A 63,371-nucleotide genomic window follows, 5' to 3' on the forward strand; every position below is an offset into this window, starting at 1 on the left:
TATTCGTCTTTTTTAAGAATGACGTATATTGGCGACTTGTCACCTCTTCTGACGACTATCTCCTTGTTCTCACGAAGACTCTTAGCTGCCGCTTTGAGCTCGGGGGAAAGTATGGTGCTTCTGTAGTTGCCTCGATTCTTTCCTCCTTCCCCAATAAGTTCTGCTTGTAAGGTGTCTTTGGTGGTGACCTTCTTTTGTGTCTCGAGGTCGAATATGTCGTCCAACAGGATCTCCAACTCCACTTTCCGGGCCATCTCACTTGGTCTGGATATAACGTGACAGTTTATACCTAGATTAAGGAGAGTGACTTGGTCCTCAGTGATGTTGATTCCTGCAAGGTTCAGGAAGCCGTCTCTTGGTCGTGGAATTGCCATAGGTCCTCCATATAACGTTGTTAGTTTCTTGATTATCCTGGTTTCGGTGCTGAGGTGATGTTGATCTGTGAGGACGTCGAGGTGTTGCTCGATGCGAGTACGGAGACTTTCGTCGATGTTGCTGTTTCTCCATTGGTTTGTAGCATGAAGTAGTTGCGTTTTGTTGTCTTTGATTTCATTTTCTCCCTTATGTATCTGATTACGAATCAGATCTTGGCGATATTTTATCGTGAAGGCTTGATTCCTTGCTGCTGGGTTTTGCGTTTTAATATTCGTATATTTTGGTAGCAGTCTTTCCTGTAGACATATATTATTAAATATGACCGAAAAAGTAGGATTAATAATTCTAACACGAATTTTCTCAATGTTTCTTATATATTTTTTCACTATTGATGGTAACTGAAAAATCAATTCTCCAAAATTCATTTTTATTTCTAGTCTCACGCGACACTTGAGCGCGTTTCGTAAAACTTATTACATTTTCAAAGTCTTTAGTTTACACACACACAACTATAACTGAACAGAGCTTAAACATCTTCGATTTTATACCTGCATTTGGGTGAGGTGATATGTTACAACAGTTCTGGATGAGGTGAAAACAAACTTTCAACACAAGACAGAACACGAAACAATGGGTATAATATTTTGTAAATTAAAGGGAAGAATGGAAGTAACTGCAAAGGACCTATTGAACCATATTTCTTGATGCTTCTATATTGGTGCGGAGTCTTGAAGTGGGTAGAATATAGTTATGCATCGATTGGCTGTTGATTGCTGGTGTCGACTTCTTAATGTGTAGTGCCTCGCAGATATCTAGCCGCCTGCTATCGCTGTATCTATCGATGATTTCCATGTTTTTTGTTAAGACTTCTCTGGTGATGGTCTGGTTGTGGGAAGAGATTATAAGTTCCTTAATGGAGCCCTGTTGCTTATGCATCGTTAATCGCCTGGTTAATCGCCTGTACTTGCTTACTTCCCTATCCCAGGTTCTCCTTTACAAAACAGGTTTTCAGGACCCTACCGCATCAAGGAGTGCAGAAACAACCATAACTACGTTCTAGAGACTCCAGATAGGCGGCGGAAGACCCAGCTGTGCCACGTCAACCTCCTGAAGCTATATATCGGTACTCCTCCCACTGTTATGCTAAATTACTCTACCTTTACAGAACCATACATCCACAGTGAGACCTTCCCTGCTTCTCCTCCCGAAAGCACTGACAAGGAGTCAGCGCTTTCTAATTCGGAAATCCTTACTGATCTTCCAAACTATTTTCAGGACAATCATAGTGCACCTCTCGTCAAGATCTTCAAAGAACATCAGGAGTTGTTCCGAGATGACCCCCAAGAGTGTAATGTTACCCAGCACGACATCCAACTGCTCCCTGACACCCGGCCGATTCGTCAACCCTTCTACCGAATCAGCCCTAGCAAGAAGGAAGTCATGCGTGCTGAGGTGCAGTACCTCTTGGATCATGGACTAGCTACACCTTGTGGGTCCCCATGGGCCTCACCCTGTATCTTGGTGCCAAAACCCCAAGGTAAGGTGAGACTCTGCACTGATTACCGTAAGTTAAATAATGTGACTGTCAAGGATGCATACCCCTTGCCAAGGATAGATGATATTCTTGACGCCATTGGTAATGCCCAGTACTTGTCCCAAGTGGACTGGCTTAAGGGGTATTACCAAGTGTGTTTAACGGAGCGAGCCAAAGAAATATCTGCCTTTATCACTCCTTTTGGACTTTTCAGATGTGAACGCCTTCCTTTCGGACTATGTAATGCCCCGGCCACCTTTCAGAGAGCTGTCAACCGTGTCATCCAGGGCTTGGATAACACGTACGCCTATTTGGATGATATCGTCGTAGCATCCAACACTTGGAGTGAACATCTGCTCCAGCTGCGACGTCTGTTCGCCAAGCTCCTGACAGCCGGCCTCACCATCAACCTGGGCAAGTCCACCTTCGCGAAAGGTAAAGTGCGTTATCAGGGTCATGTAATTGGAAGTGGCAGCCTAGCTCCGTTAGACACACACACTCAAGCCATCCAGCATTATCCACAGCCTACCACCAGGAAGCAGCTCCTGCGCTTCCTTGGTCTTGTTTCCTACTACCGTAGGTTTGTGAGAAATTTCAGTACAGTCGCCACGCCTTTAATCATTTTAACCAGTCCCACGCAACGGTATAATTGGACCATGCAGCAAACCGTTGCTTTTGAACAACTCAAATTCCTCCTCTGTTCTAATCTCATTCTCGCCTCGCCAGATATCACTAAGCCTTTCGTCCTTCATGTCGACGCCAGTGGAACCGGCATTGGTGGTGTCCTGATGCAGCAACGAGGCGAAAAGGTTCTACCTGTCAGCTACTACAGCTCCAAATTGAAACCCCACCAGAGGAACTACAGCACTATTGAAAAGGAGCTACTATCCATCGTCCTCAATCTCCAGCACTTTGCTCCATACCTACAAGGTGCCAGGTCTACCACCATCTTTTCAGACCACAACTCTCTCCGCTTCTTACATCAAGCCCAATTCACTAACCAGCGTCTTCTACGATGGGCTTTATATCTACAAGATTTCAACCTGGAGATCCGCTATATTAAGGGTTCTGACAACATCATAGCCGACGCCCTCTCCAGAGTTTATGAAGTAGAAGCAACTCCACCTATTACTCCACCACATGACGACGTACTTCTTCCAGAACCGCAGGCTTCGGGGGAGAGTTGTGACGATAATCTCTTTCAAGAGAGATTGAGCCTGCTCTTCCCTTCAAAGTACGTAACAACAAAAGATAATATAGATGTTGTTGTTGTTAAAGATTCGCTACCATGAACAAAAAGGTCCAAGTAGCACGGGCTATGGTGAGCCCGTAGTGGGATAATATAGAAGATACGTACAGCAAGTATCTCCAAAACGTTTTGCCCAGAGAGCAAAACGTATCCAGCACACCGGCACACCTGCTACCTACCGCCACCATAAAGCGGCAAACTGCTTGTCCATTGCCTGCCTATCGCTGATTGGCTGGTGTCCCGTCGCAACTGCCCTCCGGCCTCCACCACAAGTTGATGTCTGGGCTGCAGTGGCCCAGTATTGTCAGAATATCTCAGTGCTCCTTGCAGTTGACATCTCTCGCTGGTAGACTAAGCCTTGGCTTTCTTGTACTAAGGGAGGTGGCAGCTCGAAGCCAATATTCCAGCTCCATTCATATTTATTTTGCTATCACTGTAACTCTCTTGTCTTAACGTAACTTTTCATTTGCCAGTGATTATTCCTATTATTTTGTTTGTTGACTTGCCTGTTATATTTTATATGCTTAACTTTATTCATGTCTTGTTTTTCTAAAGTAATTAAAATTTCATTGTTAAATTTACTTGTGTTTTGTGTGTCTTCCCATTACCTTACCACAGACGAAAGTTCCAGCTTTTCTCTTTTTTTTTTCTCTAATGTGACGAGGCCCTGCCCCAAGCTTTTGAAACAGCTGAACACCAACGCTTTACCGTCACAATAAATATATATTGTGACGGTAAAGTGTTGGAGTGTTGATGTTCGGCAGTCCTCCAACGGCAGGTGTCAAAGCCTGGTCACACTTTAAACAAAAATATAGACTGCTTGCCTGTTGTCTGGGGTAAGTTAGAGGGAGGAACACGGAAACCACAAAGTATGAACAATGAAACTTTAATATATTTACTTTAAACATAAATGAAAATAAAGGCAAATCTGGGGCAAATGACTAATGAATGACAAAGATAAATACAAAAAACACAATAGATTAAATAATGTAAAAATGGTGCTGAGAATATCAGCGATGGCCGAAACCTCCCTTCGTATACGAGCTAATGAGCTAGTATGCCAGAGAGAGATGTCAACGCTAAGAGCACAAGGAATATTCTGAAGTGGATAGCTGGTCAGGCTCAGACGTCGACTCGGGTAGAGGGCGCTGAGGTGCTGTGTGCAGGTGCGCGGCTGGCGAGTCACCAATCCAGAGCAGGCAGGCGAGTGAAGGGTAGTTAGCTGGTTTGATGACGAGCCGGCGTGTGGAGTGGGGGGATCTGGGTACGTTTTGCCTCCTGGTCAAAACGTTTTGTGTTACCGGTGACGTATCTTGAATGTAGCATCTTATACCTGTATCTTGGGACGTAACTTTAAGTAGGGAAGAGCAGCCTCAATCTCTCTTGAAAGAGATTATCGTCACAACTCTTCCCCGAAGCCTGCGGTTCTGGTGAAGTTACATGTTCAGGAGGTAGAGTGGTAGGTGGAGCAGCCTCTACCTCATTGACTCTGGAGAGGGCGTCTGCTATGATGATGTCAGACCCCTTGATGTAGAGATCTCCAGGTTAAATTTCTGCAAATATCAAGCCCATTGTAGAAGCCGTTGGTTGTTGAATTGGGCTTGCTGCAGGAAGTGTAGGGGGTTGTGGTCCATGTAGATGGTGGTAGACCGAGCACTTTGCAGGGACGATTTGAAGTGCTGCAAGTTCAGGACGATGAGTAGCTCCCTGTCGATTGTGCTGTAGTTCCTTGTAGCTGTGGTCGCTAACAGGTAGAGTCTCCTCGCCTCGTTGTTGCATTGGGCCTCCCCCGATGCCGGTACCACTGGCGTCGACATGGAGGATGAAAGGCTTCGTGATATCTGGCGAGGTGAGAATAGTATTAGAACATGGCAAAGGAGCACTATTATGGTCCTATAAATTGGGATGAAGATCAGGTAGGATTTCCGATTTGGAAAGCACCAATTTAGTGTTAATGCTTTCGGGAGAAGCAGGGAAGGTTTCACTGTGGAGATGTAGAGACAGATATCAGCACAGTAGGGGGAATACCTTGATACTGCTTCAGGAGGTTGACGTGGCACAACTGGGTCCTCCGCCGTCTATCAGGAGTCTCAAGAACGTAGTTGTTGTTGTTTCTGCACTCCTTGATACGGTAGGGTCCTGAAAACTTGTTTTTCAATAGAGAACCTGGGATAGGAAGGTATGCCAATACGACGTCTCCTGGTTTAAATTTCCTTAATTTGCTGCTTTGGTAAAAATGAGTCTTCTTCCTCTCCTGGGCTTTCAATAGGTTGTCATTAGCAAATTTACTCACTCTCTCTAGAATGTGTTGTAAGTTTTGAAGAAACTGAGGCACATTCTGATGGTCACTGAAGGTGGCATTACATAGAGAGTCCTTGAAAGCTTGGAGAGGAGTACGGCACTTACGTCCGTAGAGCATCTCATAAGGAGATACTCCTAGTGACTCATTGGGGAGACTTCGAAAAATGCACATAATGAGATCAAGTTGTCTATCCCAGTCCTTCAAAGTCTCATTGCAGAATTTCTTTAGGAGTGCTTTGATAGTCTGATGACTACGTTCAAGAGAACCCTGTGAAGCAGGATGATAGGGGCTGGACAGTACCTGTGTGATGTTGAACTCCTCCAGAGTCTTCTTGAAGAGATCACTGGTGAAGTTGGTGCCACAGTCACTTTGAACCTCTCTTGGAAATCCATACTGGGTGAAGATCTTCAATAGGTGTTTCACCACAGTAGCAGCCGTAATGTTCTTTACGGGAACTGCTATGGGAAACCTGGTGGTAGGACACATGATAGTTAATATATATGCGTTGCCAGAACTGGTCCGGGGTAAAGGACCAACACAGTCTATGATGAGTCTGTGGAAAGGTTCCGCAGGCACCTGGATGGGTTTCAGTGGAGCCTGGGGAATAGAGATGGTAGGTTTACCTGCCATCTGACATACATGACACTCTTTTACGTATTTTTTTACGTATTTTACCATACCTGGCCAGTAGTAGTCTTGTCTGATTCCGTGGTAAGTTTTGTTGAAGCCATAGTGAGAAAGTGCTCCGTGGGCCAGGTGTAGGATATCGGGCCGTATGCTGGTGGGAATCACTAGTTGTTCGACATTGGCCCAATCGTCATCCTCCTTCAGCTTGCTGGGTCTGTATCTGCGGTAGAGCAATTCATTCTCTAGGAAGAACCCAGGGATACTGTCAGGTTGAGTCTCAGCCTGGAAGAATAATGGTGTTAATGATTGATCTTCCCTCTGTAACTTACGGAACTCTAACTTGGTAAGATTTGGAGGTAGATTCTGAGGGTCTTGAGGGACAGCGGTAGCAGTAGAGTCAGCTGGTTGCGGTCGTGCAGCTTGTGCACGGGTAGTCACCAAAACCGGAGGAGAAACTTTATCGCTTTCTTGAACCTCTGCTGGAACATATTCAAAGATGGGATTATCCATTACAGAAGTACACACCTGGGGTTTGTCCGTGATGATCAGGTTGGGCAGTTGCAGATCTTCTGCCAAGTCGTTGCCGAGGAGAAGTTGCACTCCAGGCATGGGAAAAGGCTTTTCCCTGATGGCGACTTGGACTTCACCGGTCACGAAGGGACAATCCAGGTGGACTCTGGCGAGTGGATATGGACTGGTAGCAGTGAGGTCAGTGATAAGGACGGTTTCCCCGGTGTAGCCGACGTTGGACACAGCTGATTTCAACATAATGAATTGAAGAGCCGCTGTGTCCCTCAAGATCTTCAATTTGAAACTTCCCTCCGAATCTGTACCGTTGGTAGAGACAGTTCCAGGATACAGGTGTTTACTGAAGAGAGAAAGATCATTACCATGAACACCAACATTCATTACAGGCTTACCGGACTTAGGAGGAGTCTGTTAGGGTTTAGTGGATTCAGTATTACCTTTGTATTGAGACTTACCACATTTATCTATGGTATGTCCATAGAGTCTACAATATTTACAGTACAATTAAGAGCTAGCTTGATCTGTACTCACTTTCTCGTAACTGTACCAAGACTTTTTACTGGAAGGTGGTTCTGGTGTCAGCCGGTGGATGAGGCTGTAGGTGTCAGCCGACTTCGCACATTTGATGTAGTCGGTTTCTTCTTTATCTGCTAGATATAACCGGACGGAAGGGGGAACATGTCTCAAGAATTCCTCAACTAGCATGAGGTTGATGAGTTCTGCAAATGTAGAGACATGTGCTGCTTCCAGCCATTTTATGAAATATCTTTTCTTTGTATTGGCAAATTCTAGAAAGGTGGTGGTACTTGCCTTAAGATGGTCACGGAATTTTCGTCGGTAGCTTTCGCTGGAGAGAAGGTAGGCGTCCAACACTGCTTGCTTCAGGGTCTGGTAGTCATCCTCAGACGCTAAGGTACTGAGAGTAACTGCAGCTCTACCTGTAAGATGCACTCTGAGAAGGGTGGACCTTTGGTCAACAGGCCAGCTAAGTTGATTAGCTAGGGTCTCAAAGGTGGTAAAAAAGACATCGATCTCTGTCTCAACGAACGGTGGCATTAACTTACTTCCATATTGAAACTTACTGGAAGACTGGCGGTAGCTTGCTGGCGTTGAGTGAGGTGTGTAGTCTCCAACGCGAGTTCTTGTTGACGACATTCTATAGCCATAGCAGCTTGCTGTTTGTCATGGTCGCGTTGCATCTCCAGGTGACGATGTTTTGCTTCAAGCTGTACTCGCTCACGCTCCCTGAGTAGTACTGTCTCACGTTCCTTGAGGGCCATCTCTCTTTCTTGTTCTTCTTTCCTGATTGCAGCTTCTCTTTCCCTTAGGGCCGCCTCTCTTTCTTGCTCTTCTTTCCTCAAAGCGGCCTCTAGTTCTTGTTCTTGTTTCCTGATGGCAGCTTCTCGTTCTTTTTCTTGTTTCCTGATGGCAGCTTCTCGTCCTTTCAGTTGTAGGGCTTCTTTTTGATGTTCGAGGGCTTACCTTTGTTGCTCTCGCTCAATCTTGGCAAGTTCTAGTTTGAGTTTCATAGTTGCCAAATCAGGTTTATCTGCAATAGAATAAGTTTCGTGAGTTTCGGAGTCAATTTTCCCTTCATCTAAGAGGTAATCCATGATTAGGTTATGTATTTCATTTTTGTTGGCTCCATGGGGAACATCGAGTTGATACTCGTGTGCAAGAGTTTGTAATTCAGTCCTCTTGGCACTACAAAATGTCCCTATTTCACCAGCTGGATCGTTACGGAAAGCTTGGAGACGAAACATGGTCAAAGATAGCAAATAAATGTACATGAATATAGTTGTGATATGGTAAATGTCAGAAACAGGACAACGTAGCAACTGGTAACTATCCTGTGGAATTGTAATCTTTAACAATTAAAGTTAATTATAGGATGGTAAATGATTAGTCAATCAAAATCGCAGGAAATCTTGTTCCCGGTACTCAATGTAAGAGAATAAGGGCAAGAAAATCCTACTAAATAAGTGAAATAAATGAAACATTTAATTGATCCAAAAGTGAATTAGGTAGTCCAAGAATGTAGGCATACCTTGCCGAGTCGCTATAGGACATAAGCAAGGGTTTCCCACTGAATAAATATGATACTTACAGAATTAGCAAACTTTGTGCTCTGTAAAAAGAAAGCTAATTCCCTACCTAAGTAAATATCATCATCTCTGACCGACGTGTAGGGGTGTGAGTATCAACTGGTGACGAGAACTGCTACTGAGGTCCCAACTCAGCAACAAAGTCCATGCTAGAGGAACTATGGCCCTCTTTTCCTCCTTCGGTCGGATTGCAGAAGATAGGGTGCTTTGACTCAGGGACAAACCAAAGTACCAGGGTACCAAAATGATGATCTGCCGAAAATATGAGAAATATCCTAGGGACAAAAGGTGGTAAACACGAGTAATAACACGGAGGGAGAGATGACCAATTAAGAGAATGACTGAGGCCTACAGTCACCACGTAATCCAAAGTTATCTCACACTCACCATATGCTACTCTCGGAATGCACAATACACACAGCACCATATAAATATGAAAATTAATGATAATATTGAAAAGGGTACTTTAGCAAAGTGAATTACGCTTACCACAAATTGACGTTCTGGTACTAGTACCTGAGTGAAGCATCCCGGACAGGCCCCCATAAAATGTGTCGGGAAAGTGTTGGAGTGTTGATGTTCGGCAGTCCTGCAATGGCAGGTGTCAAAGCCTGGTCACACTTTAAACAAAAATATAGACTGCTTGCCTGTTGTCTGGGGTAAGTTAGAGGGAGGAACACGGAAAACACAAAGTATGAACAATGAAACTTTAATATATTTACTTTAAACATAAATGAAAATAAAGGCAAATCTGGGGCAAATGACTAATGACAAAAATGACAAAATGGCAAATGACAAAATGGTGCTGAGAATATCGGCTATACCTGAAACCTCCCTTCGTATACAAGCTAATGAGCTAGTATGCCAGAGAGAGATGTCAATGCTAAGAGCACAAGGAATATTCTGAAGTGGATAGCTGGTCAGGTTCAGACGTCGACTCGGGTAGAGGGCACTGAGGTGCTGTGTGCAGGTGCGCGGCGTGTGAGTCACCAGTCCAGAGCAGGCAGGCGGGTGTAGGGTGGTTAGCTGGTTTGATGACGAGCCGGTGTGTGGAGTGGGGGGATCTGGGTACGTTTTGCCTCCTGGTCAAAACGTTTTGTGCTACCGGTGATGTATCTTGAATGTAGCATCTTATACTTGTATCTTGGGACGTAACTTTAAGTAGGGAAGAGCAGGCTCAATCTCTCTAGAAAGAGATTATCGTCACAATATATATATATATATATATATATATATATATATATATATATATATATATATATATATATATATATATATATATATATATATATATATATATAAGTCGTACCTAGTAGCCAGAACGCACTTCTCAGCCTACTATGCACGGCCCGATTTGCCTCATAAGCTTAGTTTTACTGAATTAATATATTTTCTCTAATTTTTTCCTTATGAAATGATAAAGCTACCCATTTCATTATGTATGAGGTCAATTTTTTTTTATTGGAGTTAAAATTAACGTAGATATATGACCGAACCTATCCAACCCTACCTAACCTAACCTAATCTATCTCTAAAGGCTAGGTTAGGTTAGGTGGCCGAAAAATTTAGGTTAGGTTAGGTTAGGTAGGTTAGGTAGATGAAAAAACATTAATTCATGAAAACTTGGCTTATTAGGCAAATCGGGCCTTGCATAGTAGGCTCAGAAGTGTGTTCTGGCTACTAGGTACGACATATATATATATATATATATATATAACTGAAAACTCACACCCCAGAAGTGACTCGAACCCATACTCCCAGAAGCAACGCAACTGGTATGTACAAGACGCCTTAATCCACTTGACCATCACGACCGGACAAAATGAGGTGATAGCCGAGGCTATATGAACCACCCCACCGCCGGCACTCGGATAGTTATCTTGGGCATAGCATTTTACCAAATCACCTCATTCTTTGGGGCAACACGTGAGGAACACAAATGCGAACAAGCCTGAATGGTCCCCAGGACATATGCAACTGAAAACTCACACCCCAGAAGTGACTCGAACCCATACTCCCAGAAGCAACGCAACTGGTATGTACAAGACGCCTTAATCCACTTGACCATCACGACCGGACAAAATGAGGTGATAGCCGAGGCTATATGAACCACCCCACCGCCGGCACTCGGATAGTTATCTTGGGCATAGCATTTTACCAAATCACCTCATTCTTTGGGGCAACACGTGAGGAACACAAATGCGAACAAGCCTGAATGGTCCCCAGGACATATGCAACTGAAAACTCACACCCCAGAAGTGACTCGAACCCATACTCCCAGAAGCAACGCAACTGGTATGTACAAGACGCCTTAATCCACTTGACCATCACGACCGGACAAAATGAGGTGATAGCCGAGGCTATATGAACCACCCCACTGCCAGGACATATGCAACTGAAAACTCATGGTCGTGATGGTCAAGTGGATTAAGGCGTCTTGTACATACCAGTTGCGTTGCTTCTGGGAGTATGGGTTCGAGTCACTTCTGGGGTGTGAGTTTTCAGTTGCATATGTCCTGGGGACCATTCAGGCTTGTTCGCATTTGTGTTCCTCACGTGTTGCCCCAAAGAATGAGGTGATTTGGTAAAATGCTATGCCCAAGATAACTATCCGAGTGCCGGCGGTGGGGTGGTTCATATAGCCTCGGCTATCACCTCATTTTGTCCGGTCGTGATGGTCAAGTGGATTAAGGCGTCTTGTACATACCAGTTGCGTTGCTTCTGGGAGTATGGGTTCGAGTCACTTCTGGGGTGTGAGTTTTCAGTTGCATATGTCCTGGGGACCATTCAGGCTTGTTCGCATTTGTGTTCCTCACGTGTTGCCCCAAAGAATGAGGTGATTTGGTAAAATGCTATGCCCAAGATAACTATCCGAGTGCCGGCGGTGGGGTGGTTCATATAGCCTCGGCTATCACCTCATTTTGTCCGGTCGTGATGGTCAAGTGGATTAAGGCGTCTTGTACATACCAGTTGCGTTGCTTCTGGGAGTATGGGTTCGAGTCACTTCTGGGGTGTGAGTTTTCAGTTGCATATGTCCTGGGGACCATTCAGGCTTGTTCGCATTTGTGTTCCTCACGTGTTGCCCCAAAGAATGAGGTGATTTGGTAAAATGCTATGCCCAAGATAACTATCCGAGTGCCGGCGGTGGGGTGGTTCATATAGCCTCGGCTATCACCTCATTTTGTCCGGTCGTGATGGTCAAGTGGATTAAGGCGTCTTGTACATACCAGTTGCGTTGCTTCTGGGAGTATGGGTTCGAGTCACTTCTGGGGTGTGAGTTTTCAGTTGCATATGTCCTGGGGACCATTCAGGCTTGTTCGCATTTGTGTTCCTCACGTGTTGCCCCAAAGAATGAGGTGATTTGGTAAAATGCTATGCCCAAGATAACTATCCGAGTGCCGGCGGTGGGGTGGTTCATATAGCCTCGGCTATCACCTCATTTTGTCCGGTCGTGATGGTCAAGTGGATTAAGGCGTCTTGTACATACCAGTTGCGTTGCTTCTGGGAGTATGGGTTCGAGTCACTTCTGGGGTGTGAGTTTTCAGTTGCATATGTCCTGGGGACCATTCAGGCTTGTTCGCATATATTTATATATATATATATATATATATATATATATATATATATATATATATATATATATATATATATATATATATATATATATATATATATATATATATATATATATATATATATATATATATGTCGTACCTAGTAGCCAGAACGCACTTCTCAGCCTACTATGCAAGGCCCGATTTGCCTAATAAGCCAAGTTTTCCTGAATTAATATACTTTCTCTAATTTTTTTCTTATGAAATGATAAAGCTACCCATTTCATTATAAAGCTACCCATTTCATTATGTATGAGGTCAATTTTATTTTATTGTTGTTAAAATTAACGTAGATATATGATCGAACCTAACCTACCCTACCTAACCTAACCTAACCTATCTTTATAGGTTAGGTTGGGTTAGGTAACCGAAAAAGGTAGGTTAGGTTAGGTTAGGTAGGTTAGGTCGTCGAAAAAACATTAATTCATGAAAACTTAGCTTATTAGGCAAATTGGGCCTTGCATAGTAGGCTGAGAATTGCGTTCTGGCTACTAGGTACGACATATATATATATATATATATATATATATATATATATATATATATATATATATATATATATATATATATATATATATATATATATATATATATATATATATATATATATATATATATATATATATATATATATATATATATATATATATATATGCATTGGATGATCACAAAACAATGATAATTTTATGTGGAAAATCCACAGAGAAATATGAAATGAGGTGAACGTTTCGGTTTGTTAAAGCCTTTGTCAACACCAGACTGACTCGAATGTCAGTCTGGCGTTTCGGCTTTAACAAGCCGAAACGTTCACCTCATTTCATATTTCTCTGTGGATTTTCCACATATATATATATATATATATATATATATATATATATATATATATATATATATATATATATATATATATATATATATATATATTAGGATATTTTGGTAGCAGTCTTTCCTGTAGACATAGATTATTAAATATGACCGAAAAAGTAAGATTAATAATTCTAACACGAATTTTCTCGATCTTTCTTATGTTTCTTTTCACTGTTGATGGTAATTGAAAAATCAATTCTCCAAAATTCATTTTTATTTCTAGTCTGACGCGACACTTGAACGCGTTTCGTAATAACTTATTACATTTTCAAAGACTTTTAGTTTACACACACACAACTATTACCTGCAAACACTAAACAGAGTTCTTACTTACGCTATGATTTAAATAGCTTTCATTTTTCATTTTATACCCGCATTTTGGGTGAGGTGATATGTTACAACAGTTTTTGGATGAGGTGAACAAAACTTTCAACACAGGATAGAACTCGAAACAATGGGTATTGAAGGTAAGAATGGAAGTAATTGCAGAGGGCCTATTGGCCCATATTTCTTCAAGTGATTGTATGGAAGGCTGTGGCATACGCCCTTGTTCAAAATATGCAGTGACAAGGTAGTCGACCCGACTTTGGAAGCATGAGTTATCTCTCCCGGGATTTAGGGATTAACACCTTTAGAATACAAGATTGTCATCTTTGTTTTAAAGCAACATATAATGAATATGTCAATATGATGCAGTAATAACTAATTGGGCTTATGTAGGTGTGTTAGGTTTACATGTATGTAGAATGAAGGTGGAGATCAGTGTCGTACACAAGCAGAGAAATGACGACATGTGGAGGGACTAGTTTGGGTCCCGGATGACTCATCATGTCAAAGGTCACGCGGCCCATGAGAGTGATCACATTAGTAATTCACAAAGTTCAAATTCAGATCACTAGCAAATACTGTAATTGGAAATAGCCTTTCCCTAAGATGCCTGTACAATTACCATCAGTTTTATAAGAGTTCAACCAGCTGGGTTGTTCAGTACAATAGAGATTAGTTGTTCAATTTAAACCCTGCTTAGTAAAGTTATTAGACCTGGCGGAGTGATACTCACTAGCCTCAGTTGTGAGGAGGGCTAGGCGGGTCAGTGTGGGTTCGGTCAGCAACTGAGGAGGTCAACCATTCTCACCTCTCTCGAGATCAGCATTCCATCGGCTGGTTCCATAGTCAAGGTAAATGTTGCTGAGTTTTGTTATAGGGAAATAATTCATTCGTGCCTCAGTAGGGAATATTAAAAGTTTTAGATAGTCATATTAGGGAGTGTTAAGTCAGAGAGTGATTTTTATTAGTTTTTTTTAGATTTGTATAAATAAATGATTAGATTGTTCCTCGGTATTTTATTATTTCAATGAATAACTTTGCATGTGTTAATATCCTTGCCATTTGGTCTCTACCAGTCTGGGTTTATTTGGGTCGTAAGCCTAGCCCATTTTAGGAGCAAATATATTCCCTTGTTTTCTGTAATTCACACACTTAACGTAAATTTATTTCCCCCTTTTCCAAGTAATTTGGGGATTAAGCCCCAAGGGCTGAATGATTGATTAATTGGTCCAGACATCGATTAAATGACAGCTTTTGGTTAATGGTCTGGTGGTGGCGGCGTAAAGAGATCCTTGAGTTTGCTAGAAACCTAGTACGACGTCAGATGGTTGTAGAATCTTAGCCGATCAAGCGGCTAAGAGCACGTGGCGTGGGACTTGGCTGAGAGTTAGCTTTGGGGTCCCTTGGAATTAAGTTTAAGTACACATATGCACGGGCTAGGTAAAGGACAAAGTAGAGCCAATACCTATCCGTGTTACAATAATTTGATTTAATAAAATTACACAGTGCAGCATGATGCTGTCACGTCGCCTGCTTTCTGAAGCAATATACAATCTGATGAATTCTATTCTGCTTTCTTTATAATAAAATATTTCTCTTTATGGCATCATGGATAATAGTTGGAGATGTGGCAAATTTTAATCCCACTAATCCCATTTACAGTATTCAAAATTATTGGCTCAACTAAAACTGGCAAGTAGAATAGAGGAAAACAACATAGAATATATGACAAAGATATTATTATCTTTTGTTTGATTTATCAAATTAAGAAGTAAACTTAACATTTCCTTTATTGTAACAATAACAAATCATTTGTCAAGTTACCTATGGATCTGTGAATGAGCGTACTGGCCGCTCCTATTTCAAGCCAAGAACATTTAGAAGTATTATTTATGAAATATTAGGTATTAATAAATGTTGTTATTTGAGTGAAGTCTTTCGAGTGCAACACACATCCCGACTTACCACAAGAAAGTTCGTCGGAGTTATCATCGCAGTCACGGCCGCCATTACATTGCCACGTCATGGGTATGCATCTAGAACCATCCAAGCAGCTGAATTCATCCTCAGCGCATGCACCTATGGAGAGAAACAAAATTATTGATACACAAGCTTTACCCAGCAATGCGTTGTTGTGGTTCAGCAAGCATGCACGTTGCTGAGCCACATCAATCATTCCCTGTCTGTCAGTCCTACCCACCATTCCTCCCTCCCCCATCCCCTCGTCCTCCTAACCATTTCCCATTCCCCCGCCCCCCTCATCCTCCCAACCATTCACCCCTCCCATGTTTCCTTTCCCTCCCCACCATCCTCCACTCCCCTGTCCCCTCGTCCTTCCCGCCATTCCCCACTCCCCATTCCCCTCGTCCTCTCCACTATCCCCCGCTCCTCCGTCCCCTCGTCCTCCCCAAAATTCCCCCATCCCCGTCCTCTCGTCCTCCTCACCCTCTCCAATCCCCCACTCCCCTGTCCCTTTGTCCTCCTCACCATTCCCCACTCCTCTCTACCCTTGTTCTCCCTACCATTGTCCCCTCATCCTCCCCACCATCCCCAATATTGTCCCCTAGTCCTCCCCACCATTCTTCACTCCATCGACCGATGTGTTGCAAAATGATCTGATGTTCCCATCAGAAAAATGACAACAGCAAATGGTGTGATGTTCCCATCACTGAAAAATATGAACAGTTAAAAAATTCCAAATAAAAAAAAAAACTAAAAATAAAAAAAAACTATACACACGAAATGAACGGTATGGTAAACAACACCGCTCAATTCCAATGCAGAGTTACACAAAATAATTAAAACAAAATGAAAATAAATCAAAATCTATAAAAAGTTCATTTATCAATGCCATCAGAAACATTGAAATGGAATCGTAACATATATAGAATAGCATGTGTTGCTTTTACGTGCAAAAGATGGCATTGTTTTTTTGCCAAAAAAAATTGTTTTTACCTGTCACAGGTGTGGCATCTATATAGTAGGTATATAAAAACACACGTATATTCGAATGTAACGTTGTGTCAAAATTTCAAAGCAATCGACGAAGAGCTTTAAGAGATTACAGGGAGTGTTTCTTTTATGTGCAACAGATGGCGGTGTTTAAAAAAAAATCATATTTTGACCTGTCACATGTGTGGTATGTATATAGTAGGTATATAAAAACATGCAGGTATTTGAATGCAACGTTATGTCAAAATTCGAAAGCAATCGATAAAGATGTTTCAGAGATTTCCCACACATGAAAAGCACATTAAAGAAACATGTTTTTACCTGTCACTGAATAACATCTATATAGTAGGTATATCAAAACACGCACATATGCGAATGGAACGTTGTGTAAAATTTTCAAAGCAATCGGTGAAGATCTTTCGGAGATTGGCAATTTTGAACAAACAAACATTTACATTTTTATTCATTTAGATTCTATTTTACACTATAAAACCTACTTGCAGCCTTTGCAACATAATTTTTTTTTCGTTTTAAAACTCAACATTAATGGTGTACACAGTTTTTCACTATAAACACCGCTCACAAAAGAAAGGGCATATAATGATAACTACTCTGGCAATGAACTTTAATGCTGGACTATTTTGTGGACTACAGAATACTTGCTGGTTGGTAAATAAGCTACTGTTGTTACCATAAAAACCATTCCTAAGGAAAAACAGGCCATAAATCCAGCACCAAGCAAATGTATTATTACCATAAAATTACTAAGTAACCAATGGTCAGGTTCACATCTTACTCGGTAAGCTCTCTTTTGATAAGTTACTGACGATTGCTTTCGTCGGCCACTGATCTTGCCAGGACGGATTTATGTCTCACACTCTGGTAAATAATATTGTACACACTGTGAGGAATCCGTCAAGTGTAACCCACCCTTATTAGCCTTAGGAGATCAGAGCTTTAATTATTTTATTTGTTACCACACGAAGGCAATCTTTTAAATTTTATAAATATGGTAATTTTTTTTAAGTACATCTGGCACAAGGGGAAATCCATCAGTGGTTAGGATGGGTCAATGGCTCCTGGCAAACCATAGCTTATTACCTGGGCCCCTCGCAGGGTAGGATATGGGCGATCCTAGGATGGCCCTCGATTTTCCACATTTGTATTCATTGCTGCAACAGTTACTTTGGCTCTGACTATATTCACATTCATTTCATGATTACGAAAGATGGTTTTGGTGCTGAGTTCGTAAATTGGCTAATAACTCTCTCGTTAATCTTATAAATTCAACTAGGTCTGGGACTCGATGAAGTTGCGTTCGAATTCTTGAAAAAGACATGTTTATTGCTGAGGTTTGTTCGTCATGACCGAGAATGATATTGTTACTAAACTAGTGGATCATCAGGTCGTTAACAATAAGATTATGACAATGCTGTTGAATAACGAGTGGCTGCGCCGGTCAATCTCAACTGAACCAGTTGGGCCCATTCCTCCTGTGGCCACTCCTTGATATTGGCTACTTTTTCGAAATGCTTGAAGAATCTCTCTGCCTCTTCGGGCACAAACAGGGGAATATCCTTTTCCCTAACCCTATTATCTGGTGGGTGTGATACCTGGGTGATGCTCTCTGGCAACCCGTGTTCAATCTTTTGTTCAGCCAAGGTTCTATTTGCTTGTATCTGCACTTGTTTGGTCCTCTCTTTCTTCTCCACCTCTAGTCTGGCTTTCTCTTTTTCTACCTCCAATCTGGTTTCCTCTTTTCCACCTGCAGTCTGGTTTTCTCTTTTTCTTTCTCTTGTTCATTTTTCATCTGCAGTTCCAACTTCAACCTTTCCAGTTAGAACTGTCTCTCCTCACGCTGCAACTGGAGCTCTAACTGCAATCTTTCCGGCTACTCCTGCTACTGGGATGAAGTAGTGGCTATCTGCAGCTACTCTTACTTGATCCCTGGGATCTCACTTCATCCTGCCCATCATCCTTCTTTCCACTTTCAGCTCCTTTCTTGGCTCCCTGTTCTGCCGCTTCATTCTTGGCTCTCAGCTGCCTCAGGATCTCATCCTTCACCCCAGCTACTTTAGATGCCTTCACCCTGATGACAAATCTTTCCGCTATCTGTTTCAACTGTTCCCTGGTGCAACCTTCGAAGTCCTCAGGCTTGCCTAACTCTACAAACGCTTGCACCTTATCCATCGTGTCCTGTGAGTCTTCCCAAGAGAGAGAATATACACCTGCGGGCACAAAGTCTACTTATTTCCACAAAGGGTGTACCAATCCACTCCCGGACAGGGTGTGGGTGTGTCAGTTCACTCTCCCGGACACAGGCCCCCAAATATTATTATGTGTGTTGTAGGTAGGGTGCGTACGTCCCTTCCGTATAACCAACCAAAACCCGTAGAGTGCTTGTACTTTGGTCAGGAGATGACCTTGTATGCTTCCTGCTCTTGAAGAGGGGCTCTGTGTCACACATTTAGGGGGGTGCGGCTCCAACACTGGCCTCATTATCACGTGTACACATCCAATTCGAGCCACTGTGACTCCCCATTCTCTCCTTGGTTGGTATGACCTCCTCATTCCCCCTTTCTTTGAATTATAACTCTGTACAACCCTTTCCACAGCTGTGGTTCTTTCTCTCTCTTTCTCTCCTACTTTCAGGGAAGCCTCACTAGGACATGGGCAAACACTGGGAAACTATATACATTTACTTAGACAGTGAACATGTAGAACATACATACAAGAATAATAATATGACTCCAACACTCTATGCTATTATAGTCAGGTTGTATTTAATCCCATCAGGACTCTATCAGCTGCTTATATCAAGTGGTAGCCCAACTCCTGGCTCGCTACTTATGCTACCAACCTCACCTAGTGGGTTAAATCTTGTAATATAATATGGCACTATCAGGCCTAGAATATATATAAATATACACAAGGAATCCAGCCTAAGGCTGCAACAACATAAACATCAATATATATATTCCTTGAATCAAACGTCCAATCGCTCACCTTCCACTGCATCATGCATGCTAATTGTCACGGACCTTGGCGCCATCTACAATCCTGGCCCCGAACTACAGCAGTTAACCCTCCCGTTAAATGGAGTTTCCCATCTTTTAGTCTGCTCGGCTGAATGGTGACGAGTAACCAGAGGCAGGCTAGGGAAGTGAGTGAAGCCGGGACAGTGGAAGACGTAGGTTGACCTGAAGGTGCTAGCCAGTTGGGCTGGACGAGCGTTGTGGACTTTACTCCTGGAAGGACTAGGCAAGTGGGCTGGTCGAGCGCTGTGGACTTTACTCCTGGAAAGGCTGGCCAAGTGGGCAGGTCGAGCACTGTGGTTGAGCACTATAGATTTCACTCATGGAGGTGCTAGCCAGTAAGATTAGATGAACGCTTCGGTAGAGCGCTGTAGACTACATTTCTGGAAGATAACAGCCAGTGGGGCTGGTCAGGCGTTGCCGACTTTGTTGCTTGAGCGTATCAACGGGTGCGCAATGAAGACCTCATCAGAGGCACCTTGTGGTCGTCATCTGTGAAGCAGGCTAGCAACGCCAATCCGGTTGACATCGCATAGACATGTAAATATTATAATGGTGATGGGAAAATAATAATGCTATTTTACTTTTACCTTTAAACATTACACTATATTCCCACCAAGATTAGGTTTCTCTGAACTTGAGTAGGATCATAGAGATTATGAAGAACCCGGTTACGAAGGGTTCGTAACACTAATGACACTTAAAGACTACTAACCCTCTATCAGTGGACATTAAGAACCTCCTCTCTACATCTAGAGGTCCACTACCATGAATGCCTCCAGTTTCCTACACAATTATCTACCATGCTCTTCTACAGCTCTTCCAGGCTGCTGCACCATGAAGTTTTCCCTGAACAGCAATGATGCTTCACCACTGATATCACAGAAGCCCGTGTAACTCCACTCCACTGCTTCTCCTCTCACAGCTTGAGGTCTAATTCCTCACTATGGGATTGCTCTTCCACTGAGCTCAGTATTTCTTGGAGTTCCATCTACAGACTTCTCCTCTGACCGCAACCCATTGACACGCCATAAATATCTTCCTCTACAAACATATAACTAAAATAAACTGCACAATAAATGTCTCCACTCGACATCCCTATGGTTCCCACCTGTCATAAGGAGACTCCCCCATGCCTGGACGAGTCCATTCTCCACCCTCCCGTGGTGGCCACCTGAGACTGTCTGCCAGTGGCTGCCACCGGGCCCAGTCAGTTACCTCCAAGCTTTCGGCGGGAGAGGATGTGCTGCTCCTCTCCTCAGCTGGTTCCCTCATCTCTATTCTCTTATTTAGGCTTTCTGCCTTAATAAAATATTCCTAATATATCAATAGACATTTGCTACGGTCGCTGGGCACACGACCACCACAGGCAATCACTGTGAACTGGTTTAAAATGGCTTACCACAGAATTTGGTCTGCTCGTGGCGTCCACTGACTGAGCGGTCACCACCAGGGCGCTCTAAGCTGCCCACAAAACTGCTTTAAAGACTGTTCCACACTCTCCCTGCAGTCCATGACTTGAGCGGACACGTTCACAGACTTATTCCACAAGCGAGACGTCTGTCCACTTCCTTCTTCTTGAATGTATATCACTCAGGGGTTCTTCTTCACCAGGGGCTCAAACGGAGCACAACCCCCCCCCCTCACGATTTCTGCAGCTCAAGTAAGGTCAAACCCCTCTGAAGCGAGCCTCACACAAATTCTCCACATCTCATGTCAAGTCATTTATGCATATTCTTATTCATTGCCCATACTTTTAATCTAGTCGTCAAATTTAATCAAGTGTTTAATATATGTATTTCCAGGTCTATATTTCTTTGACCTCTTAGTTAGGTCAGGCCTGGCAGAATAACTCTCAGGGGATGACTCGTTTTTCAGCTACCTGGGATCATAACACCTGACATAACCACCTAGGCGTATGAGCGATTGTACTACTGTATATTCTCGGGATCCTCTACTTATCATGAACCCTGACAAGTTTAATTTCACCTGTGTGATTGGTTTTAATTTAAGTGCCTCTGCCGCTTTCTGAGTAATGAAAGTTTTCTGGGTCCCTAGTCGAATAGGCCACGAATGGTGGTCATGGTCCCTTTTTTCTTGACTTGGAATTGGGCAGTGAACAATATTGCATTTACTTGAGATGCTGGTTATTGTATGATGTAAACTTCTCACACCTTGCAACAGTGAACTTGTGTGAGATTTCTATCTCTTACCTTGTGATTTGTATAATTTGATTTCATACATTTGCACAGTGCAGCATGATGCTGTCCCCTTCTGCACCTATTGCATGTCTTCAGTGGGGTCCCACAGCTTTTAGTATTATGTGTTTGAGACACCTGGTACATTGTGTAACTGTTTGAGTCATCTGACTCGGATGTCTCTACTAGGATAATTTATACATTTATATAAAGAATGTTTTTGATGGCAAAACAAACACAACCCCCAGCCTACAGCATGCTTAAGGTTCACCGGTTTAGGGGAAACATTGTTTACAGGTTATGAAGGCTTTGTTGTTTGTATGTATTTATTAGTTTATTTTTTGTGAGTTCTTGTTGTACTCTTGGGAGTAGTTATTGGGTTCTTGGGTGCACTTATTGGGCTCTTGGGATTATTTATAGTACTCTTAGGTCTCACTGATAAATCAGTGTTTGACCTGTTAGTATTACATTGATTATTAATACCCTTATTACCTAACGACTGGGCCACTTTAGGAGTTTCAGTTAAGGAATTTAATGTGGGTACAATTTCTGTTGATTCAGGGGTGGCATTAAGTGCGATGAGTCACAATAACGTGGCTGAAGTATGTTGACCAATCCACACACTAGAAAATGAAGAGACGACGACTTTCCGATCCGTCCTGGACCATTCTTAAGTCGATTAAGTGCCTAGTTTGCTTGTTTATTATTTACTATAATACGCAAACCTGTTAACATATCTTGCATTGTCAGGACGGTATTATTCTGATATGAATATAATTCATTTAGCACTTCGCTAGACAATTTTCTTTGGATGACAATTTTAGTCATCCACTCAGCAGCGGGTTGATCCATTTCAATGCTGAAAGATTTTAACAGTGACTCGAGTTTTAAAATAAATGTTTGCAAGGAGTCAACTGATTGATTGAGACTGATTGAGATAAGTCCAATAGTTGATGTACGAGATTTATGATACCTTTCTCATTCTCAGCATTTTCTCTAGAGAGCTGGATAGCTTGATTGATGCTAACACATTCGGCATTACCTCTGGAGGTGCCTGACAGCTGAGTGGACAGTGCTTCGGATTCGTAGTCCTGAGGTTCCGGTTTCGATCCCCAGTGGAGGCGGATACAAATGGGCAAAAAGTTTCTTTCACTCTGATGCCCGTGTTACCTAGCAGTAAATAGGTACCTGGGAGTTGCACAGCTGCTACGGGCTGCTTCCTGTGGATGTGTATCAAAAAGGAGGCGTCGTCTAGGACCGGGCCGCAGGGACGTCAAGCCCCGAAATCACTTTAAGATAACCTTAGAATAGGAGACTGGTTTGAGTGATTAAGACTATCACTAACTTGGTTTAAGGCTTCTTGCCTAGCCTCAGTTTCAATTTCAGCTGCAGCTTTTAATACAACTTCAGCTTTCAGTTCAGCTTCAGCTTTAATTTCAGCTTCAACTGCATCTTCATCCCCTGTTTCAGCTTCACTTATTTCTCCAGATTCTTCTGGGAAGCTTGTCAATTCAGTAGCCTCATGGATCGAATTCTCAAAATCCATGGAATATATGGATATAATATCTGAAAACTGTTAAGATCCTGTTAATGAGTCATTGGGTGAAATTGTATTAGAGGAGACTGTAGAAAATGAATGTTTAACTTTATTGATCCTTTGTAAAGGTCAGACTTGATTAGAGGAATATCCTCATCTTGAGGTAGCTCATTTATTTCATCTGATGAGCTTGTTGCTTGCTGTAGTATGGGTATACTGTAAGGATGTTCTAATCCAACAGGAACATTTTCTGTTGCAAGCATCTTATTATAGTAATTTAATCTGGCCTGAATTTTGCCTTTATAGTTAACTACGTCAGATATGACTAGATCATTAAGCATTTGGCACTGAGTTTTCCCATATAACAGGAACCGATGAAAGAGCATCAGAGGTCCCACACTATCTCATTGCCTGGGAGAGGATTGGAGTTCTGGTTGGTTAAATACCCCAGAATAACTACCTCTCTAATGGCTTTGAAGTATGGTGTAGTGGATACAGCATGCAACTGCCACCTTGTTGGCCAGTGTTCGAGTACCCTGGTGGGTTGAGTGTCTAAAAAGTTATAAACTTCAGCTACTGGAATAGGGTATTCTGTGCATTAAGCATTTGGCACTGAGTTTTCCCATATAACAGGAACCAATGAAAGAGCATCAGAGGTCCCACACTATCTCATTGCCTGGGAGAGGATTGGAGTTCTGGTTGGTTAAATACCCCAGAATTCCTACCTCTCTAATGGCTTTGAAGTATGGTGTTGTGGATACAGCATGCAACTGCCACCTTGTTGGTCAGTGCTCGAGTCCCCTGGTGGGTTGAGTGTCTAAAAAGTTATAAACTTCAGCTACTGGAATAGGGTAGTTTGTGCATATATATATATATATATATATATATATATATATATATATATATATATATATATATATATATATATATATATATATATATATATATATATATATATATATATATATAACCTTCAAATACACAATAAAGGAAAAAAAAAAGGAAGGGGGTGGTAGGAGAAAAGCACACAGAAACTGTATTGGAGGAGACTCACATTCCCTCCAATGCGTTATGTGTGGTTTCCTCCGAGGCTATGGGTCCCCCTTCTTCCAGCCAGAGGTGGTACTCTATTTTTCAAAAAAAAAAAAAAAAAAAAAAAAAAAAAAAAAAAAAAAAAAAAAAAATATATATATATATATATATATATATAATATATATATATATACCTGGTTGATTGGGTTCTGGGAGTTCTTCTACTCCCCAAGCCCGGCCCGAGGCCAGGATTGACTTGTGAGAGTTTGGTCCACTAGGCTGTTGCTTGGAGCGGCCCGCAGGCCCACATACCCACCACAGCCCGGTTGGTCCGGCACTCCTTGGAGGAATAAATCTAGTTTCCTCTTGAAAATGTCCACGGTTGTTCCGGCAATATTTCTTATGCTTGCTGGGAGGACGTTGAACAACCGCGGACCTCTGATGTTTATACATTGTTCTCTGATTGTGCCTATGGCACCTCTGCTCTTTACTGGTTCTATTCTTCATTTTCTTCCATATCGTTCACTCCAGTACGTTGTTATTTTACTGTGTAGATTTAGTACTTGGACCTCCAGTATCTTCCAGGTGTATATTATTTGATATCTCTCTCGTCTTCCTTCTAGTGAGTACATTTGGAGGGCTTTGAGACGATCCCAATAATTTAGGTGCTTTATTGCGTCTATGCGTGGCGTATATGTTCTCTGTATTCCCTCTATTTCAGCAATCTCTCCTGCTCTGAAGGGGGAAATGAGTACTGAGCAGTACTCAAGACGGTCCAACACAAGTGACTTGAAGAGTACAACCATTGTGATGGGATCCCTGGATTTGAAAGTTCTCATAATCCATCCTATCATTTTTCTGGCTGTCGCAATATTTGCTTGGTTATGCTCCTTAAACGTTAGGTCGTCAGACATTATTATTCCCAAATCCTTTACATGCTGTTTTCCTACTATGGGTACATTTGATTGTGTTTTGTACTCTGTATTATGTTTAAGGTCCTCATTTTTACCGAACCTGAGTACCTGGAATTTATCACTGTTAATCATCATGTTATTTTCTGATGCCCAGTCGAAAACTTTATTAATATCAGCTTGAAGTTTTTCAATGTCCTCAGCCGATGTAATTTTCATACTGATTTTTGTGTCATCTGCAAAGGATGATACGAAGCTGTGACTTGTATTTTTGTCTATATCTGATATGAGAATAAGGAAAAGCAGCGGTGCAAGGACTGTACCCTGAGGTACAGAGCTTTTAACTGCACTTGGACTAGATTTTATATGGTTGACCGTTACTCGCTGAGTCCTGTTTGACAGAAAACTGAGTATCCAGCGTCCTACTTTACCGGTTATTCCCATTGACTTCATTTTGTGTGCTATCACGCCATGGTCACATTTATCGAAAGCCATTGCGAAGTCCGTGTATATCACATCAGCATTCTGTTTTTCTTCTAATGCCTCAGTGACTTTGTCGTAATGCTCAAGTAGCTGTGAGAGGCACGATCTTCCCGCTCGAAATCCATGTTGGCCTGGGTTGTGAAGGTCATTGGTCTCCATGAAATTGGTGACCTGACTCCTAATCACTCTCTCAAATACCTTTATAATGTGCGATGTTTTTGCCAATGCTTTGCTCCCGCCCTTGTGTAGGGGCTATGTCTGCTACTTTAAGTGCATCTTGTATCTCCCCCGTGTCCAAGCTCTTCCTCCACACTATACTGAGTGCCTGTGCTACCAGCATTTTGCATTTCTTTATAAATATTGAATTCCATGAGTCTGCACCTGGTGCCGAGTGCATGGGCATGTTTTCAATTTCTTTTTCAAAATTTAGTGCACTCGTGTTTATATCAGTTATATTTACAGGGGTTTGAATATCCCGCATAAAGAAATTGTCTGGATCTTCCACCTTCATGTTGTTTATTGGAGTGCTAAACATGTCCTCATACTGCTTTTTTAGGATTTCACTAATTTCTTTGTCATCCTCCGTGTATGAACCTTCACTTGTACGAATAGGTCCAATACTGGCAGTGGTTTTTGCTTTTGATGTCGCATATGAGAAGAAATATTTTGGATTTTTCTTTATTTCCTGAATTGCTTTCTGTTCTAACTGCCTTTCTTCAGTTTCATATGAGTGTTTCAATTTCCGCTCGATTTCTTCAATCTCCCTATTTAAATTATTCCTTCTTTGACGGGAAATTCGTGTCTGCATAAGCAGTTCCGTTATTTTTTTCCAGCGTTTATAGTGTCGTCTGCGTTCTCTTTCTACGTTAGATCTCTTTCTGGCTTTCCTCAAAGGAACATGTTTCAAACAGACTTGATACGCTTCTGAAGTCAGTTTTTCTATTCCTTCTGTAGGACTTGTATTACTTAGAACAGTTCCCCATGGAATGTTTGTTAGTTCCCTGTTTATTATCTCCCAGTCTATCATTTTATTATTAAAATTGAATTTACTGAATAGCCCCTCTCGCTTTATCAACGTTTTAGGTCTATTCTGAGTATTGATGGTCGTTTGCGCTTCAATGAGTTTGTGATCTGAGTATGTGGTATCTGATATCGTAATGTCTCTGATAATGTCTTCATTGCTCGTAAAGACCAGACCTAGAATATTTTAATTTCTCGTTGGCTCCGATATCTGCTGATTGAGTGAAAATTTGTCACAGAATCTAAGTAGTTCTCTAATCTGTGGTTGGTTAGGTCCTGATAGATTTCCTGGTATAATATTATTGTTTGCTATTTTCCACCTGAGACTAGGCAAGTTGAAGTCACCTAGGAAGAGAATATCAGGTATCGGGTTCTCCAAATTATCAAGGCTATTCTCTATTTTGCTTATCTGTTCTGTGAATTCCTCAGCCGTTGCATCTGGCGGTTTGTATATTAGAATAATCACTAAATTTATTTTCTCTATTTTTAATCCCAGTACCTCTACCACCTCATTTGTAACGTTTAGGAGCTCCGAGCATACAAGGTCTTCCCTAATATACAGACCCACTCCTCCATGTGACCTAATTTTCCTATCACACCTGTATAGGTTATATCCTGGAATCCAGATCTCACTGTCCAACAATTCCCCTGCATGGGTTTCTGTGAAAGCTCCAAATACTGCATTTGACTCCGTGAGGAGGCCATTTATGAACTGTACTTTGTTGTTTGTTCTTGTTTTCAGTCCTTGAATGTTGGCAAAGATAAATGAGGTTACTCTATTAGTGATAGTTTGAATGGGAGACTTTTTCGGCAAGCCCATTATGCGTGGACATAATGAGTTTGTTCTGACCAGTACTGATTGTTGTAGGGTAGTTGTCTGTCGTAGTTGTAGTTCCCTTTCAGTGGGTAATTGTATCTGTAATTCTGGAATGCAAGTGGATCTGGCATCCAGTTCCATACACTCTCCATGCTGCTCCTTTTGAATTCTCTGCCGGTCTGGTATAAAAAATTTATAGTTTCCTCCAAATTCATTATCCTGCTTGCCACTCTTTATGTAGCGTTCCGTGTCTTTCACGTGAAATTGTGGGCAGCTGAGGTCATAGCATTTTCTGTCCTCCAGTGAGGTTTGGCACATGTCAGGATGGAAAAACCTACATATTGATCCAAATCGACACTCACCTTTCCTAAGCATATTTAAACATTTTTTGGGATGTTGGTAACTGCATTCTAATCCTTTCTTATTACCAGCATATCTATGTCTGCATATGCCCTTATATCTATATATCTATATATATATATATATATATATATATATATATATATATATATATATATATATATATATATATATATATATATATATGTCGTACCTAGTAGCCAGAACTCACTTCTCAGCCTACTATTTAAGGCCCGATTTGCCTAATAAGCCAAGTTTTCCTGAATTAATATATTTACTATAATTTTTTTCTTATGAAATGATAAAGCAACCCTTTTCTCTATGTATGAGGTCAATTTTTTTTTATTGGAGTTAAAATTAACGTAGATATATGACCGAACCTAACCAACCCTACCTAACCTAACCTAACCTATATTTATAGGTAAGGTTAGGTTAGGTAGCCAAAAAAAGCTAGGTTAGGTTAGGTTAGGTAGGTTAGGTAGACGAAAAAACATTAATTCATGAAAACTTGGCTTATTAGGCAAATCGGGCCTTGAATAGTAGGCTGAGAAGTGCGTTCTGGCTATTAGGTACGACATATATATATATATATATATATATATATATATATATATATATATATATATATATATATATATATATGTCGTACCTAGTAGCCAGAACGCACTTCTCAGCCTACTATGCAAGGCCCAATTTGCCTAATAAGCCAAGTTTTCATGAATTAATTGGTTTTCGACTACCTAACCTAACCTAACTTTTTCGGCTACCTAACCTAACCTAACCTATAAAGATAGGTTAGGTTAGGTTAGGTAGGGTTGGTTAGGTTCGGTCATATATCTACGTTAATTTTAACTCCAATAAAAAAAAATGACCTCATACATAATGAAAGGGGTAGATTTATCATTTCATAAGAAAAAAATTAGAGAAAATACATTAATTCAGGAAAACTTGGCTTATTAGGCAAATCGGGCCTTGCATAGTAGGCCGAGAAGTGCATTCTGGCTACTAGGTACGACATATATATATATGTCAAGTTTTCCTGAATTAATCTATTTTCTCTTAATTTTTTTCTTATGACATGATAAAGCTACCCATTTCATTATGTATGAGGTCAATTTTTTTTTTATTGGAGTTAAAATTAACGTACATATATATGACCGTACCTAACCAACCCTACCTAACCTAACCTAACCTATCTTTATAAGTTAGGTTAGGTAGAAGAAAGCGTTAGGTTAGGTAGACGAAAAACCATTAATTCATGAAAACTTGGCTTATTAGGCAAATTGGGCCTTGCATAGAAGGCTGAGAAGTGCGTTGTGGCTACTAGGTACGACATATATATATATATATATATATATATATATATATATATATATATATATATATATATATATATATATATTGTGACGATAATCTCCTTCAAGAGATTGAGCCTGCTCTTCCCTCCAAAATTACGTCGTTACATCTATATAAAACTACTATGGAAGAAATGTCCAACAACGACAACAACACCAGCAAGGTTTGCCAGAGCGCAAAACGTATGCAGCCAGGAACGCCTGCTCAGACTCAAACCGCCAAACTACCCGTCTTGCTGCCGGCTCCTCGCTGATTGGTCGCCGGTCTGGCTGCAACTGCACTCGCCCACCATACTACTTGATGTCTGGGGCCGCCACGACCTCAGTCCTCAGAATATTCCGTGCTTTCACACAGTTAACACTTCTCCCTGCTAGTTAACACTTTCTACCCAGTTAACACATACCCCCTATTAGACTATTTTACAGGAACTTCTTTTCCACAGCTCATAAAACGGAGGAAAGGGTCCTAAAAGATATTGTTAATAGAAACGTTATCCCTACAGACAAAAATCAAAGGATACAACTGACGATTTACTATAAAACCAGAAAAACGGCCAGCCTACTCATGAGAAACTCTCCAGACACAAAACAGAACGCTTTAAAAGAGACTAACGTTGTCTATGCCTTCAAATGCCCTCTTGGGGACTGTAAGCTCCAAAAAACCCAGTATATAGGCAAGACAACATCTCTTTCTAGGCGTTTAACGATGCATAAGCAACAGGGCTCCATTAAGGAACATATAATCTCTTCCCACAACCAAACCATCGCCAGAGAAATCCTAGTAAACAACACAGAAATCATCGATAGATACAGCGATAGCAGGCGGCTTGACGTTTGCGAGGCACTACACATCAAGAAGTCAACACCAGCAATCAACAGCCAATTATTGCACAACTATATTCTACCCACCTCAAGACTCCGCTCCAATATAGAAGCATCAAGAAATATGGACCAATAGGCTTTCTACAAACACTTCTATTCAATATCCATTGTTTCGTGTTCTGTCTTGTGTTGATGAAATTAATACCCTATTAATACTCTTGTTCTGTCTTGTGTTGATGAAATTATTACCCTATTAATACCACATCTTGTTCTGTCTTGTGTTAATGCCACATCACCCCTTCCACCTCACTCAAATGTAGATATAAAATCGGAGATGCGTAAGTTCTATTCAGTTGTGTATTTGTGAACTAAAGTCTTTGAAAATGTAATAAGTTTTACGAAACGCGCTCGTGTGTATATATATATATATATATATATATATATATATATATATATATATATATATATATATATATATATATATATATATATATATATATATATATATATATATAACACAAATGCAAACAAGCCTGAATGGTCCCCAGGCATATATGCAACTGAAAACTCACACCCCAGAAGTGACCCTAACCCATACTGCCAGGAGCACTATGCAACTGATGTACAGGGAACCTTATCCACTCGATCATCACGACCGGACAAAAGCTGATGGTAGCCGAGGCTATTTGCCCATCAGCCCACTGGCACTCTGATGGTAATTTTGGGCATAGTATTTTATCAAATCACCTCATTCTTTGGGGCACATGTGAGTTTTCAGTTGCATATATGCCTGGGGACCATTCAGGCTTGTTTGCATTTGTGTTCCTCACGTGTATATGCATTTGTGTTCCTCATGTGTATTATTATAATATATAATAATAATAATGATTGCAGTGAAAGGATTCGCCCAAAGAATGTGTTATGTTTACCATATTTCTCTGGGTTTGAGAATATTGTCAAGGCCTTGAAACTTTTTAATATAGATGTAATGTTTAGCTATGAAAACACTGTTGGTAAGCTATTAGTTAGGAACAGCCCTCGTAGTGATAATTGCGTCATTTATAAAATACCTTGTAAGGAATGTAATAAGTTCTATGTTGGGCAAACATCTATAGATTTAAAATGTAGAATATCGCAACATAAATACTCTGTAAGACATGGCCAATTGTCTAATGCTTTGTTTGTTCATTTGTCAGAAAACGCTCACCAAATTGATTGGGAGAGTGCTTCTTCAATAACAGATTGTAAAAGCACCTATAACAGAAACATAATTGAATCTGCTTTGATACAGATCACAAAAGAAAGTAATTTGAATATTAGCAGTGGTCTATATAACTTAGATCCATTTCTAATAGATCAACTAAAGGGCGACTTAAGTAGGATCATTGGAAAACATTTGTCTCACTAATTGATTGTATATATTTACCGTTTTATGCTATAATTACCTATGTATTGTGCTTGTATGTTTGCTGTATCAGATGGGCCATTGGGCTACATCAGATAGGCCAATTGGCTGCATCTGATGGGCCAATGGGCCGTCTGCGTTGTCCAAGTATTGTACCTCACCTCACTTCACCACTCTCTCCTGCCTATTTATACTCATCACTCGATCTGTAAAATCACTCCTTCTGAAGATGTATTAATATACGAAAGTACTTAAGGAAATTCCTGTTTCATTTTTCCTCCGTGGTCTGACATTGTCACATTTTTAATCACGTGTTTATTTTCGTGATATACACACACACACACATATATATATATATATATATATATATATATATATATATATATATATATATATATATATATATATATATATATATATATATATATATATATATATATATATATATATATATATATATATATATATGCGAACAAGCCTGAATGGTCCCCAGGACAATATGCAACTTAGTTATATATATATATATATATATATATATATATATATATATATATATATATATATATATATATATATATATATATATATATATATATATATATATATATATATATATATGCGAACAAGCCTGAATGGTCCCCAGGACAATATGCAACTTAGTTATATATATATATATATATATATATATATATATATATATATATATATATATATATATATATATATATATATATATATATATATATATATACAAATGATTTGAGTGGTAATCAGTGTCACTGTTGGATATACTTTAGGCTACTTCCACAAAATCATCCTTGATTGGTGTAAGCACTAATTAACACTCAAAGGTGAAATGATTATAGGTAAATATATAAATTAGGTAAATAATTATAGATACACAACGCAACTCGTGTTGGTATAGATCCCACCATATAAAATGGTCTTCATAATTAATTAATTGTACTAGTTTGTTTAATATTTAGTTCAACTAGTCTATGGTAGCCTCTTCTTAGCCTCTAGTGTTATTTGGAAGTGTCAATTATTTTATTAGTGACTTCGCAAAAATAAACACTACAAATTTTGTGTGGATAAACTCTGCGAAGATGTAGCCACAATTTGGCTGGAGGTAATTTATGCGGTGTCACTCTGCAGATATAAAAACGCCACACAATTCATGGTTAAACTCGGTGAAAACCACTGAGACTAGGCTGGGTGGCCAGTCTGTGACTGGGTATTTGTTTATGAGATATTGTTTACTGATTCTTTAATATAATATTAGTCTAGCTCTCTAGACTATCCCGGTTTCGAAGACCCAATCATATGGATCTGAGAACTAGTGTATTTCTAGATTTAATGAAAAAGTGGCTAATTCTGGTTAGTCCGGTTTGATGTAGACAAATCATGTTGGGAAAACTTACTTTATTTGTTTATTTTATTTATTTATTAAGAATTTTATATTAATTTATTTCTTATGTTAATGTATTTATTTCAATAATGGACGGTTTGATTCTAAATTTCCACAAATCATTTCCTACACAAGCTCGGGCGTTCATTAATTATATGATATATCAATCGAAATTAATCGATTGGTAGACATTTACTACAAATGTCAAGACACCTTGGTTAGTAAACTAAATTAAACAAATGCAGCTTATCTGTATGGTTGTTTATGGCCTGGTCAACCAGATATGAACCCCAATGATCAATAGACTAATACTCCCCTAGGTGATGCTAGTGTAATCACATGTCATGTGTTGTAACAGTTAATTGTTGCTAATTCTTCTTCACCTTCAATTACACTTGTCAAAAGGGTATGGAACACAGTAATAATCGTAACCAATATATGACGGCTATATCAGGGGAAATTATTGTAATTTATTAGATAAGATTGAATTAGTATTTACCCTGTTGGGTGGCTCACTGCGTGTCCTAACCGGTATACCCCTAATCTACCTGCATTACTGGCAAGGAATGACTAGATTTAATTAATGGGTTATCGGGTAAAGAACACTTCCCTTATTGTCAACGAAGATCGTGATGATGATGGGAGTTTGTACTTCACATAACCTTGCGTTTAGTGGAATATAATTGTGTAGCTACAAGCATTTTTTCAAGCGAGACTTGTTGATGTTAAAATTAACGGCGTTTGCCTCCTTCCCGGCTTGAAAGACGTATCTCTCTCGCCAGTTCCTATAATGTCCTTTTATTGACAATGGGAGGCAGACTTTAGTTTTTAGTAATTATATTAGATCCAGTCATATAGAATACTTTTCCTTAATTCTAATGCATTGACTGGTGTTTTAAGTGATTCACATTATTATTAGCTGGTAAATTTAATTGGGACATGGCAGTGATATCTCGTTTTTCTCGAGGAAAATTCCACCGCAATCTCGTTTCTTTGAATGAATTTGTTAGAACAAAAACCGCAGCAATATTAACTGAATATTGTATTAAAGGTTTGTAAATGGTGTCGGTTCTTCTGATCTTCATCTTAAATCTTCAGAAGATGTATAAAGTAAATCTTCAGAAAACATTAATAAACATCCACATCCAACAAACTGTGGTGTGGCCAGATAATGAAGCGGTACTGCAATTGAAATGCAACTATAGGAGCAAAATGCTCTGTCAGTAACAACTCTAAAGTAATTAGAGACTTATCATTTGGATACAAACTCTGATAGTCCCAACTAAAGAGAAACCAGCTGATAATCTATCTAGAGGACTGACATTAAAGCAAATAACTAAAGCCGAGATGTGGTTCCATGGGCTTCAGTGGATAGGTAAATAATTACCTATCCACTGAAGTGGATAGGTAGTGGCCTGAACAAAAGTCACAAGTCATAGTGACCAATGTCACTGTTCTCTCTGAGAACCCAAGCCTCACTTGACTTCAGTAACTGACTGTTCTCGGTGCTCTGCTCTGAATAAACTACTCAGAGTAACCCAAAATGTGTTTGATTTTTTGCAGAAAGTAGGTATCAAGCACAAGTAGATAGATTATTAAGAGCACAAGGTGCTCCTAAGTACTGGGTCAAACATGCACAAGTGTAAACCTAGAGTGAGTACTATGAAACTTTTCAGCAAAACATATAAGTGACTTAAGTCTCTGGATTGATCCAGACAATCAGAACGCTCTGCATTGCGGGGGAAGATTACAGCACACAGACGTTGATCTTGAAGTAAACAACCTCAGTTCCTCCCCCCGGAATCTTTAGACAAGTAGATTGCTTGTGCTTTACTTTAACGACCACTGCGCACTACATAGTGGGATACTTCCTTCCCTAAGGTTGCCAAACTGTTAAGTTAATTCTTAAATCCTGCAATTCTTAAATCCTGTTTGCCTGAGGGGCGATGCTCGGTGTGTCCTTTCCCTGGACCTCCACCACATCCTAGGGACCGAGAACTGCACCTTCATCCTTTTGAGACCACTGTGGTAGACATCACAGGAGCTATTATCCTAACAGGAACCAGGGATAAAGTCCCTGTTAAGGCTGTTAAGGCCTTTTTACTTGTGCCACCACTCGAGGAGCCCACCTGGAAGTGACTCCCCAATAAATGCTGAATCATTCATCCAGGCCTTCCACAGGTTTGCTGTATGTAGATCCTGCTCCCAAGTTGACGATACCCGATAACGGGTCCAGCTTGGTGGCTGGTGAAGCATGCCTATTGTAGGTCTGGCACCACCCAGTTGTTCAGACTGCCCTGAATCAATGGCAGTGATACTGGCAATTTTACCACCCAGAACACTGTGACACGGGTGTTCTACGAGAGGATGGTAGGGACAGTGAAACGCTGTCTAAGGAAAAAAACTCTGAACTACCAGAAAATAGATCTCCATGAACTCCAATCCGTTGTCACAGAAATTAATTCCCGAGTCAATAACCGACCTCTGACTTACTTCTCTGACGACTACTCCCAACACGAGCCTGTTAGTCCATCTCATCTGATGTATGGAGAATCTGTCACCCCTATTGCCTCCCTCACTGATGAAGAACGTAGAGATCCTTCACACATTGGGGAAAATAGTTTACCTCGGAGTTATAAACACCTGTCACAGGTAATCAGTCGGTTGAATGAATTTTGTACAAGGAATAATTAACTGTTCTGCGTGAGTATCACAATGGGACTACCAACCCCTATAACCGAATTCACTTTCAACCATTACGATGTTGTTCTAATGGACAGCAACAGCGGCACGTTCAGAGTGGCTTATAGGTTGTATTGTTACTGTTCACCCACACAACCAGGGTACCTTGACGATAGTAAAAGTAAAGTGCAAAGGCACCACTAACCCCAAGACATTGTAAAATTTGGCCGGAGATGAGGTCGCCAAGAAACCTCCAATACTGAACGTCCATCCTGTACGTACTGGTGCACAGGAGTGCAAAGTAAAATTAAAACAATATTTAAAAAATTCTGAAAAGGAGTAATGAAGTGTTCGGCTAGTCCTAAACAGTGGGTTCCGATCCATGTTTCTTTTCCCTGGAATTATGTGGGAAATTTCCCACACAATATATATTTATAGTTATTGTATTTTACCTAACTAAATATACATCAGGAATAGATAGTTTCTGTTGCTGTGTAGAACCATCAAAACAAAATTAAAGTTAAGTTTATCTTCAATTGGAAGAAATGTAAATAATTCCTTCACTCATTGTGGAGAAAATGTGACCGCCACGTCACAAACATGTAGAGTACAGAGCGTATTTGTGTCTATACATAAATATTTAATTCATAGAGTTACGGTTTTCAGCATAAATTAACAAATAAATAAAAGCTGAAATAATTTTAAAGAAAGTAAAATTTAAATACCTCTCCTCTGGGATTGTGATAAAATTTAAATGGGCAAGAGCGCTCCTTCACTGAGAAAGGAGACTCGCCATATTACACTTAACCCAAACGGTACATACTCTAAGGGAGTACCTAAGTAACAGAAGACAGCGAGTCACTGTACGGGGTGAGGTCTCAGATTGGCGAGACGTCACCAGTGGGGTCCCGCAGGGTTCAGTCCTTGGACCAATACTGTTTCTTAATATGTCAATGATCTCCCAGATGGTATAGTCATTCCTCTCATTGTTTGCTGATGATGCAAAAATTATGAGGAGGATTAAGACGGAGGAAGACAGTATGAGACTACAAGATGAACTAGACAGACTGCATGAATGGTCAACAAATGGCAACTAAAGTTCAACCCAAGTAAATGTTAGGTAATGAAACTAGGCTGTGGAAACAGGAGGACAGACACAGGATACAGAATGGGAGATGAAGTCCTTCATGAAACGAACAGAGAGAAGGATCTAGGTGTTGATATCACATCAACCCTGTCTCCTGAAGCACACATCAAAAGAATAACATCAGCGGCGTATGCGAGGCTGGCTAACATCAGAACTGCCTTCAGGAACCTGTGTAGGGAATCATTCAGAACCTTGTATACCACATATGTAAGACCAATCCTGGTGTATACGGCCCCAGCATGGAGCCCGTACCTTGTCAAGCACAAGGCGAAGCTAGAAAAAGTTCAGAGATATGCCACTAGGCTAGTCCCAGAACTAAGAGGCATAAGTTACGAAGAAAGGCTGCGAGATATGCACCTCACGACATTAGAAGACAGAAAAGTGAGGGGAGACATGATCACTACCAGAAAATTCTCAGAGGATTGACAGGGTTAGGTTATCTTGAGATGATTTCGGGGCTTTTAGTGTCCCCGCGGCCCGGTCCTCGACCAGGCCACCACCCCCCAGGAAGCAGCCCGTGACGGCTGACTAACTCCCAGGTACCTATTTTACTGCTAGGTAACAGGGGCATAGGGTGAAAGAAACTCTGCCCATTGTTTCTCGCCGGCGCCCGGGATCGAACCCGGGACCACAGGATCACAAGTCGAGCGTTCTGTCCGCTCGGCCGACCGGGTAGATAAAGATAAACTGTTTAACATGGGTGGTACGCGAACAAGGGGACACAAGTGGAAACTTAGTACACAAATGAGCCACAGGAACGTTAGAAAGAACTTTTTCAATGTGAGAGTAGTTAACAGATGGAATGCATTAGGCAGTGAAATGGTGGAGGCTGACTCCATACACAGTTTTAAACGTAGATATGATAGAGCCCAGTAGGCTCAGGAATCTGTACACCAGTTGATTGACAGTTGAGAGGCGGGACCAAAGAGCCAAAGCACAAACCCCGCAAGACCAATTAGGTGAGTACATTTGATGCAGGGCTGGAGTTTTGAAGAGTATTAAGGTTCTATGGTACACTCCGCTGATTGACCTCTTTTACAGTAAGGGAAGTGCCTTGTTCCATTTCTGATATAGTTATAGGGAGTGGCCCGTCTTAGTTTACCAGCCTGATATGGTTATGTGGCATGATCAACCAGCCCCGATGGGTAAGTATTCCCGATAATAAATCACCCTAATTCGTGATTTAATAATTTAATAAATTTTCTATGCATTACTGCAATGTATATTGTAGGAAGGCTGGAGTCCAGACTGAGAGCAAGACCATATAGCAAAGCAACGCCTTAAATCCAAATTCTAAACTTAATTAACAGATTTTTTTAAGATTAGTTATTTATGGTTTAAAATATACTCCCCCCCCCCCCAAGTGTGTAAAGAATCAGTTGTGCAGACTGATTAAGTCCACTACTTTTAATAAAATAAATTTATAATGTAATTAAATATATAATTAACCAAAATTTAAAATAATTATTCATATAAAATTAAACTTATTAAATATTGCTCTCATAAGTAAATTCCCACAGTCCTTCCTTAGTATCCATGGGAAGAGGTGGGTCTGACTAAAGGAGTCCATGGGAAGAGGTGGGTCTGACTAAAGTGTCCATGGGAAGAGGTGGGTCTGACTAAAGTGTCCATGGGAAGAGGTGGGTCTGACTAAAGTGTCCATGGGAAGAGGTGGGTCTGACTAAAGGTGTCCATGGGAAGAGGTGGGTCTGACTAAAGTGTCCATGGGAAGAGGTGGGTCTGACTAAAGTGTCCATGGGAAGAGGTGGGTCTGACTAAAGTGTCCATGGGAAGAGGTGGGTCTGACTAAAGTGTCCATGGGAAGAGGTGGGTCTGACTAAATTGTCCATAGGAAGAGGTGGGTCTGACTAAAGTGTCCATGGGAAGAGGTGGGTCTGACTAAAGTGTCCATGGGAAGAGGTGGGTCTGACTAAAGGTGTCCATGAAAGAGGTGGGTCTGACTAAAGGTGTCCATGGGAAGAGGTGAGTCTGACTTAAGGTGTCCATGGGAAGAGGTGGGTCTGACTAAAGGTGTCCATGGGAAGAGGTGGGTCTAACTTAAGGTGTCCATAGGAAGAGGTGGGTCTGACTAAAGGTTCTGATACTCTAGCTTGCTAGAGTTAGTTGCCATTATTAATCTGATAAAAATGCAGCATGTCTTTAGGGTCCCAAACTACTCCATGCATACTGCTCTGTTTAACAATTCCTCCATCATATATTTAAGGCTCAGACACAACCAGATTACCACTTGTGGTTACTGACCATCTTAACTCAAGGCTGCCTCCCATCTGCCCACCTCCCACCTTTCCCGACCTGCCTGTCAGCTAGCCTGCCAGAGTGCGTTCTAGCTTGCCTGCCTGCAATCCTGTCGGCCTAACTACCAGCCTGTTTGCCAGCTTATCTACTGTTCTGCCTACCAGCCTGCCTACCAGCCTGTCTGCCAGCCTACCTACCGGTCTGCCTGCCATCCTGTTTGCTGTTCTCCCAACATGCCTGTCGTCCTGCCAGCCTGCCTGCTATCCTGCTAGATAGCCTGATATTAGGACAGACATTAAGCAGGTTAGCCTAATTTCCGTCCTGCTATCTAGGCTGCCATTCAACCTGTCAGTCTCCTAACTTGTCTGCCGTCCTGCCTGCCATCTTACCATTCTGCCAGCTTCCCTGACCTCATGTCAGCCTGCCTGAGGGGAAATCTGGCTCTTGTTTAATACTGGTAAAATATATAATTCTATAAATGCAAATAATAATAATTCTAATACAGCTCGAAGAACCAGAATGCGTTGTTAAATGAGAGAACCAGTGACTTATTGATCTCTATGATTATATGTAATAAATTCTAATATTCTATTCTGCAGTGACTAAATTCTATACAATCTAGAGACAGCTTCCCATGACACATCTTGGGGGGTATTCTATGAGATTAATCTACGTGCAACATATATTATGTAATAATAATAATATGTACACACATAGATAATGATAAAAACTTGTAATGCAAAAATACTACTGCATGATAAAGATTATTAAGTAATCAATGCAATATAGTATGTATTTACTCTCAATAATTAAAAGGTACTATCTACAATGAAAACTGATTAAATCTCAGCTGTGACAGAGGGATGTAGGTGGAGTCCAGTCTCTACAACAGTCTGGAAACAGCTTGAGATAGTGATCCTTGGAACACGTTAGTACATGACAGTCACACGGTTTCTCAGTAGTTTTGCCCCAGGCTGCAATAATTCCATAATTTCCCCTCCAAATTAGTATTCACAGACATATATGCAATATCTAAATATTTGGACGGGTAGAAACAGCACTTACATGGGGTTTATTTTATCGCCTTCAGCGTCACGACATTGCATCCATATTACTTATTATTAGAGCTTAAAATAATAATACAAAAGGTAAAAATGTCTGCCGAACTGGTGTCCATGATTCTGGTAAGCTGCGTCCTCAATCTGAAGCCGATGATGTACGGATGCTTGCTAGATTGTGGGATTTGTAAGGACCGCTTCGGAACACCGTACTGCCAGTTGATCAAAAATGGCGAGAGTTCCCTTCCCTCTCGGGACGCGCATGCGCGATAGCTCCCAGTGGGGGGCCCCGATAATAAGTTATATTTAATTATATGAAGTTTAATAGGGAAGGAAGTGTTTATGACGAAAATTTACGTCATATATAAATGCATTATGTGGTAATATATTTTCTCGTAGTGCTACTCTGTTAATGTAGACTGCACAAATAAAACGACAATCCTTTGGAGGTGGAAATCATTTTAGATTATAATATTATTTACTGGAACAGCTATCAAGCTTGGTAAAGGAATTCCAGTAAACTGTTGTATACTAAATAAAGTATACCTATTACTAAATAATTATCCTTGATAAAGGTAAGTAAATGGTTGGACTTCTATTACATCTATAGATATGTGGAAATTTATTCTCCGTGGGTGGCTGACGCAACACTGCCACAATTCTAGGAGAAATTGCATGATGTTCCACATCCTAATGTAATGAATTCTGTGATACTAAACTACGGATTGGTAGTGTTACGGCCCTCTCGGGACGCAACGGGGTTCTTACTCTGATGTAGTTAGAGGAAGATATATATCCGGCCCCAAGCCAGTAGAGGCTATCAAGGGATGCGATCCGTGACGCAAGTAACTTAAAGGGAGTAGGGAAAGAAAGGTAAGAACTTAATATAATATAATATAACCTTCACCATTTAAATATATAAAAGTAAAACGTACACAAGGGGGAGGGGTATTAACGCTTTACAAAGGGGATCAACACTATAGTCTTCTGCTGGAGACTATGGATCCTCGAAGCTAGGTGCTGAGTCCGCGGTGCTTTCTTCGTGGCCTCAAGACGTGTCCTCTGAGAACACCGAGCCTACCCTGGCCACAGGTCAGCCACAACACAGGTCCACTGGGGGCACCGTCGTGGAGGCCGTCAACCACACGTCCAGCAGGTCTGCTGGCAGGTACTGAGCCACCAAGGCTGGTACGGCCACTCCACGAACGATATAAGGGGTACGCCCTAGACAGGAGTCTCGTGTGATATCACCAATCACCCTCCTGTCCTCAATACCCCAGTGGATTATCGTCTCCAACCGTCGGTCCCGGGTAAATCCTTCCACTGCCACTCCACTGGCAGGCTTAACACACCACAGTGTTCTTCCGGGGGGACGACGTCACGACAGCTGCAGCAAACTTCACTGTATGGAGACTGGCTGCCTCGGGTAGACTGACTCCACCTTCAACACAGTGGTCCCAGGTCGGCTCTGTAAGCAGACACGTCATTAATAACCGGGACACTAATACACCACACTCACAGGCTCAGATACAAACGCCCGACATATCCACTCCCTAGATGGCGTTGTCGTCGGAGCACCACCTCACCAGAGGTCAGGAGCGGCGGTGTTGAGCGCTGAACCAGACTGGAAACTGGTCCTCGAGGCCAGTACACGCTGTCCTCACTAGGTGTCGTCGTCCGTTTGGCGGGGGTTTCGGGAGCCGACCCACAGATGGCGTAGTTGTTACTGCTCCTTGCTCGGATGCTGGATCCGGGTTCGTAACACCTCCCCACCAAAAAGAATTTGGTTTGGGGTTCTATAAAAAACACAAACCAAATTAGCAGGGCGACACAACTCCAAATGGACTTACTTATACTATGAACTAGAGTGATGAGGCTGTCTTGTCCACAGAACTTTTCTACTGAGAAACCCTGGCCCAAAGGGAGCTTGAAAATGGAAGGCAATGATCTGCCTGACGTAATCTTCCACGTCTCCACTGCGATGTCAAGCAGGGGCGTCATCTCACCTCTCTCGAGTACGGAATGGTTTCGACACGATCTGGGGTGACTCGACACTTCCTTATGTCGTGGCACCGATGATGGCTGACCACAGACGGCATTTCTAGTGCCGGTCCGATGGTCCTTCAGGGAGACAGGAACCTGGAATACAGTGGACTGATAATTCAGAGTGATAGCGACCGCGAGTAAAACAGTACTTACAGCATACTCTACTAGGTCCACACCTAGTCCCAACGGGGCTGTTCGTACGTCGCAGGTGGCATTCGCTCTGCCACCGTCAGGTCGACCAACGTTCCACATAACGCCGCATTGAGGCTCAGCAGTCACGCGGGGGGTGTCAACCTGTCGGAAACAGTCACTCACATTATCACATGTCGTACCTCCGGTATCATCTATTACCTCCCAGGTCCCTTCTTCAACTGCAACACTTGCAGTACAACTCTCCAATCCCTGGGACCTCTTCTCGATGTTCACGGGAGCCATCATCCTTCGGGTCGTCCACTGATCCTTACTGAGAACACAGAGAGCACATAGGAGAACAAAACAAAATACCGATAGGAAACATTTGGTAAGTCGAGGGATAAGTTTCCTGAGCTTGTCATGTCCATAGCCGGCACCATCCACTAGCCTGGCTTGGACCAAAGAGGGCACTAGACCTTTTGAACACACCTCACATACCTCAGACGTCTGGGGAATCTCTGGCTGGTTCACTACACGCTGCCACTTGCCATACCGCAAGCACACCTCAGCCTTCGCTCCAGACTCGTTGGTATCCGTGGGTGTCTGCACACAAGGCCTCTCTTCTAGCTCAGGTACTTCTGCCATTGTAACCTCATGTTCCTTGTCAAGAGAAGAATCAGGAGACACTGCTAGATAACTGTCGATCTGCGGGGGAGAGGACAAATTAGGCATGTTCAAATCCGGGTCTGTCCTTACCTGGACATTACCATTGCCTGTTACCTCAGACCGTGCTGTTCCGGTAGACTCGTCCGCAACCTTGGGAAGATTGATGCTCCAATCGGTCACCAAGTCGTTGGCTAGTACCACGTCAATCCCAGCCACAGGGAGGGTATCGACTACTGCCAACGCACATGTGCCGCTAAAATAAGGCGAGTCGAGATGTACTGGCACTAAGGGGGCGATGTACTGCGTCCTTGGAAACCCAACCAGGACAACCTTTTGTCGCCCATCCACACTTACTCCCTCGGGTAACGAGCTCTTCACGATCAGGGACTGGGCTGCTCCACTATCTCTGAGCACTACAATTGATCTACCAGTATGATCACTCGTTACATACCCGGTTGAAGTGTGAGGGGCCAACAAACTTGGTCCTTCCTGCGTCGTCGTAGACTGGTTTCCTACTGGTGATGTAACACAGCTCATCAACATCACCTCCCTTCGTGCGCTGCCACCTCTTCTGCCTCGGCACCTAGCAGCTATGTGCCCTTTCTGCCCACAAGTCCAGCACACCATATTCCTCCTTGGACTACGGTGTTTCGGACTACTAGGACTTGTTCTTCGGGGGCTACTTGGGGGCGTCTTCTTAGCGCTTCGTGTGACGGGTCTTTCTTCTTCGTCGTCGTGAGGTCTGTCAAACCGGCGCTGGTAATTCCTCGGGACGTACTTAGCAGAAGGCCTATGAGTCAGGATATACTCTTCAGCCATGGTGGCTGCTGCACTCAAGGTCTCCACCTGCTGCTCTTCTAAGTATGTCTTGAGGTCTCCAGACAAACAATCCTTGAAGTCCTCGAGCAGAATCAGCTGTTCGAGGTCTTCCTTGGTCTCCACCTTCCGAGAGGCACACCATTCTTGAAAAAGTCGCTCCTTGATGGTGGCGAATTCGGTGAAAGTGTGCTCTGAGGTCTTCTTCAGGTTTCTGAACTTTTGCCTATATGCCTCAGGTACCAATTGGTACGCCATGAGCACCACTTTCTTCACCATATCGTAATCGCCGGAGTCGTCAAGGGATAACGTAGAGTAGGCGATTTGGGCCTTCCCAGTCAAGACTGACTGTATCATGATGGCCCAATTCTCCCTTGGCCACTCCAAAGAGGCAGCGACTTTCTCGAAGGCTGCGAAGAACTTCGAAACTTCTCTCTCGTTGAATTTGGGGACCATTTTGATATTCCTTACCGGATCGAAACCGCTTACTCCAGTTTGTCTCTGTCCAGCGCCTAGTCGTAATACTTCTAGTTCATGTTGTCTCTGTCTTTCTTTTTCTTCTCTTTCTCGTTCTTCTCTCTCTCTTTCTCGTTCTTCTCTCTCTCTTTCTCGTTCTTCTCTCTCTCTTTCTCGTTCTTCTCTCTCTCGTCTCTCTTCTCTTTCTCGTTCTCTCTCTCTTTCTCGTTCTTCTCTTCTTTCTTCTCTTTCTAATTCTAAATGCCTCATCGCCAATTCTTTTTCTTTCATCTCCATTTCTTTATCTTGTCTCTCTCGTTCCATTTCTAATTTCTTCCATTCTATTTCACGATTTATTTCTAGGGCACGCATTTTGACTGTTAGGAAGCTGATATTAAGCTCACCTGCATCACTATCAACGTCGCTGCCCTTATCTTCCTTTTCCGTGGAAGCTATTTCCTCACCTTCCTTTGTACTAGGAGTCTCGCCTTCCTGTTTCTCTTCTGCCTTCAGGTGCCGGTGAACCTTGGACAAGATCTCCACACGGGAATCACTGGCACGGATCTTGATCTCCAGGTAGGCGCTCACTAGTACAAGTTCCGGTTTGCTCAGATACTTTAATCTGGCAAGACAGTCCACTCTGTTCAGAAAAGCCTGAACATCGTCCAGATCATCGATGGTAGCTTTGTCTGCCATTGTCACAGATGGAACACTTAGCACTAAACACACTGCTTACACGTTGGCACTTAACACACCGAGCACTGTTCTACGCCAATATTGCACTTTATCGCACCAAACACTGCACTTGCCAATATTGCACGTAATCACTTCGGGCACCACACTACCCAATATTGCACTGAGTCCAAGCGAACACTTCGCTCTACAATATTGCACTGAATCACTGAGCACCGCACTAGTCAATATTGCACTTAATCGCTTAATCACAGCGAGCACCGCACTGCACAATATCGCACTTAGTCACTCTGAGCACCGCACAGGACGTATAACGTCGCAATCGTCACACAGGGGGAATTATATACAGGGATTACGCCACTTCACCACCCCTGTCAAACATACTTAACAAGGGGACGGATCCCGCTGGGGATGCCAATTATGTTACGGCCCTCTCGGGACGCAACGGGGTTCTTACTCTGATGTAGTTAGAGGAAGATATATATCCGGCCCCAAGCCAGTAGAGGCTATCAAGGGATGCGATCCGTGACGCAAGTAACTTAAAGGGAGTAGGGAAAGAAAGGTAAGAACTTAATATAATATAATATAACCTTCACCATTTAAATATATAAAAGTAAAACGTACACAAGGGGGAGGGGTATTAACGCTTTACAAAGGGGATCAACACTGTAGTCTTCTGCTGGAGACTATGGATCCTCGAAGCTAGGTGCTGAGTCCGCGGTGCTTTCTTCGTGGCCTCAAGACGTGTCCTCTGAGAACACCGAGCCTACCCTGGCCACAGGTCAGCCACAACACAGGTCCACTGGGGGCACCGTCGTGGAGGCCGTCAACCACACGTCCAGCAGGTCTGCTGGCAGGTACTGAGCCACCAAGGCTGGTACGGCCACTCCACGAACGATATAAGGGGTACGCCCTAGACAGGAGTCTCGTGTGATATCACCAATCACCCTCCTGTCCTCAATACCCCAGTGGATTATCGTCTCCAACCGTCGGTCCCGGGTAAATCCTTCCACTGCCACTCCACTGGCAGGCTTAACACACCACAGTGTTCTTCCGGGGGGACGACGTCACGACAGCTGCAGCAAACTTCACTGTATGGAGACTGGCTGCCTCGGGTAGACTGACTCCACCTTCAACACAGTGGTCCCAGGTCGGCTCTGTAAGCAGACACGTCATTAATAACCGGGACACTAATACACCACACTCACAGGCTCAGATACAAACGCCCGACATATCCACTCCCTAGATGGCGTTGTCGTCGGAGCACCACCTCACCAGAGGTCAGGAGCGGCGGTGTTGAGCGCTGAACCAGACTGGAAACTGGTCCTCGAGGCCAGTACACGCTGTCCTCACTAGGTGTCGTCGTCCGTTTGGCGGGGGTTTCGGGAGCCGACCCACAGATGGCGTAGTTGTTACTGCTCCTTGCTCGGATGCTGGATCCGGGTTCGTAACAGGTAGTGTTAGTTAATTATTACGTTTAGTACAGGAAATACATCCCATTGTACTTAGGATTAGTAAATGAGTGTGAAGTGTGTGTATACAGGAATTACGTCCTATTGTATTAGGGATGATGTTGGAAATTTCCAAGTTATTCTCATCCCTAATACAACAGGATGTATTTCCTTTATTAGGCTTTATACACATCTACTATTCATTTAATAATCCTTAATACAACAGGATGTATTTCCTGTATTAAGAGTAATAATTGACTAACACTACTAATACGTAGTTTAGTATTGTAGAATTTACTGTATTAGGTTGTGGAACATCATATCCACATATATCTGCGTATTAATGCTAGAATTCTTACGAAATAAAGCACCAATATTGCGTCAGATAATGTCAAGTTAAACACATTTATTACCAATGTGCTAGATAATTGAATGTGGTTCTCTAAAATAATCAGTATTCCGTGTGATAATTATTTACGGATAACATAACTCCCAAATAATTCTAAATCGAGAGTTTTTAGTTACAATTGTTATCAAATAATAGTTTTTCTGTCACGCGTGAATGCCATGGAGAAAACTAAAATCTTCTCCATTTCTCGTTTACCACCATAAGACGAGAAAGCAATAATATTTAAATCTCTAGAATCACAACCCAGTCCTTATTAAAGTATTTCAGCCACAATTGCGCGAAATAGTATTATTCGTGATAAATAATTTCTGTGGTGAATGCGGGACGCGGGTTGAAAGAGAAGGAGACGCCATTGTGTGTGTGGGTGGCGAGCTCGTGTTGCGGAGTGAGCAACGAGAGCATACGTACTTGGACAGGAAAGTCGTGGCGTCAGAGTCTGAGACACGTGACGTTGAGATTATCAGCAAGAATTACACTGATACTCAACTTAGAACGAATAATTATTCTTCTACGTGATCTACAGTGCTCGGTCAAATAATAACGCGTCGATATTCAAGCCAAACTCTCAACAACGTGTACAACATTGTGGAAGTTTGAGACTGAGACGCGATACCGGCAGACTTCAGCATACACTGCACCCGTCGATAAGTATATATTTCTTTCTTGATGCATCATTAGAGATTGTATATTTCGTGGGCAGTCTGTCGTTACATCGAAAGACGACTAAAAATCCAATGTTAGTACGGCACTAATTTTTATTTTCTATTTCATAAATATTGAGATTTAAATAGCCTAGTTCAATGCTATGTAATATCTTTTAAATTACAGCTCATATGTGAGGAGTCAACGAGCCGTTAACTACATTCGTGTTATTCATCTCTACGGGCTGCTATGTGGAGATCCTGAGATCACGAGGACGAGGCACGAACGATGTCATAGAAATCGTCTTAAAGCTAACACTTTTTGTACACATTTAATTACTCCAATTTATTCTACATGTCCATGATATTATCATATTAAATGCTTGTCATGTGAACTGGAGATAAAATGTGTTTATTTAGATGATTGCTCTCTAATTCTAATAATCATTAATATTTTCTATTTGTATTTACCTATTGATTCTATAATATTTTGGTCACAATATTCTTTATTCAACAATGAACTGGTGCACGAGCCACACTAGTTCCTAGACGTATATGAAGTTCTAGCAATACCCCCCCAATGCAGGTGTTTGAGGCTCTGACTTTAGTTAATTAACCATACAGTCCATTATTTATTTAAGTGATTATTCTTTCTAGTATTTATCCATAGACACTGGTTATTCCTTGTGTTTCTAATGATCACTTTTTATTAGTTTCCCTCTTTTCTCAAAAATGGGTGGTCCTTCGTTATTAATTTGATTAATTAAATAATTGTGTCAAGCCCCAGATATCCCACACCTGTGTCTGCCTTTCTGTCTCCCGGCCTATTATCTTGCCTTCCTGCCAGCCTGACTGCCTGCTTGCCTATTTTCTTGAATGTCGGGCTAGTTTACTAACTAACTTGCATGAGGGCGACTGCTGGTGTGGGTGGAGTTGAACAATTTATTTAGATACTTCATAATACAGGTGTTCACTTCTTTGTTTATCCATAGTTTACTGGGGATTGCACCATATTCTCCAATTCTTTGTGCGCTGGGTGCAGTTTCTGCAGTGGGTGAGAGGTATTATAGTTTTGTGAGTTGGTGGTGGTGTCGTTGATCCTTCTCTATGGACAACCCAACCCACAACTCGGTAGAGTGCTTATACCTCACTAGGAGATCACCCTTGGCGCTTCTGGCTCTTGGAGAGGGGTTTAACATCACACGTTTAGGGGATGCGGCTCCAACACTTAGCCTCGTTGTCACGTGAGCACACCCACTCGAGCCACTGTGACTTCCCACTCTCTCCTTAGGTGATATGATCTCCTCAATCCCCTTTTGACTTATTAGTATTACCTTCTACCCTGTCCACAGCAGTGGTTCTTGGTTCTTTCTCTCTCTCTCTCTTCTTCTTCTGTACTATTTCATGGGAAGCCTCACTAGGACAAGGGCAAACACCAGCAAATTGGGATACATTTACTGGACAAAGCACATACACGATACATACATACATATAATAATAATGAATCCTATACTCTAAAATATTACAATTAGGTTGCACTCCAACACCATCAGAACTCTATCATCAGCTTGTCAAGTGGTATCCTATCTCCTGGTTCACCACCTGATACTATCAACCTCCTCAAGTTGATCAAGTCTACATACACTGTTGCACCATCAGCAAGAGAATATATATATGTATCTATAAATGTGTACAAAGAAAATCAGCATTTGAATGCAATAACATATATCAGTATAAATGTTCATTGATACACAACAATGATCAACCGATCACTCTATCAGTCCTAGAACGCATACGTCTGTAGGTAATCCAGCCTACGTCTGTAACTCTAAACTTCAGTATAAAACACTTCTTGACGTGAGAATGCAAACAACCACTCACCTCTCACTGCGTCTTGCACACTAATGACAACCAAACACTATCAACTCCCTACAAGTGATCCACCAGAACTTCCCTTCCACCTCTGGAAGTTCACTACCCTGATATCTTTTGGTTCTTCCAGGCTTCACTACCAGGATCCTCTGCAGCTCCTCCAGGCTGCTACCATGAAGTTTCCTCGAGCAATTATGGTGCTTCACCACCTCTACAGAAGCACGTGACACTCCTCTTCACTGCTTCTCCTCACAGCTCGAGGTCGTCTGCTCCACTACCTTGGAGTCTCATCAATAACTTCATCTGGGCTGGCTTCGAAGTTCTCAACAACTTCTTCCCCAATGACAAACCAGCAACCCATCGACACTCCAATAAAAATGTTTCCCCTTTAACACATAAACAAAAATAATCACACAATATGTTTGCCTCAAACCTCTATCTGTCCTCTACATACAGTGAGAGTGGACTCACCCATTTTGGGCGGGTCCATACTCCACCTCGCCTGGCAGGTGAGTCACACTGGGAGGGTCCTTCGCCGTCAGGAGCCGGGCTCCCTCAGTTGCCTGCCAGCACTCAGAGGAGGCGGATGTCGCTCCGTGTTCCTCCCTCTCCACTCTCTTATTTCAGGCCTTCTGCCTTATTAAAACATGTCTAACTTATCAATAAACATTGCTACTGTCGCTGGGCACACGACCAACTACAAGCAATCACTATGAACTGGCGTATATCGTGCTTACCACAGATTGTCTGGTCGAGGGCGCTCCTCTCTCTGTCGAAGCTTGGTCAGGGCGCTTCCACGGCCCACAATAATGCCTCTGGGCGGTTTAATACTCTCCTCGTCGACCAGGACTTGAGACCACAACGTTCCCAGCTCGATTCCACACCTGGTACGTCTGCACACTTCTCTTCTCTTCGAGATATATCACTAGGGGTTCCCTTCTGACGGGAGCTCGAACGAAGCGCGGCTTTCCCCTGTGATGTCTGGTACTCAAGTGAGGTCAAAGCCCTCCAGAAGCGAGCCTCACGCCTCCAGCAAAATATCCACATCTCCTAGCCAGTCATTTATCTGTTTTCTTCTTCATTGGCCATAATCTCAAATTGTTATATATATCCAAGCAACTATTTTACATATGTGTTATCACCTCAATATTTGCTAAACCTTCTAATCAGGTCAGGCTTGATGATTAACTCTCAAGGAGGGAGACTCGTTTCTCCTGCAGGCTGAGATCATAACACTCTCCTCCCCTTATTTTTGAGAGTTATTCCAGTGGCAAAGTTTGGGATAATACATCCGCCACCACACTGTCTCGTTCTTCACCCGATATACTCCCTTAGTAGTCTACAATTAGTTCGTTGCTCCTTGCAACATCCGGCTCACAACTCGCCAGAAACATGACCTTCTCACAAACGATCTGACCTCTCTGGCACCTCTTGGCTAGGCTGTCCTCCTAGGACGCCTGCACTCCATCGGTCCACTCTACGTATTGTTTCCACCCTCCGTTTCCTCGTCTTCCTCTCTTCACGTCCAGAGTCAGACGTCTACTGTCTGTACCTCCTCTGTCGTCTTCACACTTCCATCTACTGCCATTATACTTTCGTCTCCTGTCCTCATACTTCACTCCCTCGTCTTCACCGACGATTCTCCCTTTCGTCTCCTCATTTATCCGAGACCTCATCCTGTTTGACTTCCATAGAGTCCTCGGCTTTCTTCTACTCCTCCACGCTTGTATCATCATCCTTTTCCCACACTTCTCACCTCTATACAACTCCCTTTCTTCTCCTTCAACTCTTCTTCGTTCCCTAAAAGTTTCTTCGGGCACTGTACTACATCCAACAGCACTCGACCATACATGTCGCTTTACCTCTCCTAGAGCGCTCGTAAGCATCTCTCTACACTCACTGCCTCTTCTCCTTTCACTTTCCGGCTACTACTCTTCTTCACTATCTTTCCTCCACGTTTTCTGTGAAACATGTCAACTCCTGACATCTCAAACAACTCAACTCCACTATCCATATGCCTCTGTGCTCGTGGACCACTTGGCGCTCTACTCCCATCCTCAGTCTGTCCACATCCTTTCTCATTCCTACTCAGCACAGTTGCATTCGCCTTCCGACTCTTAATTTCAGCAGTCTGGGCTCTACTCAGGTCCGCTCTCTTCAAATGAGTCTTCCTTGGCTGGGCCATCTTCACTTTTGACCTCACCGAGACTTCATTCTCCTGGGCTGGACCTTCATCAAACAGCCAGAATATATCTACGTCGATATCTTCTACCGGTTTAATCGACACTGTCTCATCTTCTCCAGCGTCTTCCTTGTCGGCCACCTCTGCCTTCATCACTACCGAGACAGGGTACTCAATGGCTTAGCGGTCTCCTGACGCATCTCCTCGGATGTCAGTCAGGTTCACACTCTCTGGTGTCCCACCCGTGCCGTGGCCTTCTGGGCATTCCTCTGGCACAGTCTCCGCTATGACTCTTGGCAACACCTTTGTCCCGCACAAGCCATTTCCCAGGATCACTTGGACTCCTGGAATAGGTATGTCGGGGCATACTCCCAACATCACCTCTGCCGACACATATTCCGACCTTAACTGGACAGTACAAACGGGCATGTCACTTTCAGACAATAACCCATATACTTTCATCTTTCCACTGCCAGCTAATCGTCGATTCTTCCCTATCAGGCTTCTCGCAATCAAGCTCTGATTAGCTCCGGTATCTCTTAAGATACCAACTTCTACCTCAGGTTGGCCTCCTATACTGATCCAACCTTTACTCATGAACGGCCTATACCTCTCGTTCACTAAGTTCACCTTCTGTGGTTTGTCTTGGAACACATTAGTATATTTACTTCGGGGGTCACACATGGTCAGGGTCACAACTCTCTTGCCCTGCCGACAATCTCGCATCACGTGATCCAATCCGTTACAATTGTAACACCTCACCTGGGAGAAATCTCTCCTATACGAACCAGAGTGGCTCTGACTTTGTCCACTCGCATGAAAGTTCCTCGAGCCAGGCACACTACCTGCACTCTGTGGGGCTTTACTGGGCTCTTGATTTCCTGGATAACGAATAGTTTCTCGTTCAGCTCCTCCATCTTCACTTTCAGACGAAGTGCGCGACCTACTCTTCTGAGTTTTAGGGTACTTACTTATATCTGCCCATTTATCAAAATTCTTCTCACCCCAGACTCCTCTTGGTCTTTCATAATTTCTTCCTCCCCAGACTCTACTGGGTCTGCTATTGCTGCATCTCGCCTCGCTACTCACTCTGTTCTCCCTCAAGCTCTTATATGCTTCAGTAATCATATCCGTCCTATCTGCGGCATCTTTCACCTCCTTTATCCCTGCTTCTTGGATCTTGAGCTTTGTTTCCGGATGCATCATCTCCAAGAACTTCTCCATGACCATCAGTTGCTTCAGGTCAGCATAAGATCCAACTCCAGCAGCCTCAATCCACTTCTGGAATCGTCTTTCCAGATCCCTTGCTGTCTCAGCAAACGTACACGCTCCAACTTTGATCATCTCTCTGAAGCGCTTCCTATAAGCTTCTGGGGTTAACTGAAACGAGCGCAATATGCTGCTCTTTAATGTGGCGTAATCCTGGCACTCTTCCAGTGACAATTGGGTGTATGCCTCCCTGGCTGCACCGGTCAATCTTAACTGGACCAGCTGGGCCCATTCCTCCTGTGGCCACTCCTTGATGCTGGCTACTTTTTCAAAATGCTCGAAGAAGCTCTCTGCCTCTTCGGGCCCAAACAAGGGAATGTCCTTCTCCCTAACCCTAACATATGGTGAGTGTGATACCTGGGTGGTGCTCTCTGGCAACCCATGTTCGATCCTTTGCTCAGCCAAGGTTCTATTCGCTTCTATCTGCATTTGTTTTGTTCTCTCTTTTTCTTTTTCGACCTGGGCTTTTTCTTTTTCTATTTCCAGTCTGGTTTTCTCTTTTTCTTTCTCGGCTTCATTTTTCATCTGGAGTTCTAATTTCATCTTTTCCAGCTGGAACTGTCTCTCCTCACGCTGCATCTGGACCTCTAACTGAATCTCTCCAAGCTCTTAATTCGGCTACTCTTGCTACTGCGGCTACTCTTGCTGCTCCTACTCGATCCCTGGGATCTCACTTCATCCTGCCCATCATCCTCCTTTCCACTTTCAGCTCCTTTCTGGGCTCCTTGTTCTGCCGCTTCATTTTTGGCTCTTAACTGCCTCAGCATCTCATCCTTCATCCCAGCTACTTTAGATGCTTTCAACCTAATGCCACATTTTTCTGCTATTTGTTTCAATTGATCCCTCGTGCAACCTTCCAAGTCCTCAGGCTTGCCTGACTCCACAAACGCTTGCACCTTATCCATCTTTGTCCTGTGAGTCTTCCCAAGAGAGAGAATATACACCTATGATCACACAGTTTATCTATTTCAGGAAGGGGTGTACAAATCCACTCTTGGACAGGGTGTGGGTGTGTCAGTTCACTCTCCCAGACAGGCCCCCAATTTATTATAGTCTTGTGGGTTGGTGGTGGTGTCGTTGATCCTTCTCTATGGACAACCCAACCCACAACTCGGTAGAGTGCTTATACCTCACTAGGAGATCACCCTTGGCGCTTCTGGCTCTTGGAGAGGGGTTTAACGTCACACGTTTAGGGGATGCGGCTCCAACACTTAGCCTCGTTGTCACGTGCACACACCCACTCGAGCCGCTGTGACTCCCCACTCTCTCCTTAGGTGATATGATCTCCTCAATCCCCTTTTGACTTATTAGTATTACCTTCTACCCTGTCCACAGCATTGGTTCTTTGTTATTTCTCTCTCTCTCTCTTCTTCTGTACTATTTCATGGGAAGCCTCACTAGGACAAGGGCAAACACCAGCAAATCGGGATACATTTACTGGACAAAGCACATACACGATACATACACACATATAATAATAATGAATCCTATACTCTATAATATTACAATCAGGTTGCACTCCAACACCATCAGAACTCTATCATCAGCTTATCAAGTGGTATCCTATCTCCTGGTTCACCACCTGATACTATCAACCTCCTCAAGTTGATCAAGTCTACATACACTGTTGCACCATCAGCAAGAGAATATATATATATGTATCTATAAATGTGAACAAAGAAAATCAGCATTTGAATGCAATAACATATATCGGTATAAATGTTCCTTGATACACAACAATGATCAATCGATCACTCTATCAGTCCTAGAACGCATACATCTGTAGGTAATCCAGCCTACGTCTGTAACTCTAAACTTCAGTATAAAACACTCCTTGACGTGAGAATGCAAACAACCACTCACCTCTCACTGCGTCTTGCACACTAATGACAACCAAACACTATCAACGCCCTACAAGTGATCCACCAGAACTTCCCTTCCACCTCTGGAAGTTCACTACCCTGATATCTTTAGGTTCTTCCGGGCTTCACTACCAGGATCCTCTGCAGCTCCTCCAGGCTGCTACCATGAAGTTTCCTTGAGCAACTACAGTGCTTCACCCTTCTTCTAGGGTCCTCCACAGCTCTCCTGGCTGCTACACCATGAAGTTTCCTCGAGCAACTATGGTGCTTCACCACCTCTACAGAAGCACGTGGCACTCCTCTTCACTGCTTCTCCTCACAGCTCGTGGTCCTCTGCTCCACTACCTTGGAGTCTCATCAATAACTTCATCTGGGCTGGCTTCGAAGTTCTGAACAACTTCTCCCCCAAAGACAAACCTGCAACCCATCGACACTCCAATAAAAATGTTTCCCCTTTAACACATAAACAAATATAATCACACAATATGTTTGCCTCAAACCTCTATCTGTCCTCTACATACAGTGAGAGTGGACTCCCCCGTTTTGGGCGGGTCCATACTCCACCTCGCTTGGCGGGTGAGTCACACTGGGAGGGTCCTTCGCCGTCAGGAGCCGGGCTCCCTCAGTTGCCTGCCAGCACTCAGAGGAGGCGGATGTCGCTCCGTGTTCCTCCCTCTCCACTCTCTTATTTCAGGCCTTCTGCCTTATTAAAACATGTCTAACTTATCAATAAACATTGCTACTGTTGCTGGGCACACGACCAACTACAAGCAATCACTATGAACTGGCGTATATCGTGCTTACCACAGATTATCTGGTCGAGGGCGCTCCTCCCTCTGACGAAGTTTGGTCAGGGCGCTTCCACGGCCCACAATAATGCCTCTGTGCGGTTTAATACTCTCCTCGTCGACCAGGACTTGAGACCACAACGTTTCCAGCTCGATTCCACACCCAGTACATCTGCACACTTCTCTTCTCTTCAAGATATATCACTAGGGGTTCCCTTCTGACGGGAGCTCGAACGGAGTGCGGCTTTCCCCTGCGATGTCTGGCACTCAAGTGAGGTCAAAGCCCTCCAGAAGCGAGCCTCACACCTCCAGCAAAATATCCACATCTCCTAGCCAGTCATTTATCTGTTTTCTTCTTCATTGCCCATAATCTCAAATTGTTATATATATCCAAGCAACTATTTTACATATGTGTTATCACCTCAATATTTGCTAGACCTACTAATCAGGTCAGGCTTGATGAATAACTCTCAAGGAGGGAGACTCGTTTCTCCTGCAGGCTGAGATCATAACAGAGGTTTACGTGTGTATGAGTTCATCACACTTGTCTTGTATCAGTAGCGTCACTCACTGAGGCCATCCACACACACACACACACCTGATTGTTGGTGTCGTGTAGACGTCGTTAGTAAAGGTGGCGTCTCTGGTCTTGACGTATACGTCGAGGAGAGGGAATGCACAGTCGATACAAAGTTCATGTGTGAACTGAAGTACTGAGGACTCGATAAAAATTGAAAGACTCATGGATCACAACCGCATGGAATGTAAAATGGGACAAATGGAAAAATTTTATATTGCCCATGTGTATCATGTAAATGGAAATTTGAAACCAAAATGCTCCGTAATCCCAAATATCAAAGTTAATGAGTTTTTTCAGGGTGGTTAATCCAATACTATAATACATAGTTTGAAAGTGAAGAGGCTACAGGCATTATTGTGTTGAAGACAATACATTCTCATATATAATGTACGAGAATCGGAGACCTACAAGTGAGTTTATTGCTTAACGTTAATTATTATTTCATCAGGGAATTTCCGTCAGCACAATGGGATCTGAATTTTAGATTATTAAGGTCTGCCCTAATTGCACAATAAAGTTATGTAGACATACAAGTGTGAACAGATCACTACCAGTGTTTGGTTGATGTTATACTATGTAGCCAGCATTTGAGTAAGAATATAAAATTATGTTGACCAAATCACACACTAGAAATTGAAGGGACGACGAAGTTACTGTCCAGCCTGGACCATTTTCAAGTACATTCACTTCCTTTCCTACCATCATCCTCTTGAGAAAAATATTCTTGTTTCTCTTCCTCCGCGCTCTACGCATCAGCGACCCTCAGGTTCTTGATTCTGAAATTTCCTTTATCTACAAATCATTCTCTCGCTCTGGTTACCCGTTTTATTTTATCAACTGTGTCTATTCCCAAGCTAAACGAAATTTCTTTCATCCTAAACCTACTTCCGACACAATTAGCACTGCTCTACCTTCCCTTCATTTCTGAACTCAAAACTCCTACTAATACCTTTCGTCCTCTTGACATAAAGCTCGTCTTTCGACAAAATAACACTCTTCGTAGCAATCTAGTTCACACTGCTCCTCCTGCTTCTAATGCTGCTGGTGTCTACTCTATTCGCTGTTTGTTTTGTCCTCTCCAATACTTTAGTGAAACTGGCCGAACACTAAATGACAGACAAAAGGAACACAAAAGAAGAGTTAAGTCCGCAGACACAAACAATGCTCTCTTCTGTCATGTTAGAGATCCTAATCATCCTATTTATTGGTCTTCCTCTAAAATAATCTTTCCTACCTCTACACAGACGCCGTCTTGTCGAACCGGCTCTGATACACAACCTAGTCCTGGCTTTGTTGCTGTTGACTCTTCCCTTTCACAGTATGTACTCAAATGGTCTACATTTTCTAACAAACGTGACCTAACGTAATCCTACCCTTCCTTTTATCTTTGTTTTTCTTTCTCTTACGATCCCTTTCTTATTCCTATTATTACACCCTTTATTACACCTTACCTTCCGTACCTTTTGCCTTGCTCTTATCTTCCTCTAAGATTTCCATCTCCTCATTTCTCTCTTGCCTACTTAATGCCCTTGCCTCCCGCGTCTCATCCCAATCGACTTGATAATGGTCCAGGACGGACCGAAATGTCGTCGTCGCTTAAATTTCTAGTGAGTGGTTTGGTCAACATTTTTCAGCCACGTTATTATGACTCATCATCTGAATATATAATTATACATGAATAAATGGATCCAGATAATATGTGCATAGGGATAGAGATGTAATTCTCACCTGACAATCACTGTAACGTCAGATTACAGGCCGAAGGCACAACTTGAGGATTCCTGCGGTCCCTTTCTGCCTCTTTAACTCAAACTTCAAGACATAGTCAGTAATGATTATAGATTGTCAGGTGAAGGGCATTGTAGTTGCATAAGTATATCAAGTTAATATTAGGGAGAGAGGTAAAGTGTTCAGTCAATCCCTCTTATACCGACCCAATAACAGGGATTTAAGTATCCATATGATGCAGACGAAGGGCTGCTCGCTGCTCCAGCCCATTCTCCCATACGTTTCTAACGTACTAAACTGATGAACTAAATTACCTGAAATTACCCTACACGAGGACCCACTAACAGAAAACAGAGTACGAACATTTTGCGAGCCGCTACGATTTATGGTGCTTCAGTTTTTGGCGTACGTAACTCTATGTCAAATTCCGATATAATTTTGCAGCAGCAAGCAACCCATTCCTTAACATTTTCTATGTTTACACATTTACCAGTGGTCATACTTATTAATAATTATCTTGATAACATAATTCTTTATAGTTTGATGATAAATTTAATGTGCTCATAATTGTGATTATTGTGCAGCATTGAATTGTGTCAAATGTGAAAAGATTAAACAGTTTTAAATTTTAAATAATACAAATCGTGTTTGTCGTGATTCAATTGTTCACTTTATTTTATTAATTAGGCTATCATTCGGGTGTTAAAATATCCAAATTCAAGATATTGTATTGTGTTGATATTATTTAATGGTAAAGCTTACTCTACCTGTTATTTCTCCCTACCATGTGGAAAAATCTTTCCCTCATTAGAAACTTATAGAAAGAGTTTACAAGATTTTTGTCACTTATGCAGTTTCTCAAATTTTTATTGACAATAAATTTTTTATTACTTTATATACAACAGTGGAAATATTTTTATCTTAAATTGTAACCCAATTATTGAATACTTGACCCTAAAACAATTATTTAACTAAAAGGGTAAATAATTGTTGGAGTAGTTGCCCAGTAGTACATGTTCTATATCTACTACTTCTATAGACAAACTGACTTTTAACTCTGGGAGGCAGTAAAGTTGCTAGCTTTCTCACTCCGTGTAGCCAAGTATACTTTAACAGACACGTGTAGCTAAAATAACAGGTAACATAGCATGCATTATATATACCTAATAACAATGAAACATCTCCAGGTATGTAGTATATTGGCACCCACGAAAAACCACGTTACAAAGTATAATATTTCTGAAATCAGTGGTATACATCCGTCCCTTTAAACCACAGCTGGAAATATAGCAGAATTGCACCTTCAGCTCGTGTATGAAATTTCATGACAACTCTCTGTCGATCATTAAATTTAAGCTATATGGACATAGGGCACCTCTGTTTAATTACTTTATAACTCTTAAGGTATGGTAACTATGCTTACAAACTGCTTATGATCTATTGCACTAATCTCTGTGAATCACAAGAAAAACTACAACCTAATGCATGAAACATATCAAGACATTAGCCTAGTTTCTTGATACGTTATTACAAGGACATATAACAGGATTTGTATGTTATTCCAAATTAGGTACTAACATTTCATAATGCTGCCATCACAAATAAGAATTAACTAATACATTCAATTCCCCATGTAAACTTAACACATTACATGCCTACTGGTCAATTTGCATATGCTGACTGTTTACTTAATCATAAACTTTCATTTGCATATTTAACATGCCACATGTGCTTTTGTTCTCATCTGGTGTGTAATTTCACCTACGTTAATGAGCCTTTGTTATTTTAAATTATGAAGAACAGCCTTGTTCATAACATGATAACACATACCTTGACGAGTTGGATAAGTTGAGGACAGAGTAGATGGAAACAGGTAGGCAGTTGTCCGGTCAGCAGGTGATGGGTCAGCAGATGATGGATCAGCATGTGATGAGTCACCAGATGATGGTTCAGCAGGCGATGGGTCAGCAGGTGATGGATCAGCAGGTGATGAGTCAGCTGATGATGGATCAGCATGTGATGAGTCACCAGATGATGGATCAGCAGGCGATGGGTCAGCAGGTGATGGATCAGCAGGTGATGGGTCAGCAGATGATGGGTCAGCAGGTGATAGGTCAGCAGATGATGGATCAGCAGGTGATGAGTCATCAGATGCTGAATCTATTAGTATTTGGTCAACTCGTGCTGAAGTAGTTGATGCAGTATCAGCAGGTGCCATGTTAGCAGGCAGAGTGTCAGTAGATAACTTTTCAACCGGCAAGATATCAGCAAGCACCGTGCCAACAGGCAGAGTGTTAGTAGGAACCATGTCAACAGTCACCATGCCATCAGGTACTGTGCCATCAGGCACCATATTAACAAGCTCGGTGTCAGCAGGGGCCGGGAGAGCCAGAGTGTCAGCAGGGACCGGGAGAGGCAGGGTGTCAGCATGGGCCGGGAGAGGCAGGGTGTCAGCAGGGGCCGGGAGAGGCAGAGTGTCAGCAGAGACCGGGAGAGGCAGGGTGTCAGCAGGGGCCTGGAGAGCCAGAGAGTCAGCAGGTGGCGGGAGAGCCAGGGTGTGGACAAGAGACACCGTAGCAGCCATCACAATAAACAGCCGCAACACAGCAGAAGTCGTCACCAAACTCTGCCTCTTCCTCGCCCTGTTAATCCTGACTTTCTTGTTGTGTTGTTTCCTGTGGCCATTGTGGTGGTGTTGACTCATCTTTGGCTCTGGCCACAACTGCTGCTGCTGCTGTAGAGTACTTATAGATGTGCAGCTTCTTCCTGTGATGCTGCTGCTGTTCTCAGGCACTGCTCTGTCGCCTGGTCTTGCTACAGCTGCTGTACTCATCAGATACTGCTGTTGCTCTTAACAATGTTTTCACTGTAAAAGAAAAAGAGATAAAATATTACAATTAAAATCAAATTTGTATATCAATTGAAAATGCATAACGCATTAAAATGCAATAAGTTATGCATTTTATTAAAGTCTTTATTTCTGGGATAATTTGAACATTTCTTTGAATCAAGTTCCTCTTTGTACCATGACCATCCATAAATAGTAGAGTTTTGCATCATGATCACCCCAGCCTGTCTGGTGAGTACATCTTTGTGCCGTGACCATCCAAACCTGCTTGGCGAGTACATCCTTGCATCGTGGCCATCCAAACCTGCCTAGAGAGTACATCCTTGGATCATGACGATCCAAACCTGCCTAGCGAGTACAACCTTGGATCATGGCCATCCAAACCTGCATGGCGACTATGTTGTATCCAGATTTTTTTTTAATTAGTTAGTCTCTCTTCCATATTGGTCTCCGAATGCATGATAAAACTGATGAGTTAGCCAAAGCGTTTGCTCATAAAGAAGGAATTGATTACCATCTTGAACTGCCTTTGAGCAGCCTGAGGGCAGTAATATTCCGGGAACATAAAAAAAATCTTTTAGACTTGAGGCAAAGTGAAATTCACACCAGTTGCTCCATCTATCATTATTCTATTATGCAGGAAGAACCGCACGTCTATGGGTCATCCAATAAGGTAAGAAGACTTCTCGATGTTACCACTGATAGGCTTAGCTCGGCTACAAGTACCTCTGGGAGTTTGAAACATCTGCAGATGTAGATTTAACTAAATGTAAACTCTGTCAGTGGAACTACTCGCAATACTTTTCGTCATTATATAATGGAATGTGAAAAAATCGCGGAGTTCAGAGATAACACCTTCAACGGAGTCCAAGAAATGTCTAAGTACTTCATTCATAATGATGTACTGCCGGGAATCTTAGCGAAATATCCAAAATTTGTTTACTGTAGGGAAAGCATGCCCATGACTGTAAAACTGCCGCCCAGTTGGGTGGGTGTGGAGCAAGACTAGTAACTGTGTGACTCACCATAGATGTAGAGTGCCTTGTATAGTGACTGTTGTGAGCCTCTTGTTGAATCATTTGTGACATAAAATAGAGTATCGATATGTATATGTATTTATGTAAATGTCTGTATATGTATGCACATGTGTATAAACATTAACAATTGTTTAACTAGCTTCAACAAATTGTCACTTGTTTAGTTAACGAACTATGGGGTTCAGTTCCTGAATCTTTTATTTATTTATTTATGTATTTATTTATTTATTTATATATATACAAGAAAGTACATTGGGGGTTAACAGAGAACATAGAGTTTAAGTTGAAATTACATTCTTGTAAAGTCACTAGCATGCATAGCGTTTCGGGCAAGTCCTTAAACTAACCTTAGAGCAATAGATCCTTAAACTAACAGATAATTTTTAGAGAACTAACAGTAAAATTGATAAATAATGTTTAAAGGTACTTTACAGCTTTACTTTACAAGTACAGATGATTTTAAGTAGAATAATAACAGTAAAATTGAGAGAAAGAAAGTTACAGGTACATTGCAAGAATTTTTGACACAAAAGCAGATTAGAATAATACACAATAATAACAATACACAATAATGAACAAGGATTATTAGGTACAATTAGAGAAACATCTCAGGGTTATACATTGGTTCACTGAAGCACAATATGAGGATCATTACAAGAAATAATGCAGTAGAATATGTACTCAATACAATAACCCTGATATCAGATGATCTAAGATCACAATGGTAAAAAATATGCCTTAGGTACAAAGAATGGGGGATTGGGTAGCACTAGAAACAGAGCGACGATAAAGCTCTAAGTAGAAGACTATGAAGATGAAATTAGGTACTTTTTAGTTTTATTTTTGAATAAGGCAAAAGTTGGACAGCTTTTCAATTCATTAGGGAGTGAGTTCCATAGTCTAGGTCCCTATATTTGCATAGAGTGTTTACACAGATTTAGTTTGACTCTGGGGATATCAAAGATATATTTATGTCTGGTGTGGTGATTATGTGTTCTATAACATCTGTCCAGGAAGAGTTTCAGATCATGGTTTGCACTTAAAAAAAGGGTTTTATAAATGTAATTGACACAAGAGAATGTATGGAGTGAATTTATGTTTAGCATGTTTAGGTATTTAAACAGGGGAACTGTGTGTTGTCTGAAAGCTGAGTTTGTTATTATCCTGAGAGCAGATTTCTGCTGGGTGGTGATGGGCTTGAGATAGTTTGCAGAGGTTGATCCCCAAGCACAGATACCATAAGTAAGATAGGGATAGATAAGTGCATAATAGAGTGAGAGGAGAGCAGAGTAGGGTACATAATATCTAATCTTAGAGAATATACCAACAGTTTTAGAAACCTATTTAGTTATGTGTTGTATGTGGGTGCTGAAGATGAGTCTCTTGTCTAGGTATAGGCCAAGGAACTTTCCATCATTTTTATTGCTAATGTTTACATTATGTATCTGAACCTGAATTGCATTTGTTAATTTGCTTCCAAATAAGATGTAGTAGGTCTTTTTTATGTTTAGTGTGAGTTTCTTGGTTGACATACGTAAGTGGATTTTTTTTAATTCATTGTTTACAACATTATTTAATAAGAGTGGGTTCAGGGTCAGAGTAAATGAGAGTAGTATCATCAGCAAACAAAACAGGTTTAAGCATGTTAGAGACATTAGGTAAATCATTGATGTATATAAGAAACAGGAAGGGTCCTTGGATGCTGCCTTGTGGCACCCCTACGGTTAGTGGTAGAGTAGGAGAGGTTATATCATTGATGGCTACATATTGGTGTCTGTCACTAAGATAGGATCGGATATAGTTCAGGGCAAGGCCACGGATTCCATAATGGTGAAGTTTAAGTAAGAGGTAGTTATGGTAAACAGTATCAATAGCCTTTCTCAGGTCAA

The 63,371-nt window shown here is 42.0% G+C and overlaps 1 protein-coding gene across 1 annotated transcript; it reads right to left on the reverse strand.

Moving 5' to 3' along the window:
- Nucleotides 1-15,428: 15,428 nt before the first annotated feature.
- LOC138351835 (mucin-7-like) lies at nucleotides 15,429-60,463 on the reverse strand. Its single transcript, XM_069303848.1, has 2 exons — nucleotides 59,428-60,463; nucleotides 15,429-15,607 (listed from the first exon to the last, which is right to left on the reverse strand). Exons 1-2 carry the CDS (start codon nucleotides 60,428-60,430, stop codon nucleotides 15,429-15,431), a joined length of 1,182 nt encoding a protein of 393 aa, XP_069159949.1. The 5' UTR covers nucleotides 60,431-60,463.
- Nucleotides 60,464-63,371: the final 2,908 nt, after the last annotated feature.

Source organism: Procambarus clarkii, chromosome 51 (genome assembly GCF_040958095.1).
Source record: "Procambarus clarkii isolate CNS0578487 chromosome 51, FALCON_Pclarkii_2.0, whole genome shotgun sequence".
Taxonomy (NCBI): Eukaryota; Metazoa; Arthropoda; class Malacostraca; order Decapoda; family Cambaridae; genus Procambarus; species Procambarus clarkii.

Bases quoted from the DNA above. Each gene is read 5' to 3' on its own strand.
- LOC138351835 (XM_069303848.1), bottom strand. From the start codon at position 60,430: ATGAGTACAGCAGCTGTAGCAAGACCAGGCGACAGAGCAGTGCCTGAG. The intron at 15,608-59,427 runs GTATGTGTTATC...TTCTCTCCATAG, and splicing joins AACTTATCCAACTCGTCAAG to GTGCATGCGCTGAGGATGAA.